Source organism: Brassica napus, chromosome A4 (genome assembly GCF_020379485.1).
Source record: "Brassica napus cultivar Da-Ae chromosome A4, Da-Ae, whole genome shotgun sequence".
Classification (NCBI taxonomy): domain Eukaryota; kingdom Viridiplantae; phylum Streptophyta; class Magnoliopsida; order Brassicales; family Brassicaceae; genus Brassica; species Brassica napus.
The window spans coordinates 9,018,916-9,091,004 of NC_063437.1; the positions used below are offsets into that span (position 1 = coordinate 9,018,916).

General features: G+C 36.4%; 5 protein-coding genes and 1 pseudogene across 5 annotated transcripts; 2 read left to right on the top strand and 4 right to left on the bottom strand.

Annotated features, from left to right (window-relative positions):
• Nucleotides 1-2,140: 2,140 nt before the first annotated feature.
• LOC125607906 (alkane hydroxylase MAH1-like) lies at nucleotides 2,141-5,979 on the top strand. Its single transcript, XM_048777414.1, has one exon. It carries the CDS (start codon nucleotides 4,320-4,322, stop codon nucleotides 5,877-5,879), a length of 1,560 nt encoding a protein of 519 aa, XP_048633371.1. The 5' UTR covers nucleotides 2,141-4,319; the 3' UTR covers nucleotides 5,880-5,979.
• Nucleotides 5,980-6,795: 816 nt separating this feature from the next.
• Nucleotides 6,796-8,082, bottom strand: LOC125607907 (leucine-rich repeat extensin-like protein 3). The gene is made up of 2 exons (XM_048777415.1): nucleotides 7,839-8,082; nucleotides 6,796-7,748 (listed from the first exon to the last, which is right to left on the bottom strand). Exons 1-2 carry the CDS (start codon nucleotides 7,972-7,974, stop codon nucleotides 6,913-6,915), a joined length of 972 nt encoding a protein of 323 aa, XP_048633372.1. The 5' UTR covers nucleotides 7,975-8,082; the 3' UTR covers nucleotides 6,796-6,912.
• A 4,425-nt stretch (nucleotides 8,083-12,507) lies between these two features.
• On the bottom strand, nucleotides 12,508-14,304 carry LOC125608159. Its single transcript, XM_048778117.1, has one exon. It carries the CDS (start codon nucleotides 14,302-14,304, stop codon nucleotides 12,508-12,510), a length of 1,797 nt encoding a protein of 598 aa, XP_048634074.1.
• Nucleotides 14,305-17,517: 3,213 nt separating this feature from the next.
• LOC125608160 lies at nucleotides 17,518-36,769 on the bottom strand (annotated as a pseudogene).
• An 11,708-nt stretch (nucleotides 36,770-48,477) lies between these two features.
• Nucleotides 48,478-50,476, top strand: LOC106445930 (E3 ubiquitin-protein ligase At3g02290-like). The gene is made up of 5 exons (XM_013887582.3): nucleotides 48,478-48,711; nucleotides 48,977-49,211; nucleotides 49,295-49,685; nucleotides 49,958-50,067; nucleotides 50,235-50,476. The coding sequence occupies exons 2-5, from the start codon at nucleotides 49,092-49,094 to the stop codon at nucleotides 50,259-50,261; spliced, it is 648 nt and encodes a 215-aa protein (XP_013743036.2). The 5' UTR covers nucleotides 48,478-48,711; nucleotides 48,977-49,091; the 3' UTR covers nucleotides 50,262-50,476.
• A 16,791-nt stretch (nucleotides 50,477-67,267) lies between these two features.
• Nucleotides 67,268-68,748, bottom strand: LOC106369844 (lipid phosphate phosphatase epsilon 2, chloroplastic-like). The gene is made up of 2 exons (XM_048777417.1): nucleotides 67,737-68,748; nucleotides 67,268-67,661 (listed from the first exon to the last, which is right to left on the bottom strand). Exons 1-2 carry the CDS (start codon nucleotides 67,941-67,943, stop codon nucleotides 67,428-67,430), a joined length of 441 nt encoding a protein of 146 aa, XP_048633374.1. The 5' UTR covers nucleotides 67,944-68,748; the 3' UTR covers nucleotides 67,268-67,427.
• Nucleotides 68,749-72,089: the final 3,341 nt, after the last annotated feature.

Consider the following 72,089-nt stretch of genomic DNA (forward strand, 5'->3'; position numbering starts at 1 on the left):
GTTGAGTATTAGGCGTTCAGCGGATGGGAAGCAGACGGAGGTTTTGGTGAAGTGGTCAGGGTTGCCTGAGTTTGAAAACTCGTGGGAGCCATTGCAGCGCTTGTTGGAGCAGTTTCCACACTGCCAGCTTGAGGACAAGCTGAGTCTTCTACGAGGGGGTATTGATAAGCTGGCGGTACCACTGGCATTTGTGCAGAAGCGTATGAGGTCGAAGAGGGAGGTTAAGCGTGGCTGAGAAGTAAAGAGATGATGAAGCAGAGACTCTCTTGGAGATAGAAGGTCTTGAGAGTATAATGAAGAATAAAGAAACGATGTCGTATTGTCTTTCATTTGGTTATTTATATGGTTGAGGTGTAAACATTCGCATGATCATAATTGATCATTAAAACCTTATCTAAATCCTTATCCTTTCTTCTAATCTCTCCCCCCTTTCTTGTTACGGATAAGCCTTGCTTATCACTCTGTCGAGCAGTGGTCTCATGGGTAGTAGAGAACTGCTCCAGAACACAGTATTTCATCTGATCCCAACTTATAAACGGATTCCGATCACGCTCCTACCTATACCACAGCAACGCGTCCTCATTAAAGCACATCCTCTCTGCCTTCAACTTTCTTTCCTCCGAAAACTCACCCAGCTCGAAATATTTCTCCACTCTTAAGACCCAGCTTTCTGCGTTCTCTCCAGTGAAGATCGGGATCTCCATCTTGGCTTTGCAACGTTGCTCTTGAAACAACGTCACAAACTCCTTTTCCGAGTTTCTTCGCTTTCATTCAAACGTTTCTCCAACCGCTCCATCACGCTCATCCGACTTCGGATCTCCATCACACTCTCCTTGAGATCCTCCATCGAACGTTCGACCACACCGATATTGTTCACCTCTTCTCTCATGTTCTCCAATGCAGCTTCTATCTCCGATTTCTTCCCTGGTGCCATCGATTCCCAGAAAAGAGAAGCTCTGATACCAAGTTGTTATGTGATAAAAGAGAAAACGATGATTGTATTGATATAATGAAAGACTGAATACAAACTAGAGAGTATTTCTCTTAGGGTCTCTCTCTCCCTCTCTAACTTGAGATCAAATCTCTTGATGCTCTCTCAATACAATCCTCTTTCATATATATAAAAGGTTCCTAGTCAGCCAGCATATCACGTGGGCCGTTAAGCAAGATCTCCAGCTCACCATCTTTATTCCTTATTCTCTTATTCTTCATAACCGTACCACTCAAGTGGCCTCCTATGCCACGTCACCTTTCTCAATTGTCCCCTTCTGCTGACTTCTTTTCTTCTTTCTCAGATACTCATAAAGCAAAGGAGGACGTAAGGCCTCATAGCTAACACTCCCTCATCTATCTATTTACAGACGAGTGCAAATCATTTAAGATCGTATCTTGCTTTTCGAACACTCAACATGCGAAACTTTGTTTCACTAACTACTTCAAACTAAACCAAGAATCACGAAGAGGGGTATTATCTAACAACCATTGACGAAACATCTTTTCCTATTGGTTATTTCTACAATGAAGCTCGAGCAGAACATATGGTTATGGTTCACTCTGACTTGCTTAACAAAGACAAATGTCCTAACGGTATCAAAGGCATCACAAACAGGCAGTTTTGTTGGAGTTGGTTCATCATGAGGATTGCTATTTGTTGTTATTGCAGGCTTAACCGTCGAAGGTTTTTGATACACTTTAGTACGTCAATTGGCATAATATCCACAATCAGTCCATAACCAAGCCCATACAAATCCCAAGGGTATAACCCACTCAAAAGCTAGCTTGCAAGTGAGAGGGGGGGGGGGGACCAAAGAGACTTTATATAGACCAAGTTATGTTATCACTTGCTCGATGTGGGACTCATAACATTACCACCTCCTTTAAACAGTGTCATCCCCGACATTGTGATAGGCTCTGCCTCATCACCAACCTGCCGACGTCGCGCGTCACTGTCCGAAAAACGACCGGCTCTGATACCATTTGATACACTTTAGTGCGTCATTTAGCATAATATTCTACAATCAATCCATAACTATGCCCATACAAAAATCCTAAGGGCAGAACCCACTCAAAATGTAGCTTGCAAGTGGGGGGAAGGGGGGGGGGGGGGGGGGGAGGGAATAACGAGACTTTATATAGACCAAGTTATCTTATCACTTGGTCGATGTGGGACTCATAACAGTTTCCATAATTTTTTGATATAAGTGTTTTTACTGACTGTTTGTTTTTCAAATGTTTTTTTGGACCTAAAGGTTGTCTGAATCTGGTACGAAGTTGAATTTTTACAGAAGGGGATGAGGATTTGTCATGTATAACATAGGACTATAGGATTTTTTTTGGTCCGACTCATAGGACTATAGGATACTGTTGAAATTCAACACAGCTCTCGTACCATTTTGAACTTCTGGATTTGGTGGACCTCACTCTCTCACGGTCAGCCTTTGTTTCTTACTCTGTTTTACACTCTCTCTGTTTTTGTACTTGTGTTTTATCATACACAAGCACACACTCTCTCAGTTTTCTCTCACGTTTATTTTGTGTTTGTAGAGATAAGAGAGAACACTTTTAGTTGTCTACATTGTTATCCTTTTATCAATGTTTTTAAACTGATCCGGATAACATTTCAGGTCACCGAGTTATTGGGTCGACTACAAACGAACCACAGTTTAATAAATTAATTAATTTTAATACATAACTATATATTAGTTATTAAAAAATAGGAGAAATCTTACATTTCTGTAAAAATATACAGAAAATATTCAAATTGCCTTTTATCTTATTTTCATCTTACATATAAAATATTATAAATAATAAAAACCATTTAATAATCTTTTTGTAAAAAACTTAGGAATTATAACATATAATAAAACATAGCAAGACTTAAATCTCATAAGCTTTAGATATCTAATGTTAATAATAAAATTAAATTTTAAATCAAAATAAACCAAAAATAAACATTAAGATTGAAATAGATTTTTGATAAAAAAATAAATTAATATCAAATCTCATTAACTAGTTTTAGTTCTTTCTATTATCATTCATTATATCTTTTGAAAAATGAATAAGATCAATGAATTTTATTCACAACAAAATATTTTATATTTATTTAGAAACATGTAAAATAAAATAAAAAGATAGAACCATGTGATTAACGAAAAAAATAAAAACACAGTTTATATGCTAAAAGTTAGAAGTTAGAAGGCTCATACGAATACTATTTACGATGAACAAAATAAGCAAAAAATTAAAAAAGAAAATTTAAAGAGCTATAGAATATATGTGGCAGCAAGGAAAACAATAACTTCACGAGAAAACTAAAATTGTAAGTAAAAACTTACCTTCTTATTTGGAATACAAAACACATTTAATTAACTAATTAAAATCCTGTGAAAAACTAAACAAACTTAATCACTGGTACACCAATGGTTCAATCGGTAGCTGGATTACCGGGTTTAAGAGTTTTAGCGGATTTTATCAGGTTTTTAATTAGCAGATATTTTTTAAAACCTAAATCGGATTATTTAGCGGGTCACCGGGTTTGTCAGTCCGATTCCGGTCCGGGTCGGGCGTAAAAACCCTGGCTTTTATCCAATTTTTATATTAGAATTGGATACTTTTCTTGCAACACTACACACATACAATTTATAATAGAATCCTCTACTTATTACACTTGCACATTGCTTATACAACTTCTAAGACACTAGACTTTTCTTACAAGCAATGCTTATCTTAGACATCAACAACTCTAACAACTCTCTATCTTAACAACTTAACTCTGTTAGCTTTTAACCAAACTAACTAGTTACTCTTCTTTTTGTTGTGTAACTTCTAGCTACACAAACCAACCTTGTCCTTGACTTCTTGTGGATCCACGTTGGTTTTGCTTCTTTTTCATCTTCCTCAGTTTCTTGCGCTTCAAGTCTCCTTCTTTTCTTTTGCACCTTTGCTTCTTGTGCTTCTTCTTTGTTTGTTCTTCTTCTCACTGATTCTTCTTTATTTTTCTTTTATAAGATTTAATCAAAGGTTCAATCTCAACAGATACACGATGAAAACGTGCTAATATAGGAGTCCTATAATAGGACTATAGGAGTAATTGAGTATTATCGACTAACTACCTTTCTAACTAACTCATTAATCACTTACTTTAATATCCACAATCTCTTCTAATCGTATATGTGGTGAGTAATCAGCATCGTCATCGACATTGATGCATTGTGCTTTATAGTGTGTGTGTGTATATGAATCAAGTACCATATGCACTAAGAGAAACCATCTAACGTTATTACACTGAGTCAAACTTCAAGTTTTCAATAGCTTCAATAATGGTTTTTGAAGCTTCCATAGCCATCTTTTGTTTTATCCCACTTTGTTTCTTCCTCTTCATGAATCCTCGTGATAACTTGCTTAGAAACTGGCCAGTTCTCGGGATGCTTCCGGGACTGCTCGTTGAGTTCCATCGTATCTATGAGTTTAGCGTGGAGATTCTCAGGAGTTCTAACTTGACGTTTACATTCAAGGGCCCGTGGTATTCTGGAATGGATATGTTGTTCACGGTTGATCAAGCAAATATCCATCATATCGTGAGCTCAAACCTCTCCAACTACACTAAAGGTCCCGACTTCAAAGAAGTATTTGACGTTCTTGGAGACGGGATCCTCACCGCGGACTCGGAACTATGGAAGAATCTGAGGAAAGCTTCTAAAGTCATGTTCAGCCACCAAGGGTTTCGAAGGTTGTTAATGAGTACCACGAGAAGAAAAATCAATGACGGGCTCATTCCTCTTTTTAATCATTCAGCAGAGGAAGGAGCGGTCGTGGACTTGCAGGATGTGTTCGTGAGGTTCACATTCGACACAACCTTAGTGATGGTAACTGGGTCCGCCGACCCTAGATCTCTCTGCGTTGAAATGCCAGAGGCTGATGAGTTCGCTAAAGCTCTTAACGATGTTGGTGAAGGGGTTATGTATAGGCATGTTAAACCGAGGTTCTTGTGGAAGCTGCAAAGATGGGTTGGGTTCGGACAAGAGAAGAAGCTGTCCAAAGCTGACGCCATTTTGACACGAATGTGCGCACGGTTTATATATTCTAAGAGAGAAGAGATAATATCACGAGAGCATGCTCACACTGCCAATGATGAAGCTGCGGATCTTTTGACATCACACATGAAGCTAGATGCAACCAAGTACGACCTCTTGAACCCCAGTGACGGTAAGTTTCTCAGAGACACCATGTTGTCTTTCATTCTAGCGGGGAGGGATGCCACTGCGTCTGCTCTCACTTGGTTCTTTTGGCTTTTGTCGGAAAACCCTGAAGTTGTCACTAAGATTCGCCAAGAGTTAAACACAAACCTTATAAAAATATATGGCCAAGCGAGGCCGTCTAGTGATTATTCCATTGAGTGCTTGAACAAACTGGTGTATTTACGTGGCGCCTTGTATGAATCGATGAGACTTTACCCGCCTGTTCCATTTGAGCGCATGACTCCCGTAAGACCAGATGTGCTTCCAAGTGGGCATAAAGTCGATGCAAGTATGAAGATTTTAATCTTTCTTTATGCGTTAGGGAGGATGGAAGCAGTATGGGGAGAAGACGCATTGGAATTCAAGCCTGGGAGGTGGGTTTCAGAGACGGGAGAGTTTAGAGAAGAGCCTTCGTACAAGTTCTTTGCGTTTTTCGGGGGACCAAGATCTTGCCTGGGTAAGCTTTTAGCAATGACTCTAATGAAGACAGTGGTCGTGGAAATATTACAAAACTATGATTTTCAACTTGTCAAAGGCCAAACGATCGAACCAGCTACTGGTCCCATTCTTCGTATGAAACACGGTCTTCGAGTCAAACTTACTAAAAGATGTTCCTCTTACGAAATAAATGGATACACGTGAAAATATAAACCATATCTTAGTACGACTATTCTAATTTAATGATATTTTGTAAATAATATACATAATATAAATAATATACAAAAAATCATATCAAATATAATGTTTCAATAAAAAAATATTTTTAAAACTTGAAAATAACAAACTGAAATATAATATAAACTTATAATATAATTTAATAGCTCAATTCTAAAATTAATATCAAAAATTATATCAAAATTTTGGTGTACATACGAATTTTGGTTTGGCTGGTTCATTAGATCCCCGGTTTCTGGTTTTTTAACAGTCTGATACGAATTTTTAATCGGTTTAACTTTAGCTGGAGTTTGCTATTAACCCAACCCAGATTGATCTCCGGTTTGCGGTTTAACCCGATCTGACTCCTGGTCTGGATTTAAAAACATTAGTTTAATCCATTATATAATGCAGTCATTAATAAATTTTTTAATTTTTTTATAACAAATAACTAGAAGATATACACAAAACATTGTTTCTTGAACATGTGTGATCTCATAAAGTGATAAAATTAAAATAAACCTATTTAAAAAAAGAATAATTTATAAAAACTACAAAAAATATAATTTTGTCAACCCATTAAAACTATAGAAAGACTTATAGGAGTGTTACAAAAAAAAACTTATAGGTTAACTAATTTTAATACAAATATAATTCAGAAATTATCTAACTATAAAAATACAATAAATAAATTTGAAGTTAATAATTTAGTGTATATAAATAAAATATATGGTCAATCATAAGTTGGATCTACACTATAAGTGGAGCATTTAAGTCTAATCAGAGACTATGATACAGGTGCACATAAACCTTCAGAAATGAGCCATATTATGAGTATTCTGCTAGTGATTTTGCATATATATATGAGGTAGGTTTGTAACATTTTAAAAAGGAAAGGAAAAAATGAAGTAGAAAACACATCTTTATTCTTCACCCTTGTATAAATACATAAATGCCATATACAACACAGTGCATTTCTCAAATAAAAAGCTTGGTTTATATATATGATACTCTTGTCCGCTTAAGTAGGTTGTTTGTTTGCTGAAGAAGATAAAGCAGGAGGAGGGCCAGGGTTGCGTGGTGGTGGAAGGAAAGGGAATGGAGGAAATGGAAATATTGACGGAGGTGGTGGAGGAGGAGGAGGAGGTGGTGGTGGTGGTTGATTTAGACCTGGAAATATCGGTGGCAGCGGAGGAAATGGGTTTGGAGGGAAAAAGGATGGAGGAGAGGGCGGTGGAGCAGCAGGAGGCGGAGGAAATATTGGAGGGAAGAACGATGGAGGAGGAGTGGGAGGAGGCTGAGGAGGACGAGGCTGAAATGGGTTGGGAGGGAAGAAAGATGGAGGAGGAGAAGGCTCATGAGGCTGAGGAAATATTGGAGGGAATATAGACGGAGGAGGAGCAGGAGGCGGCTGAGGAAATAATGGAGGGAAAATTGATGGAGGTGGAGCAGGAGGAGGTTGAAATGGGAGTGGAGGGAATATCGAAGGAGGCGGTGGCTGAAATGGGTTTGGTGGAAAAATCGAAGGTGGGGGCGCAAATGGGTTTGGAGGAAGAAACCATGGAGGTGGGAAAAATAACTTCTTGTCTCCTATATTTTGCTTTTTGTATGTTGATGATTGTTGCTTCTTGTGTTGGAAGTGAACCTGACTTTCTTTTCTAATCTGTTTCAGATTCCGACTAGACTTCCTTTCTGGATGCTTCTTTACAGCCAAGAATATCTGATTCTTCCCGTTTCTTGAACACCTTTTGATTCCAAGACATAAAACATGGGATTCTCTGCGATAACGACCTCTTGTCTTCTGTTTGAAACTAGGTTTCACTTGTCTGAATCTGCATTCAAGATCCCCATAGGAATCTGCACACAGCCATACAGAAGAAGACAAACTTTTCACAACAGAGAAGAGACAAGTTTCTTAATACTAAATACAATATGTGTTGATGATACCTGAGACTGAGAAGAGGTTATTTTTCCTGCAAGGGACAGTGTCTTTGAAGCTTACGGCTGGATTTGCTGCCTTTGAAGTATGGTTATTGAATGTTATGGTTAAGGCAATGGAGATGAGGAAGAGAAGAGAAGACATCCTGGAGCTTGTTTTCTAAAGTTGAAAGAGGTTTTTGTTTGTTATTGATATACAAGAGACATAAACATAAGGTCTTTCAGAAAGCTCTTTTGTTCTTTTCTGTCTCGTGAATCACCTTTTTGTATAATTGAGTTTTCTGTTAAGACATTAAACAAGAAAACAAAATTCTGGCTTTTATCCTTTTGTTTATAATATAATTACTAGATTTTAATAGGTGTTTGAAAGCGCAGACTTATTTTTAGAATAAAATCTTTTTTCTAAGATAAATTTCTATATAAGATCCAAAATCCCAGTTACTCTGTAGCTAGTGAACATAATTAAACCTTTTGGCTGTCTAGATGAACCAACAGTGTTAAGATTTTTCATTGTTTTTTTTTTTGCGTTGTATTGAAAGAGATTGCCATTCGTGAAGCCATAAGAAATGCATGGTTTCATTAGAAACCTCCTTGAAACTTGGAAATAAAGATTTCCAATGTTAAATCTTTTTTTGGTCAAACTACGATTTCATTGCATTAAGGAAAAGTTTAACCTCCACTAGGGAGGGATGAGTTTAGAGATACAAACACCGACTTTGCCACTGAGTCGGCCTCAACGTTACATAAACGAGAAATGTGAAAAAAGGAGCAGGCCTTTAGCCGGCTACCAAAGTAGTAAATATCGGTGAGGATATTGCTAAGTTCCGTCCTCGACCCCTTAGTCTTAGTAGCTTCACCAACGTCTGTGAGTCAGATAACACCAGCAGGGAGTCCACATTGGACATGAATGCTTCCAGAACCGCTTTCCGAATCGCCAGAGCTTCAGCAACAAGAGCTGACTCCACATACCTCCTTGAATCTTTAAAATTCTGGATCTTGCCTTGCTCACTCCCTTTGAATATTCCTGCAAAGCCACAGTTCCGTGTAGATGCATCCCAAACTGCGTCAACATAGCACACTAGCTTCTCATCCTCGAAGGATGGTGGCGCCGGGGGCACTGCCGAGAGGTTTCGTGCCGATGAAGCAACAACATCCTGAGCTGATTGCCATTCCTTTGCATCTTGCACAGCCTGCTTGATCACCTCCTGAGCCATTACCTGCCTATTTTCAAAGACCAGCAAGTTTCTAGCTTTCCAAAGTCGCCATAGGATCCATGGCCATAGTGGGTATATGAGTCCCACAGGTGGCAAGCAAGTTGATTGTGGGCAAATCTTCAAAAGATGGTGGAAAGAAGGTATTAACACCTGAGGTTGCAGTGAGATAGGAGCCAGCGTCCACACCTCCTGGGCGAAAGGGCATAGTAGAAATGTGTGGAGGTCATCTTCTATCCCACCGCATCGTTTACATGGGAAGGCCGGAAGGCCTCGAGTCTCTAGATTGGCACTGACCGGAATGGCTTTCTTAGCAACTCGCCAGAGAAAATCTTTAATCTTTGGGGAAGTCTTGATGGACCATATACTCTTCTGCCATTCCAGTGGTTGATCCTCCCCACCGAGCCTTGTGGTACTTGCAAGATTGTACCCTGTTTTCGTAGTATACTCTCCCGATTTATCAAACAGCCAAATCCTTCTATCTTGATGAGACACAGAGCTAGTGATCAAACTGTTAATATGATCCTCATACTGAGGGAGATGGAGTTGTATGGCTTCTGGATTCCAAGTATTTGTCAGTGGGCAGAGTAGCTCACACACTTTTAGATTAGCCGACGCAGCTGGTGGAGGTCCAAAAGGAATCATCGGGGTAGTCAGCGAGAGCCAAGGGTCACTCCATATCTGGATGGCTTCTCCATTGCCCACTTCCCAGCCGGTTCCTTGCTTCAGAATTTCCATTCCCGCTAATATACTTCTCCAGCCGTGAGAAGCATTTGATGGAGCCACACAATCCCATAATGGAACGTTTTTACAATACTTCCCTAGTAAGACCTGAGCAACGAGAGAAGAGGGGTTCCGTAAGATTCTCCAACCGATCTTGGCCAGCAGCGCGTCGTTGAACGTTTCTAGGTCACGAAAACCGAGCCCTCCCTCGTATTTGGGCAGTGTGAGTGTAGACCAAGCAACCCAACACATCTTCTTCTTCTCCGGGTTTGCATCCCACCAGAACCGGGTTAAGAGTGATTGGATCTGTTTGCAAAGGGAGGAGGGGAGTTTAAAACATGACATAGCGTAGCACGGCATCGCTGCAAGAACCGTCTTGAGAAGGATCTGCTTCCCCGCCCCTGAAAGGAATTTGGTAGACCAGTGCCGTATCCTCTGTCGGATCCTGTCTACAATGGAGGCAAAAATATCTCTTTTCTTTCTCCCAAATAGCTCGGGAAGGCCTAGATACTTCCCTATAGCTCCCTCAGCCTCAATATTCAACTCTGTTTTAACTCTTGTTTTGACCTCTGTCGGAGTCTTGGCTGAGAACGTGATCGAGGACTTCGCGTAATTGATCTGTTGACCTGAGACGTCCTCGTATGCCCGGATGATCTCTTTTAGCGCAGTGACACATTTTGGGCTCGATTGACAGAAGAACATGGTATCGTCGGCGAACAGGAGATGGGTAATCAAAGGACATCCTCGAGCAACTCTAATGCCACGCAGTTTCCCTTGCTGCTGTGCCTTCTCGCATAAACCCGCTAGCAATTCCGTACACAATATAAAGAGGTAAGGAGAGAGTGGGTCTCCTTGACGTAGTCCTCTCGAGGGTACGATCCTTCCCCGCGGTGACCCATTGATGAGGAAAGAATAGGACACGGATTCCACGCATGCCATAATACACGAAATCCATTTCCCGTCAAACCCGAACCTAGCAAGAATAGCCCTCAAAAAGCTCCATTCGATCCTATCATAAGCCTTACTCATGTCCGTCTTGATGGCCATGGAGCAGAACTTCTTGGCGTCTGAGGTGCGGAGAAAATGTAGTGTCTCGTGGGTGATAAGAACATTATTAGTGATCGCTCTACCCGACACGAAGGCAGACTGCGTATTCGAGATGAGGTTTGGCAGTAATGGCTTTAGTCTCCTCGTAAGAATCTTGGCGATAATCTTATAATGGGAGTTGCACAGCGCAATAGGTCTGTAATCAGCCACCTTACGAGGAGCCGAGATCTTGGGAATCATCCTGATGTGCGTTTCGTTTTGTTGTGGGTGTAGGCAATCTGTCTCGAAAAAGAGCCGAATATCTCGGGAAACATCTGCGCCAATGATATGCCAGTAGGCCTGGTAAAACTTAGCGGATAAACCATCTGGTCCCGGTGCCTTGCCCCCGTTGATAGAGAAAGCCGCCTCTCGAATTTCCAGCTCGGACGGTATGGAAGTCAAAAACCTATTCATCTCTGGTGTTATCTTCTTGTCTATCACTTCATCAACAATGGAGAAATTCTGATTGCCATTCGTGGTGAACAAAGTCCTGTAGTAATCCGCTACAACCCCGACAATTTGCTCTTCCTCGTAAACTGCCGTCCCATTAGCATCCTCCAAGACAGTGAAGGAGTTTTGCATTCTTCTTTGTCTTGTCGCAGCGTGAAAAAACCCGGTGTTCCTGTCTCCATTCTTCAACCACTGGATCCTGCTCCGTTGCCTCCAAAAAGCTTCTTCTTCTCTATAAGCATCGCTAAGGGTCTTGTTAATGACCTCAATGCGAGGTAAATCCGGAGCTGCATCCGACAAGAGTTCCTCCAAGGCAGCTTGGGACTCGACTATGATCTGGTTACTCTTGCGGTTTCTCTCTTTCGTCCAGTTGATTATGCCCTTACGGCAAGCATTGAGCTTAGCGATCACAGATCTCAGCGGATCCTGGTTCCACGTTTCATCCACTAATTCTGTGACTTCTGCATTCTCTGTCAGAGCTCTGTTAAATCGGAAAAGACCTTTCTTTCTGGTTCGCGAGTTATTGAAATAAGGGAGCAAAGGCCTATGATCACTTCCTTCAAAACGCAAATAACTGCTTCGCCCCATGGGAAAGGCTTCAGACCAGCTGCAGTTCGCCATCGATCTATCCAAACGTGATCTGATAAAATGACAGTAGCGTGTGCCTCGCCACGAAAGATGATTACCGGAGTGGTTAAGGTCCCAAAGGCCGTTTTGAGAAACAAAGGATCGGAAAGCTGTAAAGGACCCTTCCCATCGCACTGGTCCTCCCACCTTCTCCTCATTGTTTAAAATATCATTGAAGTCGCCCGTTAATAACCATGGTACATCGCTGCCTCTGCCAATCTGAGATACACTATCCCAAAACTCTGTTCTATTACCGACCTCAGGGGCTCCGTAGATAAAAGAGACATAAGAAGAAGTCCCTTTGAATTTAATTTCAGCATCAATAATGTTAGGAGAAGATTTTAGTACATCCAAGGTAACAGTATCTCTCCAAAACAAAGATAATCCACCACTAAGGCCTAACGGTGGCACAGAGAAATAACCAGAAAAGTTCAAAGACTGGAGCTTTTCCTTAATGAAGGTGTCTTGCTGTTTCGTCTCCATGAGGAACAGGATATCTGGACCGAAGGTACGGTTGATATCCTTCAGACGTCGAATTGTCGAGGGGTTCCCCAACCCTTGACAATTCCAGCTACAAATGGCTAAGGAAGCGGAGGAAGAGGGGATTGAAAATCCCCCTCCTTTCTCCTATTTGTCGGTATCTGCACCGTATTGGAACTTCTTGTCTTCATAGTAGTCTTGCTAGGTCCCGCCTGCGCCTTATCCAGACATAGTTTCTTGCGTGGTGGGTTTAAAGAACGAGCCACATTTACTTTTCTCAGGCTAACCCCATGACAAGGGCTACGTGGAATCCTCTTTGGCGCTGGTTGGTTGGTAACTTTTCGTTTTCCTGTTGCTTTTGCTGCGGTCGAACTCGCTGGAGCCTTTCTTTTTCCCCCACCAGGGGAGGCCACTCGAGCTCCAAGCCGTAGAGAAGGGTGGATTCTGTTAGGAGCTAAATCTTCAGGGCTTTCCTCGCTCTGAACAGTAGGTACTCCGCCCGTTAACGCAGGGACATTCTGAGCAATATGGATCATTTCAAATCCAGTAGAAGTTCGGGAGAGGCGGCGGGTTAAGATCTCCTGATCTTCATCCCCTAGAAACTGTATTTCGACATCTTGAAGTCGTACTGAATCATTACTTGAGGTAACACCAAGTCGAGCTAACGCAGGAGGCCTGGGCTCCGAGATACGTTCAAGGGCTGATCGCCTTTCCTTAGAGTTGCCACTGTTTGCGACAGTGTCTTGAGGTTGCTCCACAGGTCGTGGCGGGGTATGGGATGCTTGAGACCCGCTAGGTGCTAATTGGTTGGCAGCGTTCTCCAATCCCGAAAGTCTAGTGCCCAGGTTCCTTCCCAATGATCCAGACACGTCGGTATCTTTACGTCCTGCAGAAGTTATCTCTCGGGGTCTGTAAACATACTCCGAGCGATCTCTAGGCTGGTCTATGTGTTCGTGAGCTCTGCGATCTGAGTATTCACGGGTTCTGCGATCTGAGTGATATCCTCTTGATCCCCCATGGGAGTGAGAGACCCTAGATCGAGCTCTGTCAAGCTCTGTTCTGCGTCCTTCGTAGGCGGAAGGAGCTCTACGATGTTGATCTGAATCGACAGACCTACGAGTGTCCGCGATCCTCAAGTACCCACGCCTCTCATCGTGGCGTCTTTTATCAGCCTCAATCCTCATCAAGGCATTACGTTGGTTGATGCCCATATTCCGAGGTAGCATACGTTGTGCCCCTCTTGCCAATAAAGGGCAATCATCTTTTTCATGGAGTAGAGAATAGCATTGAAAGCAATGCTTCTCCAGCTTCAGATATTCCAGCTCAACTTCGGTAACATCCCCTGAGGGTAGTTCGATATCCAAGGTCATTTCCAGTGGGAGCAGACCATTAGCATCCATCCTGAGCCTAGCTCCCTCGATATCACGCACTGGACAGTTTCCCAAGGCGTCTCCAATTGTATCCACAGTCTTATCGTTCCAGAAATGGAGTGGAATGCCAATTATATTGACCCAAAAGCTTATAGTCGAAGGGAACTGGTCTGAGACCACCGGCTCCCATCTCTGAATGAGGAGCATCCATTTCTTGTAGTGATATGGTCCGTTGCGAAGGACAGTGGCCAGTTCTTCTTCAGTTTCGAACTTGAACTGAAATTTGTCAGCTCCCAGATCTCGACCGTGCACCCTTCCTTCAAGGTGCCAGACTTGGGGTAAGAAGTCCACCACAGCACGTGGTCGTTGGACTTGAGGGTTCGTAACCCTTCCGATAATGGTGAGGCGATTAGCAGCTATAAGACTCTCATTATTGCTCTCCGGTATGCGAACCGGAGGTCTTTTTGGGGGTGGCCTAGGCTCCTCCACCCACTTTTCCTTTTCTTGTCGTGAGTAATGGCGAGACATTAGATCCAGACGATGTAGAACTCGAAACCAAGGTATGAACACCTTAAATACTTAACTGTCGATGGATTGAGAGAGAGAGAAGCGACAATAGCTCGGAAGTAATTCTTCAACCACACCGCAGAGCAGTATTGTCTGTGTAAAGCAGTAATAACACTGGAGAGAGAGATAATAACGGTCTCTACACTATAACACCACCAGCCATAGATACAGAGTCCCAAAGGGAACTGAAGTGTTGCGCAGAGTCTTGCTTGTAGGGGACGCTAGTACTGGCAGGGGCCATCTCCGGTTGTTGTTCCGGTGAGAGAGCGGCGGTGGCGGTCCCTCCGACCCGGGTCGGGGGAAGAACCCGGTGGATAGAAGAACAGAACTTGGGAGGGACCGAAGGGTAAACCCAAAAAGGGTAAGAATTCAAAAAGCTGGAAAGGTGTTTGGTGGTTTTTAGCTAAAAGTAGTTAAAACCAGGTGGTATAAGAAAACTGTGGGAGCGTGGACTGCAGGGTAAGGACCGGTATCGAGTTAAGTGCCTGAGAGAGAATTTTTACGATCGTTTCTTTTTTGGGATATTCTTCTTTTTTGGGATATGCTTTAAATCTAGATGACAATCTCCTGAAGGATAAATGATATGCTCTCCAGTCTCCAATACGATTTCTATTGATCGAAAGATTTCCAATGTTCGAAGGAAGAAGAAGAATATCTCACTTGCATGATACAGAAAGGGAGACAAAATTTGACAGATAGATGAAATCTTTGATGGATCTCTTTCATCATCTCTGGTGGTAGATAAAGCAGCACTCTTCACTGCATATGCAACAGATAAAGTAGCACAATTTTGAGGGTCAATTTAAAAGAGTTTCTATAGTTGAAGTCAGAACTCTGCAAATGAATAGAAAACATGTTTTATATATTGAATTTTCACATTCAAATTACACTCTGGAACACTTACTGCTAGATACACACTTTCTATTGTCACAAAGACTTTTATGACCCTAGACCTTATTCATAGTTTCATTGTCTTTAATGTTTCTAACTAGAGCTGGACCTGCTTAACCGGGCGTGTGTTTTTTTTGTTTACGTAATATAACTAAATATTTTTTACACCATTATATAATCTATAAAATTGATAATAAAATAGTGACAAAAATACATCACATAATACATATATTGCTGTTACATAATTCCACTAATAGTAAAAGTAAAATGATTTATATAACTGTAAATATAAATATCACGCGAATATTTGTTTTTATTTGACCGATATTATTTTTATTTACCTGATATAGAGTTGACTAGTGGTAAAGAAAATGCTAGTAGTCTTTTATTGGTCGGGTTTGATACACGTTAGAAATAATTATTTACAACATTTGGGTTTTCAGTAAAAAAGAGAAACCACTTTTTTATTTTTTAGAAATATACTTTTGTTTCTATAAATAATATAATATTTTTTTTTCACGTATTATGTATTTTTTATGATGACATTACGCACAATAATTAAAATATATATTTTTAGTTTATTTTTAATTTATGTGTGTGTTTTCCGTAAACTAAAATATATATGCGAAAATAATATTTGAGATGTTTTGATAGGTTTTTGGTCATAAATGATAACTATATGTAAATTTCTAACCCGTTATATAAGTAGTCTTAATTTTTAATTTCTCAACCTGATATATAAATATTCGTCATCCATTTTTAAAAACTAAAATATTTATATTATACTTATTAAAATGAGTAATTTGTTAGAATGAGTAATTGCATTTCTTCTATTTATATTATTATCAAATTAATTTTATTTTAACTTATTGACTTAGAACATTGTTATCTTGTCTAAATGTTTTTCTTTACATACAAAACTTGAAGAATATTCTTTTGAAACTTTTTCTATTACAATTTTCTCATAAGAAAAATGTTAGGTGTTTTTAAAATTTTTAATACTAATACTTAAATGTACATGTTATTACCAAATCTAATATTTCAAATCCTTACTAAAGAAAAATAATTTAAGGTAAAATTCAATTGAACATATGTAATATCATACATAATTTAAAAATAATTTTCTAATAGCATTTTAGTTATATATATCTAAAACAATATCGTCAATTAAATAGATTAGTCAAATTGGTTATTTGAAAAATTAAATTAGGTCCAAATTTAGAAATATAAAGTAAAATGGATCTTTTAAATATGTTCTCATTATTAAGTTTTTATTCCCAAATACGGCATATCTTTTAAATTTTTTAAATATTGTTAATTGATTTCATTAATAATAAAATTTTGAAAAATGTAATAAACATTATCTAATAGAGGATAATACCCACAAATTTATGGAAAGAAGTTTTATACTTTACATATTAAGGTTTATAGTATTAATGTGCATTAAGCGTAATATTTATCATGAATTTGTTTTTGAATAGATTTAGAGAAAAAAAATTAATTTAGATTTAAGTTTATTTATTACTTCAGTGGCATTGCTTTGTAAATAAGTTATAATTTTTAAGGGTATTTCTTATTTATACTTCTATTTTAATAAGATAGATATAAGAGTTATTTTCTTCTCGTCACACAAATCTCCTCCTTTTTTATTCTATTTTATGTTTTCATTTACTTTTATCTCATATTGTAAAATGTATTAAATAAAAATAATTATCATAATAAATTATATATAAAATTATTTATCTTTTAAGATTCATTTTCATATATATTTATATATATATATATATATGTGTGTGTATATATATATTAAGTGTTAACAAAACTAAGTGTGGACGTGGACACCAAAGCGTAGATAATAGAGTTAAACTAGTTGTGGATATGGACATCTTAACACAGAGGTCATTGGCTGATACCTTTAAGAACTTGTTCTTTGCCATAGTCTACAGAAAGAGAAACCTACATAACCACGTTTCTACCGTTACTCCCACCGGCACAGCCGACGCCACCACCACGATCGAGCGGTTCCAACTCGCTAAAGGTCTCATCTTTCAAAATGTTGTACACCGATCTGCTGAAGACTTACTCCGTGACCACATCCAATCCAATGCAAATAGCTCTCGTTCTCCGATAAGACAGCCCTGATCGAACTCCAATGGATAAGACAGCTCTGATCGAACTGTCTTATCGGAGATCGAGAGCTAGTTGTATTGGATTGGATGTGTCACGAGGAAAGTCTCCAGCAGATCGGTGTACATTAGATCGAAAGATGAGACCTTTAGCGACTTAAAACCAAAACTCGATCGTGGTGATGGCGTCGGCGGTGTCGGTGACGGTGGGAGTAACAGTAAAAACATAGGTTTCTCCGGGAGGTTTCTCCTTCCCGGAGACTATGGCGAAGAACAAGCTCTTAAAAGTATCAGCCAACAAGCTTTGTGTTAAGATGTCCATGTCCACAACTAATGTATAACTCTACTATCCATGCTTTGGTGTCAACATCCACACTTAATTTTGTTTACACATTAATATGTATATGAAATGGATCTTAAAAGATAGAGAATTTTATATATATTATGGAAATTATTTTTATTTAATATGTTTTAGTTTTTAAGATAAAAGTAAATGAAAACATAAAGTAGAATAAGAAAAATAATAACATAAAATAATAAAAAAATCAACATTCTATTGTCCAAAAACCCAGTCGGCCCCACAAGAAAGTGTCTCACATGTGGAAAGTTTCTATGAATGTAAGGGAAACTCAAAATGTGTCCTACAGAATAATCAACTCTTATATATTATAGCTGGGCCGATAAAAGTTATCTACATACTCTTTGAATAGGGGTCAAGCTAATCATTGTTCGTTACAAGAGATAAACTCGTCGAAAGACGTTTACGAGATTTATTCTCTGCATTGAATAGAAAGCTGTCGAGATGATTGTGAATAATATTTAGCTCTTAGAAGCCTTCTGATTTATATATCGTTGAAATTAACTGTCTTTTCATTTTTCTTTTATGCTTTTCATTTTATCTTTAAGGATTTTTTCGTTTTTCGTCTGACTTACTTTTCTGCGCTAATTTTCTTTTCGTTGTCCACTTCCATTTGTTAAATAGGCCGATCAGAATTTATGAAGGGCTTTGACGAGGGTGTGAAATCTGTCTCCAACAATAAGTTTCCCTCAGTTCATCGAATGAGTATTTTCCGAGATGGTGAATTTTTAAGAGACTATCTCACCATAACTGAGATCGACCAGATTTTAGTGTACCTCACCGCGATGTTTGGAGTATATGAGCTTATGTCAAAGAAATCTAACCACATAAGGTGATTTAAACCGGGCTTTCATTGCGAGCTATTCTAACCACTTAAGGTGAGTTCAACTCGGCGAGGTGCTTTAATCGATTAAGGTGAGTTCGACTCGGCTTTCATTCTTCGTCGAATGCTCAATCTCATTTTATAGACAAGTCATTATGAACGGGCTAACATTGTTAGTATTCCTTAAACGAGGTGTCGTAGACAGACTGCCATGGACATGCTTCTTTTCGGTATGGACTTCTTACTCTGTGGATGGGCTTCGTGGATAGCATGGATGAACGCGCTATTATGTTCTTTATGCACCGCCTTGTACAAGCCGTACAAATGAACCGACATGGATGACCCAACAGTTGACTAGTGATATCACTCAAATCAGCCTAAGGAGTGATTTGTACTCTCTCAAATCAGAGGTCGAGTTGTAGTACTTAGGAATCGAATTCACAGGGAGCTAAGGCACACAAAAGATCTAGTAGTTATGTGGTTAAGCTATGTCGAATGGTTTAAATGTAAATAGCAGCGGTGAGCAAAGTAATTGCTCGGTTGATTGATTGGGGTTTTGAAATATATATGAAAGGCGTTAGACTTATGGTTTCTATTCAGACAATCAAGATTATATAGATATAGAGACTAAGTATATGTTGAATATTAAAGAACTCAAACTTAAAGAATAGTCGATCAACTTCCGTATTTTTAGACTATCTATTGCCGGATCTAAGACCTCAGTTGTTGCTTGTTGGTCTTGAGAAAGTGTCGATCGATGCAACTACTGAGTTGTCGATTGACGTACCTTCCAGGAAGATTTACGTACGGGTTTGACTTGTTCAATAGGCTAAACTAAATCAGATTCTGCTTGTTTCTAACAATCCTAGCACAATGTAAACTAATTCAGACAGAGAACCAAGCTTCCGTTTGCGCCCTAATATCTATAGGCAATGTCCTAGTTAGATATTCTAGAATACATGCATTAAGATTAGTTTAATTGATGGATATCCTATAGCAATTCTATATTTTGAACTAATTCCTCATGAATATCTGAACCCTAAATCTAACAAAGAGAACTACTCAGACATAGCTAAGCAATTCATAAAAAAGAAATAAGAAAACTGCATAAATAGAATAGAATAGAAAAACTTGGAGTTCCAATCACAAATCTCTGAAAGAGTTCTTGGATCTTCTCTCCAAACCTAAGACTCTAAGTATTTTGCTGTATGAAAGTATGAAAATGTAGAAAAGCGTGTGTTGTCTAGAATAATGGCAAAGCACATAAATATTAGGATAAACTCGTCAGGGATAATCTGGTAATTCTTGTGGGACTTAAGCTTAAAGTCGGCTGGAACCAAATCTGGCCTTTGCACCAACACAGAGTGTGTGTTGATCGATTATCGTCTTCAATCATCAACCGCTGGGCTGTTCGATGGTCAGCTACGGGTCTTTATCATTTTATCTCCAAAATGCACTAAAATCACCATTTTTCTCCAAATCACTCCAAAACCTGAAAACATACTAAAAAGACTCTAAAACAACTATAATATATTTAAAAACACTTATATATCATGGCTAAAAATGGGTAAAATTCATGGTATATCAACTAGCCGTAATGCACAAGTCATAGCAGACATACTGTCATGGACGCAGAGCCGGTCCTAAGATTAACGTATTCACTTAAGGCCGCAATCGAAAAGAGAAAAAGTGGCTGGTTTTATATATTTTTCAGAAAAATTAACTGTTTTTAAAGGCTATATTTTCCAGTGAAATTGGTGGCCGCAAGCGGTTGCTTGCTTTGCTTTGCCTTAAGGCCGTCTCTGCATGGACGAGCCATTATATAAAAACCCGTCAAGATTGGACATGTATGACACGTTTGTAATAACTCTTTGTACTGAGCCAGATATTGAGACGAGACCAGAATGACGAAGAAACCGGAGTGATGACGCGATCAGCGTGTTGGAGATGTAGGTGTGATGACACAATCATTTATTTACTTTTAATTTACCGAATATTAATTTATAAAAGTTAAATTTCTAATACTTAATTAATATATATACGAGAAAATCGACTATTTATTTTATTTTATGAAAAATATAGCCTAAAATTAAATAAATTTTAAAAAGAAAATATGTTTTAAATTAATAACTCTATAAATTAATAAATTTTCATAAACACAACATTATTAATCTATAGAGTTTTTACGATAGTAAGAGATTGTTATATAAACCGACAGTCATCATTAGTATTTTTTCTTTCTTAAAAAGTATCTTTTATATATTATCTTTGGACTGGTAAAAGACTGACATAGGGATGTAACGAATTGTAATTCGTTACAAGACGATAAAGTCATTGAAGGACATTTGTGAGAAGTATTTTCAGATTTGAATAGAAAGCTGTTGCGATTATTATGAATAATCTTATAGCCTTCAGGAGCCTCTTTATTTATACGAGAACCACCAATCTCTTAGCCTCATTTAACATCTTCAACATGTTAAGGTTACATTGATCCGTGAGAGCTTTTTGGTAAGTCTCAGTCACATATCAGACAAAACCTGCTCAAAGAGATGTGTTGGATTTTGGTGAGACATCATTAATATCAACATGCTCCAGAAAGTCTGAACCAAACATTGATTTCCGAAATGAGGAAGCAATCTAGAGAAGCCAAGTTTGTTTCTTTACATGTCTCATTGCAGAATCTGTGAGAATTTTCTAGATTGCCGCTCTTACATTCCCTATCCTGCAAGGAAAAAAAAGAAGCCAAACTCATTGGTTCTCTCTAAACAGAAAAAGGAAGATGTAACAGTTCCATAGAATCTAACTTGTCTTTCTTTCAACTCATGGGGAGTAAAATCTAACTTGTCTTTTTTTCAACTCATGGGGAGTAGGTGACCACGGTTTGCTTTGTTGATCTTTTGTAACCATCAGTAGAAAAGGTTTACAACACGTTTCATAGGCTACTAAGATAACAACGTTAGTATTTTTTCCATGCCTTTACTTTAGTTACCTATAGTCAACACATGCTTCAGTGATATACCTTTCTGCTAGCTGCATTCCCAGGAGCGAGCCTCATGCTTTGTACCTACCTATATAACAGCGCCATGATCCATCCATAGCCTACTCTGAACATGACTTAACAATTAAATAAAACCTTGCTGAACTCGAAAAAAAAAAAATTTGAGATCATATATTTTTTTATGATATACAAAGCGAGTAAGCTATCACATGTTCGACAGATCAACAGCACATGGAGTAGCTTTACTAATTAGAGCTAAGTTCCTAAATCTCACGCAACTTGCAAATAAGACAGAAATATAAAAATTATAGGTATGAATAAACACGGAGCGTTTCGTACTTTCATGGGAATAATTTGAATACAGAAATATCAAAATCTGGAAAACAAACTTACATTCATGTCAACATGAGCTCCCACGGTTGGCTTTATGTGGGAACCGAAATTCGCACTGTCGATTTCCGTTTAAATAAGGAAACTAGGAAAACCCTAATTTCCCAGAGGTCCCGGATCTCTGCGAGAGCCAACGACAAGTGACCAAATATATGTGGAAATCGTGAAAAGATAACAAACGAGTTTAGAGAAAACAGTAGATCTTATTTCGAATCTGCGTAAGAGCGTTGCAATCATTACAAGAGATCATAAAAGCTTTGGCCGCAAAGGCTATCAGCGAGTTACCTAGTTCTAGCAGCCTAAAAGCTCAAACCTAGTTGAGTCGCAGCTCGATAACAAAAGACGAAAAAGATATATAAAAGGTTTTTGATTGATTTCGGACTGAACCTTGTTAAAGGCTGCCTACGTACCCCTTTCGAGGATCAAGCCGAACGTAGTTCAATTGATAGAGCTGGACAAGAGATCGAACTGCCTGGACGAGTTCGTCTAGTAATTGAGTGCCAGTCGTAGAAACCGAACTTGTCGAGAATAAAGCCTAAAGTTTCTAAGTGCAGAGAATTCTGAGTCTAAAAAGCTCTCCCCCTTGCTCCTCGCCTAGGACTCCTTATATACTAGCTCCAAGGTCGGTTTACGCTTTTACTCTTCTGCCCTTAAGCCGTCATAGCATAAAAATGGAGATATTCCATTTTTCCCGATCTTCACAATTATCTTCAAAACTTCCGTATTTATCCGCGGAAACTTGACATTTATCCTTCCTTGTGGACCAAGCGTAAACCAGGCTGTGGTTTACGGGCTTTTGATTAGGAAAATCGTAGGATGGGCCTCGAGTCGTGTTTTAGGTCCCTTTGGGCCGTCTTCCGACTCGACACGTTTACTACGAGTTTTCCGCGGTTTCTAATCCGCGAAGTTTGATCGATGAATTAGAATGGCGGGAAACATGGACTGAGCTTGCTACGGTCTTCGGGAGATAGCATTCGAAGGTTTTGACGAGCGACCGAGCTTTGGCTCGAGCTCGGTCGCTACGTAGCGACCGAGCTTTGGCTCGAGCTCGGTCGCTACGTAGCGACCGAGCGGGACGATCGCTCGGTCGCTACGTAGCGACCGAGCGGGACGATCGCTCGGTCGCTACGTAGCGACTGAGCTTTGGCTGGAGCTCGGTCGCTACGTAGCGACCGAGCGGGACGATCGCTCGGTCGCTACGTAGCGACCGAGCTTTGGCTCGAGCTCGGTCGCTACGTAGCGACCGAGCGGGACGATCGCTCGGTCGCTACGTAGCGACCGAGCTTTGGCTCGAGCTCGGTCGCTACGTAGCGACCGAGCGGGACGATCGCTCGGTCGCTACGTAGCGACCGAGCTTGGCTGAGCTCGGTCGCTACGTAGCGACCGAGCGGGACGATCGCTCGGTCGCTACGTAGCGACCGAGCTTGGCTGAGCTCGGTCGCTACGTAGCGACCGAGCGGGACGATCGCTCGGTCGCTACGTAGCGACCGAGCTTTGGCTCGAGCTCGGTCGCTACGTAGCGACCGAGCGGGACGATCGCTCGGTCGCTACGTAGCGACCGAGCTTGGCTCGAGCTCGGTCGCTACGTAGCGACCGAGCTGTGTGCATGCTTGGTCGCCGCGTATCGATCGAGCTTGGCTTGTCCGCGGTCTGATTTCCATACTCGAGCTTGTCCGCGGCCGATTTGGATACATGTCCGTTGCCTTCGGACAATCGGTATTTAGTGGTTCGATTGAGATTTGGACGATATTTTACTGCAAGGCTGTTCGTAAAGATATCTTTACGAAGATTACTTTTCGTAAAAACGGTTATGCTGATTTTTACGGACTTTCAGACATTGATTCCGTCGTGACCGATTTTGACCCCAACAGTTAGCCCCCCAGCTCGTTAGAATCATGAGCTTCTAGCGTGAGGTTCTAGCGAGTGGCTTGGCAAGTTAGGCAAGTTAGGTGAGTTAGGCGGAATTAATGGTTGAAAAGGTCTGTGGTAAGTGATCTTCTCGCTCTCCTAAAAGTAGAAAACGCGATAAGATTGGGGCTGCGCCTTATGACGGCTGCCTACGTACCCTTGTTGAAGGGATCAAGCCTTTCGTAGTTCATCTTGGAGTTAAGGTTCTTATGACTAGTTTTCCAGTAGGACCTTTATGGTCTAGTTTTTATGTAGCGGTTATAAGGCGTGTTGCTGCCGATGGCATTTTGTATGGGTGTAGAGGGAAGACTACGAGTTGTCGTCTCGTAATCTAACTCTGTGTGAATTGCCATATCCATAATCTGTTTCGAGAGTTTTCCGCAGTGTGTAAACTTGCGGGATTTTCTGAAGACGTTCGAATATTGGCAAAGAGACAAATTTTGGGATCTCGTATCAGGGTGTTTGATACTATGCCTAGAGATGTTAGAGACCAGTGCGCTGGGTTTAGGGCAAGACCTAGGTTTACTCCTGGTTTTAGAGGGTGCGATGACTAATTCGACTTACGTATCCCGTTTCAGTTTCATCCTGATTCCATACCGATTTAAAGTCCGCGATAGGTTCTCGGCTTATACGACTTGTATGGTTGGAATCGAGCATCTCTCCGGAGACCGGAAGTGCTGGACCAAAATTTCGGATTTCTTTTATAGCGCTATTATCCTTGTGTCGGATGTAAGAGAGTCATCTTCTACGAGATGGCTAAGTCTGTTTAGGACGTTAAGAGTTTGTTGTGATCAGCAACAAACTTAATGGTAAAAATTACTATTTTGAGTCTTCGCGAAGAATATGTTTTGAGAAGATGTTAGTGCGTATGACTGTCTGGTCTTCCATGAAGGTGTTTTTATCGAGGAAGGAAATTTCGTCGAAGAACTAATCTTCAGGCGTCCGCGACGTCTCGCGATGCTGAAGATTTGTTATTCTTTCGTATGCCACGTTTCGTGCTTGAAATGTTCGCGGGCTTTGAAGATATTTCGCGATGTTGCGAGGGTTTAGTATTAGCCCTGTGTTTGAGAAACATTCTGGTTTGACTAAGAATGTTCGCAGCCAAAAATTGTTGTTCCTGTTCGGATGCTAATAGTTTTGTTTGCGATCGAGGAATTATGACTGAGGTGTCGTGTAAATTTGTCCATGGGAACAAGTGTTTTCCTTCATGGTGCTTTGTGAAGAGTTGGCCTTCCGAGATGTATTTCGTGCATTTTTTAGGATGTTTCGTATAGCTCTAGAAGCTTTGTTACGAATTTTTCCTTACATGCCGCGTATTGTGGTTAAAACGTTGCGGGCTTAAAGTGAATTGTGGAGCGTATTGAACTTGGTCAATTTTCGAAAAGTTTAGATTTTCCGTTAACCGTTTGGTTGTTAGGACTTAGTTTCGTTATGAAGAATTTATCATATGATTTCCGATTGTGGGCTATACGATAATTTATCATATCATATAACCGATTTTACGAAGGTCGTAAATCAGTGATATGTATACATATGTCAAAGTAGCATTGTTTCTGCGGGTTCTACGAGAAACGTTCCCGCTGTGATTTTGATCTTAGGTGAAGGTTGCTTGGCGTTACCCATGGAGTATTACCGAAGTTTATTTCAATACGATCTAGTCGCGGAACGTTTTTCATAGGTTTTTCGAGAGGATTCTCATGACACATTTGTTTCTTGAAAGAATTGGTCAACCAGAAGTGGATCTAGCTAACCATCGGGAGGAAAGTGCTTCTTTTAATGTGCACGATGCTACATATATTCTCGAGTTTTCTTCGTCGCAAATGTTTTCGATACTTTTCCGTGACTTACTTGGTACAACGGAAACTGAAAGAAATGCTTTGGTGATTGAAGATTTCTCGCCGCTAAGTTTAAAACGAAACTGGCTTTCTGAAGCCGGAAAAGGCTTCAATACTTTGGCTAATCGTCGAGTTTCAGTTTGATATTGGTACAAGTTTTCTGTACGCATGATTGCGACAAGAAATGATGTATAGTTTTTGAGATTATGTTCATGATCGTCTGGATATGTTGCTAGCGTTTAGACGAATATTAAGATTGTCGTTTGCCTATTCTTGACGATTTGCAGAAGTTTTTTGAAGTTTGGGAGTATACGAGTATAGTATACGTACCTACTCCCCTTTTTTTTTTTTACGAAAGAAAAACGGTTGAACCGATACTTTGAAGGGTTGTGTACGTTTCCTCTCCTGATGTTTGGAATGATCGATAATTCGGGACGATTTATAGACGACGCTTGGACTGTGATTTGGTTGTTTCCACGTTGACGACTTGGGATATGTCGGTTCCGAGAAAATTGCCAGAAACGAATCGGTTTTAAGACGACGTTCATGTCTCTAACTTTTTCTCTCTTTAGGAAGCGAGCTTGATATGCGTGGCGATCATTTCTCGACTTTCGGAGAGTTTAGATCGGTTTGCAAGATTTGAATGAACAATTATGGGACAATATATCGAGACAGGAAAAATCGCTTAAAACTTAGTTCGCTAGACTATCCGCCTAGGTTTTACGTTCCCTAAAGTTCTATGGCAGCCTCAAAGTAATTTCCTACGAAAATTCCAAGTCTGAAAAAATTTCAAGTCGGAAATACCTTAGTTCTCTCGAAGATGCAGTTTTGTCCCTTCTCAGTTTTGCGTGCTCATTTCCGTTTCCTATTCTCGTGTATGTTCGCCATTTCCGATATTGGTGTTTACTCTTTGAAACTTGACATTTATCTTCCGAACTTGACTGTTATCTTCTCCTTAGATAAGACGTCGATTTTTGTAAAAAGGTCCAACGTAATCGTATAGTTAAGGCGGCTAAGGTGTTAAGTTAACAATTGCCGTTTTATACGATTAATCTGAATCCATGCGAGAAAATAGGTCTTTGCGGTTTTTTTTTTTTATATCGTAAAGTCTCAATGGTAACTTCAATCGAGGCGAAACAAGAGACGTTTCGATCGAGATTCGAAAGTGAACGCAAAGATGGAGGTAGGGTGAGCAGAAACAAGCCAAGGAGTTAAGGATGAGGTTTACTTGTTTTTGTCGTAAAATCTCAACGGAAACTCCGATTGAGACGAAACCAAAAGCGTTTCGATGAGAATTCAAAGGAGAACGCAAAGGAGGACCCCTTTGAGGCCTGACAGGTTGCTATAGCGAGTGAGGATGTCATCTCGGTCGCTATAGCGAGTGGAAGGGAGCCGAGACGAGTCCCACTTGTTTTCGTCGTAAAATCTCAACGGAAACTCCGATTGAAACGAAACGAAAAGCATTTTGAAGAGGATTCAAAGGAGAACGCAAAGGAAGAACCCTTTGAGGACTTACAGGTCGCTACGTAGCGACTGACAGTCTGACAGGTCGCTACGTAGCGAATGGAAGCAAGCCAAGAAGCGTCCTACTTGTTTTCGTCGTAAAATCTCAACGGAAACTCCGATTGAGACGAAACGAAAAGCGTTTCGACGAGGATTCAAAAGACAACCCAAAGGAGGACCTTTCTGAGGCCTTACAGGTCGCTACGTAGCGACTGACAGTCTGACAGGTCGCTACGTAGCGAGTGGAAGCAAGCCGAGACGAGTCCCACTTGTTTTCGTCGTAAAATCTCAACGGAAACTCCGATTGAGACGAAACGAAAAGCGTTTCGACGAGGATTCAAAAGAGAACCCAAAGAAGGACCTTTCTGAGGCCTTACAGGTCGCTACGTAGCGACTGACAGTCTGACAGGTCGCTACGTAGCGAGTGGAAGCAAGCCGAGAAGAGTCCCACTTGTTTTCGTCGTAAAATCTCAACGGAAACTCCGATTGAGACGAAACGAAAAGCGTTTCGACGAGGATTCAAAAGAGAAACCAAAGGAGGACCTTTCTGAGGCCTTACAGGTCGCTACGTAGCGACTGACAGTCTGACAGGTCGCTACGTAGCGAGTGGAAGCAAGCCGAGACGAGTCCCACTTGTTTTCGTCGTAAAATCTCAACGGAAACTCCGATTGAGACGAAACGAAAAGCGTTTCGACGAGGATTCAAAAGAGAACCCAAAGAAGGACCTTTCTGAGGCCTTACAGGTCGCTACGTAGCGACTGACAGTCTGACAGGTCGCTACGTAGCGAGTGGAAGCAAGCCGAGAAGATTCCCACTTGTGTTCGTCGTAAAATCTCAACGGAAACTCCGATTGAGACGAAACGAAAAGCGTTTCGACGAGGATTCAAAAGAGAACCCAAAGGAGGACCTTTCTGAGGCCTTACAGGTCGCTATGTAGCGAGTGGAGAGTTGGCTTGAGCTCGGTCACTACGTAGCGACCGAGCAGTGTGTGTGCTCGGTCGCTACGTAGCGACCGAGCAGCGTGTGCGTGCTCGGTCGCTACGTAGCGACCGAGCAGTGTGCGTGCTCGGTCGCTACGTAGCGACCGAGCAGTGTGCGTGCTCGGTCGCTACGTAGCGACCGAGCAGCGTGTTCGTGCTCGGTCGCTACGTAGCGACCGAGCAGCGTGTGTGCTCGGTCGCTACGTAGCGACCGAGCAGCGTGCATGCTCGGTCGCTACGTAGCGACCGAGCCGTGTGAGTGCTCGGTCGCTACGTAGCGACCGAGCAGCGTGTGTGCTCGGTCGCTACGTAGCGACCGAGCAGCGTATGTGCTTGGTCGCTACGTAGCGACCGAGCAGCGTGTGTGCTCGGTCGCTACGTAGCGACCGAGCAGCGTGTGCGTGCTCGGTCGCTACGTAGCGACCGAGCAGTGTGCGTGCTCGGTCGCTACGTAGCGACCGAGCTGTGTAATCGTTTTGTTGTGTTTCCTTTTTCCGCGATTAACGTAGGGGTTTTTCAGCGGTTTTTTTGGGAGAACAAGTTTTATCCTTCCGAAATGTTTTCGGAAAACGTGTTTTGGTAAAACCCTTATGCATCGAGATTTGTTTACGGGGTTTTGATAAGATTTATCGTTTCCCTTCTTGTTTACAGGGAGGAATCGCGAGCTTGTTTTAGTGCTCTTCCTGTGGCGGAAGGTCGCGACTAAGTTTTCGATTTTGTTGAAAACTACGGCGTTTGCGTAAGCGTTGGCCATAGGAGCAGTCAGTGCTGCGAGTTTGTCTTTCATATATCCAAACATCGTTTCGATCAAGCGTTTTGTGGCCATGAGTAAGAGTAATCCGTAACCCCCCCTCCTTCTAGCGCCAAACTGTGGGAACCGAAATTCGCACTGTCGATTTCCGTTTAAATAAGGAAACTAGGAAAACCCTAATTTCCCAGAGGTCCCGGATCTCTGCGAGAGCCAACGACAAGTGACCGAATATATGCGGAAATCATGAAAAGATAACAAACGAGTTTAGAGAAAACAGTAGATCTTATTTCGAGTCCGCGTAAGAGCGTTGCGATCATTACAAGAGATCATAAAAGCTTTGGCCGCAAAGGCTATCAGCGAGTTACCTAGTTCTAGCAGCCTAAAAGCTCAAACCTAGTTGAGTCGCAGCTCGATAACAAAAGACGAAAAAGATATAAAAGGTTTTTGATTGATTTCGGACTGAACCTTGTTAAAGGCTGCCTACGTACCCCTTTCGAGGATCAAGCCGAACGTAGTTCAATTGATAGAGCTGGACAAGAGATCGAACTGCCTGGGCGAGTTCGTCTAGTAATTGAGTGCCAGTCATAGAAACCGAACTTGTCGAGAATAAGCCTAAAGTTTCTAAGTGCAGAGAATTCCGAATCTAAAAAGCTCTCCCCCTTGCTCCTCGCCTAGGACTCCTTATATACTAGCTCCAAGGTCGGTTTACGCTTTTACTCTTCTGCCCTTAAGCCGTCATAGCATAAAAATGGAGATATTCCATTTTTCCCGATCTTCACAATTATCTTCAAAACTTCCGTATTTATCCGCGGAAACTTGACATTTATCCTTCCTTGTGGACCAAGCGTAAACCAGGCTGTGGTTTACGGGCTTTTGATTAGGAAAATCGTAGGATGGGCCTCGAGTCGTGTTTTAGGTCCCTTTGGGCCGTCTTCCGACTCGACACGTTTACTACGAGTTTTCCGCGGTTTCTAATCCGCGAAGTTTGATCGATGAATTAGAATGGCGGGAAACATGGACTGAGCTTGCTACGGTCTTCGGGAGATAGCATTCGAAGGTTTTGACGAGCGACCGAGCTTTGGCTCGAGCTCGGTCGCTACGTAGCGACCGAGCTTTGGCTCGAGCTCGGTCGCTACGTAGCGACCGAGCGGGACGATCGCTCGGTCGCTACGTAGCGACCGAGCTTGGCTGAGCTCGGTCGCTACGTAGCGACCGAGCGGGACGATCGCTCGGTCGCTACGTAGCGACCGAGCTTTGGCTCGAGCTCGGTCGCTACGTAGCGACCGAGCGGGACGATCGCTCGGTCGCTACGTAGCGACCGAGCTTTGGCTGGAGCTCGGTCGCTACGTAGCGACCGAGCGGGACGATCGCTCGGTCGCTACGTAGCGACCGAGCTTTGGCTCGAGCTCGGTCGCTACGTAGCGACCGAGCGGGACGATCGCTCGGTCGCTACGTAGCGACCGAGCTTTGGCTCGAGCTCGGTCGCTACGTAGCGACCGAGCGGGACGATCGCTCGGTCGCTACGTAGCGACCGAGCGGGACGATCGCTCGGTCGCTACGTAGCGACCGAGCTTGGCTGAGCTCGGTCGCTACGTAGCGACCGAGCGGGACGATCGCTCGGTCGCTACATAGCGACCGAGCTTTGGCTCGAGCTCGGTCGCTACGTAGCGACCGAGCGGGACGATCGCTCGGTCGCTACGTAGCGACCGAGCGAGACGGATGCTCGGTCGCTACGTAGCGACCGAGCTTGGCTCGAGCTCGGTCGCTACGTAGCGACCGAGCTGTGTGCATGCTTGGTCGTTGCGTATCGATCGAGCTTGGCTTGTCCGCGGTCTGATTTCCATACTCGAGCTTGTCCGCGGCCGATTTGGATACATGTCCGTTGCCTTCGGACAATCGGTATTTAGTGGTTCGATTGAGATTTGGACGATATTTTACTGCAAGGCTGTTCGTAAAGATATCTTTACGAAGATTACTTTTCGTAAAAACGGTTATGTTGATTTTTACGGACTTTCAGACATTGATTCCGTCGTGACCGATTTTGACCCCAACACTTTACCTCCGCCGCCAGATCGATTGGTTTCCTCTCCAGGTCTGTCTGATATTCTGTTTCCTTTTTGACGTTGAATCGAAGAACTGATGTCAGAGAACAGAGGCTCTGGTTCCCCGAATCGCAGCCGGAAACTGTTTGTAGATCGATAACCGGTGTTTCCCCCAGCGAAGGAGGAGGAGGAGGAGTCAGAAAATTTGTCTGCGCGTTGTGGCCCTTGAGACGAATCGCAGCTCGATACTAAGCAATGGCACCTTCATCCGCCGTAGCGAAAGTCCATAACCGAATCCGAGTGTGGGCCGAAGAATCCCTTATCTCCGCCGCGAAGGACCTTCGCACCCCCATCATCTATGCCTCTGTACTTTATGGGATTCGATGACACCGACACGTCAACCTTTCTCTCACCGTCACCTTTCTCCGCCTTACATCTAGCTTTCCTCGCCGCCTTGAAGGAGGAAGAGGAGGGTTTGGTTTCACCGAATCTTATCTCCTCCACGTAAAGTTTCACTCGCGGAGTCGGACAAACCTGGTCGCCGTCTGCGTAGCTAGATGAGTTCAGTGGCAAAAGGGTAGGGAAAGCTATTCGGACCAAAATTTCCACGGTCCATAACGACTAAAGCCCACAATCTCTCTGAATAAATGATACGTAGCGTTAAATAAATGATACGTAGCGTGGAATGAATCTAAGTATATAAAGAAGGAGAGGATGAGGGAGATGGAACAGAACCATTAAGAACATATTGATTGATCAAAACGAAAGTAAATTGCTCGATCAATTATTGGTTTCTTTGCTCTTCGATCTGTTTCTCTCTGAGAAGACGAAGCGAAAGCGGCGAGGAGAATCATATCCCTCGACTTTGGCTCCTGCGAGCTGAGTCCAAACCGGACCGAAAATAGAACAGAGGAAGCCCAAAAAAAGCCCACCTTATTACATGGTCGACTCTGGATGGATCAGCACGAGAAGCCCGTCTGACGTGGATGATTAACTGGTTATGATTGGGCGAATATTTTTGATGACGTGGCGTTCTCTGGACACAGGATATGTCCCTTTTAGTAGTGTGATAAAAGGGACACAAAATTTCCACGGTCCATAACGACTAAAGCCCACAATCTCTCTGAATAAATGATACGTAGCGTTAAATAAATGATACGTAGCGTGGAATGAATCTAAGTATATAAAGAAGGAGAGGATGAGGGAGATGGAACAGAACCATTAAGAACATATTGATTGATCAAAACGAAAGTAAATTGCTCGATCAATTATTGGTTTCTTTGCTCTTCGATCTGTTTCTCTCTGAGAAGACGAAGCGAAAGCGGCGAGGAGAATCATATCCCTCGACTTTGGCTCCTGCGAGCTGAGTCCAAACCGGACCGAAAATAGAACAGAGGAAGCCCAAAAAAAGCCCACCTTATTACATGGTCGACTCTGGACGGATCAGCACGAGAAGCCCGTCTGACGTGGATGATTAACTGGTTATGATTGGGCGAATATTTTTGATGACGTGGCGTTCTCTGGACACAGGATATGTCCCTTTTAGTAGTGTGATAAAAGGGACACAAAATTTCCACGGTCCATAACGACTAAAGCCCACAATCTCTCTGAATAAATGATACGCAGCGTTAAATAAATGATACGTAGCGTGGAATGAATCTAAGTATATAAAGAAGGAGAGGATGAGGGAGATGGAACAGAACCATTAAGAACATATTGATTGATCAAAACGAAAGTAAATTGCTCGATCAATTATTGGTTTCTTTGCTCTTCGATCTGTTTCTCTCTGAGAAGACGAAGCGAAAGCGGCGAGGAGAATCATATCCCTCGACTTTGGCTCCTGCGAGCTGAGTCCAAACCGGACCGAAAATAGAACAGAGGAAGCCCAAAAAAGCCCACCTTATTACATGGTCGACTCTGGACGGATCAGCACGAGAAGCCCGTCTGACGTGGATGATTAACTGGTTATGATTGGGCGAATATTTTTGATGACGTGGCGTTCTCTGGACACAGGATATGTCCTTTTTAGTAGTGTGATAAAAGGGACACAAAATTTCCACGGTCCATAACGACTAAAGCCCACAATCTCTCTGAATAAATGATACGTAGCGTTAAATAAATGATACGTAGCGTGGAATGAATCTAAGTATATAAAGAAGGAGAGGATGAGGGAGATGGAACAGAACCATTAAGAACATATTGATTGATCAAAACGAAAGTAAATTGCTCGATCAATTATTGGTTTCTTTGCTCTTCGATCTGTTTCTCTCTGAGAAGACGAAGCGAAAGCGGCAAGGAGAATCATATCCCTCGACTTTGGCTCCTGCGAGCTGAGTCCAAACCGGACCGAAAATAGAACAGAGGAAGCCCAAAAAAAGCCCACCTTATTACATGGTTGACTCTGGACGGATCAGCACGAGAAGCCCGTCTGACGTGGATGATTAACTGGTTATGATTGGGCGAATATTTTTGATGACGTGGCGTTCTCTGGACACAGGATATGTCCCTTTTAGTAGTGTGATAAGGTTGAAGTTGGTGAATATCTTTTTTTAGCCATTTTCGGTTATCTTTAGGATTTTCTTTTTTTTGTCTACTTTTTTGGTGCTGATTTCTTTTTCCTTGTTGACTTGCTATTTTTTGTCAATTTATCTTGTCTGGTAAAACCATATTATCAACTTATCTTGTGAGAAAAAAAAGAGAAATCCTTCGATAAATATATTGGTTCTTAAGGAATATTATTTTTGATGGTTTTGTTGAAAAATTATCTAAACAATATATGAAAAATCATTCGAAAATATGTTGATTCTTAAAGAATATTATTTTACAGTTACGGTGAATTTTTTTAATTAAGGCTTTGGGCGGGAAACATTGAAACAATGAGAGGACATAATCATTTACATCCGACGAATCAATTAGATTCATCATAATGATCCATTTGGATGAATTTCATTTTAACCTAAATTTTAAAGTTAATATAGATGAACCTAAATTTTTGAAACTGATATAAATGAACCCTTAAGAAATATTCAACTTCTTTTTCGTTCCAATTTATTTTTCCTTGTCGACTTCCATTTGTTAAATGAACGGATTATAATTTATGAAGGGATGTTACGTGGATACCAAACTCTTCTCCAATGATGATTAAAAAGGTTATTATCAGTTACCAAATCAGCATTGCATTACAAAAGCATTTTACAAAACCCAAGCAGCTTAACATACTGCTGCCACTTTGTTCGTGATGCAGTTACATATAGTTCAATCATAACCTCCCATGATAACTGAGTAATTGTCGGACTTACTAATAAAGCCACTAGGAAAATATTAGTTTAAATATTTCTTACATAATATGAACGTTCGTGATATTTACCCTCCATCTTAACTTTGAAGGGGAGTGTTGAAATAATCTTGTATATTCGATTTGAGACGTTCAAATATATGTTAGACACGATCGACTATAGCTTATCTCCTTTTTTATAGGCTTTGAATCTATTTTAAATCACTTGTATAAATACATGTACTATGCATTTATATGAATAAAACGAGGATGATTCTGCTTTACATTTCGATCTTATTATGTAAGATATTAATTGAAAAGCACATGAAATTCAAACGGTTCATCTATATCAGTTTTAAAATTTTGGTTAAAATGAAATTATCCAGATTGATCATCATGATGAATCTAATTAGTAAGTCTGGATCGAGATGATTTGCGTCCAAAATAACACATGTAAATTTCACGTTTATCCAAAAGAAGCATTCAGATTGCAAATTTTCCGTCAACACCGCAAAATAGTTTTGTTCAGTAAAACTGTAAAATAACACTTTGCCAGTAAAATTGTAAAATATTTTTTTTCTGCAAAATATGTAAAACTACATTTTCCCATACCTTAAAACTGTACAAAACTGTAAAATCACATTTCACCCATACACATAAAAAAACTATTTTCACGTCAAAACAGTAAATAACTGCAAAATCCCCTTTTCCGCCAATACAACAATTCACATTTTCTCACCAAAATCGCAAAATCAAAATTTTCTACCAAAGCCGCAAATCACAAATGTCCCAACAATACAATATTTTGTCAAAATCGCAAAACCAAAATTTTCACCAAATCCTTACATTTCATTTCCATGAATTCTGAAAATATTATTTTCTTGCCAAAACCATAAAATATTATTTTGTGGCCAAAACTGCAAATCACATTTTAAGAAGAAAACCATAAAATCACATTTTCTCGCGAAACCCCAAAAATAGCATTTTCCCAAATGATTTTGTTAAATCAAAATTTCCATCAAAATCATAAAATTGCATTTTCTACCAAATAGTTGCAAAATTAAACTTTTCTGAAAATGTAAATCTCATTTTTATACCATAATTGTAAAGATAATATTTTGGAAAAAGAGGAAATAATATGTTAGGTCAATAATAAAATTTTATATAGTTAATATTAAGATTTAAAATATGACTAGATCAAAATAAAGTTATTTTAATTATTTCCTTATGAGACTCATTTAAAGTGTTAATGAAAATGTATAACAAGTAAGTAGATAAAATTTTTTTTGTTATATGTAAAGAAGAGAAGAAAGAGGAAGTGATGTTCTTAATTATAATAAATAATGAGTTTTTTTTTGTATAGAGATAAAATAGAAGATTTTCGCTTGGATATTATATCAAACTTGGAGAATAAGTAAAGCTCGTTATTCAAGTAAATCTAGAAAATTTTATACTGGACATAATATAATATTCATAGCACTTTTCCTTGACGACTATTATACCAAACTACTTATTGAAAAGCCTTAGATCCTACGTAGTCAAAAACCTTATAAGGAAACCCCAACGAGAAAAATCATGGCTAAAAGAATAAGAGTCGGTGAAAAATTATTTCCCCTCTTGTGTACATAAGTCAAAATCTTAGATGAGAAACATTTGGTTTGAGACTCAAAACCAAAGATGGAAGAACTATTTATTACTTATTGGCTTGATGGGATTAATGTTGCTGCAAAATATTCACACTTTTCACAATGAATATGCAAAAATTATCAAAGACTTAAAGACTTGAATTCACCAAGATATAAATACGCATAGTGGGTTATCAATAATGATGGGTGTGTCTATATATGCAAAATATTCAGTTTGGACTATTATATTACTTGTATTGTCATAGAATTAATCTTAACACATTTAAATGTTAAACCTATTTTCAATAATCTCAGTGCTGGACTATCATGCTGGTTAAATGTTTAAAATCTCAGAAGTACTGATACTGAATTTTAAAAAGAAACAGTCTAATATAATGCTTTACAATATATAATTCTAATTCATAAAATACAATATGAGATGATTGTCAAAATAAATGATGGGTTTGTCTATATATGTACTTCCCATGTATGATATGTATGATGTTTTGCATTACACATATGTTTCAGGTAATACACTCTGATTGTGTTGTTATGATGAAAATAGGTACAAAGATAAAAATCTATGAGAAATGGTGTGTGTATGATCAGGAAGACAGCTGTGTGTGTTAGAAATAGTCAAATTATTGTCTGGTAATCATATTAAAGATGTGCTGGGAATTCAAAATGAAGGTGGAATGGGAACGTATCTAGGAATCCCGGAAGACATAAGTGGATCTAAGTGCAAACTGTTTGCGTTTCTAAAGGATAAGTTGATGCATAGAGTGAATGCATGGACAGGCAGATGGTTCTCAAAAGGAGGAAAGGAAGTGTTGATTAAATCCATTCTGCTAGCTCTTCCGACATATGTAATGTCTACTTTCCTGCTCACTTTGGAGATATGTGAAAACCTTGCAAGTGCCATTGCTAAATTCTGGTGGAGTTCAAATCCACCAAAAAGAGGACTACAATCTGGCGAAATGGGAGAAAGTCTGTTTACCAGGGGAAGAGGGTGGGATTGGTTTTCGCATGATTCATGAGTTCAATTTGGCTTTATTGGCAAAACAACTATGGAGACTAGTTCAATTCCCAGACTCTTTGGTCGCTCGGGTTTTAAGGGGAAGATACTACAGGATGAGTTCGCCACTTAGAGTAATCTCTGCTAGTAGCCCATCGTACGTGTGGTCTAGTATTAGTGCTGCGCGAAAGCTGCTTCTGAAGGGAATCAGACAGAAGATACATTCAGGCTATGATGTAAAGGTGTGGGAGGATCCATGGATTCCAACGACCCCTGCGAGACCAGCTCTCCCTTTGGCGCCGGTAATGCATCCTAATATGCGAGTTAGTGATTTCATTGACCCGGAAACGAAAGAGTGGGATGTTGGACTTTTGGAGATGTATGTCAACCCGGAGGATATACCGCTGATAAGGAGTTTGGCCACAAGTTCGACACATCGTCAGGATACATTCTGTTGGAATTATACAAGGAATGGCCAATATACGGTTAAATCTGGATATTGGGTCGCCCAGAATGAGCTAAAGATAGAGGGGGAGAAGGAAGCCTTAGAACCGAGTATCACAGAGCTTCAAGCCTTTGCTTGGAAGGTAAAAGCACCTACGAAGATATGTCATCTTATATGGCAGCTGCTATCTGGCCATGTGGTAGTAACGAGGAATCTAACGAGACGCAATATGAGATGTGACAACTACTACCCACGATGTGGAGAGCTAGAAGAATCTGTAACCCATGCTATTTTTGAGTGTCCACCGGCTCTACAGGTCTGGACCTTAGCATCCACTCCGTCAAGTCCTGGCCTATTTCCTGTATCAAGCATTTACGCAAATATGGATTACCTATTCTGGAGATAAAACAACATTATCGAGCCGGAACAGGGCAAGGATCCTTATCCTTGGATAATTTGGTACATTTGGAAGGCTAGGAATGACAAACTTTTCAGGGGAATAGATAGAGATCCTTTGGAGACAGTCCGACATGCAGAGAGTGAATGTCAGGCATGGTTTAATGCGAATGAAGTGGTACAACCTATGGTACAAGAAGTCATTTCAGCGGAGACCCAAGTCATAAGCTTGGGTAACATTTGCTTGCTAGATGGATCTTGGACAGCCTCCGCTCAGTATACTGGATGTGGATGGGCCTGGTTGGACAGTGGAGGAAACATTCAACTGTTGGGGACAAGAAATCTCAATCGACGAGAATATGCTTCAACACTCAACGTGCCAGAACTTTGGGACAGACTGCAAGGAGCTGATAGCAATGATAAAAGATCCTCATGCATGGCCCAGCTTTGCGACAGAATTGGAAAGGATAGAGACGCTGCGGATTTGCTTTCCGGATTTCAACATCATTCATGTTCCACGAGCGCGCAATCAGTTTTCAGATTTTTTAGCTAAGACTGCTAGATCCTTCCATAGGAAGTTACATTTTGTTGGTTGTTCTATTCCGGTCTGGTTACCCAGACCACCTCAAGCTTGAGTAATAGGATAGCTATTTGACGTCAAAAAAAAAAAAATCATATTGGACCAATTGATATAAGTATGACATTCATGATTTACTGATTATTTATAAAGAATTATTTATTTATAAAATATTTTGATACAGCGAGTCTTTTTCGGCCAAAATGTGAATTTCATATATATGATTAAGACTTTGTAAAGAATTATAAAAGTTAGTGATTTTTTTTTAAAGGAGGAGCATACAATTCCATTAAGGAAATGGTTGGACTTTGTTTCTCGTAACGCAACCAAAATTGCATGTGCAACCTACATTATAAAAAAATGTTTGAGAATTACTCCTTTAAATCATACATTTACTTTCTGAGGCATACTCACATTTAGGGGTGTCAAAATGGGTCAAATGGGTCAACCCAACCCATAACCCAAATGGGTTTATTGTTAATGAGTCATGAGTCAACCCAACCCATTTAATAAATAGGTTGGATTGACCCATGATCCATTTAATTAAATAGATTAGATGGGTTAATGGTTGACTCATCAACCCAACATCTTTATAATTAATTATTTTTAAATTAAGACTAAGTTGATCGAAATGAGAAAACGTTTTTTTGTGGGAAAATGGTTTTTGCAGTTTTTGGCGGAAAACGCATTTTTGCGGGAAAATGAGTTTTTGCAGTTTTGGCCGGAAAACACGTTTTGTGGTTTTAGCAGAAAATGTGTTTTTGCGGTTTTGGAGGGAAAACACGTTTTTGGGTTTTGGCGGGAAAACGCGTTTTTTGCAGGAAACGCATTTTTGCGGGAACACACGTTTTTGCGGGAACACACGTTTTTGCGGGAAAACGCGTTTTTGCGGGAAAACGCATTTTTGCGGGAAATGCGTTTTTGCGGGAAACGCGTTTTTGCGGGAAAACCCGTTTTTGCGGGAAAAACCGTTTTTGCGGGAGAAAACGCGTTTTTGCGGGAGAAAACGCGTTTTTGCGGGAAAATGCGTGTTTTGCGGTTTTGGCGGGAAACGTGGTTTTGTGGTTTTGGCGGGAAAACGCGGTTTTGCAGTTTTGGCGGGAAAACGCGTTTTTGCGGGGCAACTGGTTTTTCAGTTTTGGCGGGAAATTGCGTTTGTGGTTTTGGCAGGAAAATATGTTTTTGCGGGAAATATGGTTTTGCGGAAAAACGAGTTTTTGCGATTTTGGCGAAAAAACGTGTTTTTGCGGTTTTGGCGAAAAAACGTATTTTCGCGGTTTTAGAGGAAAAACTTATTTTTGCGGTTTGGCGGGAAACGTATTTTACCACCGAATAAATGATTGAACTTTTGAGAAACTCATGATTTTCCAATTCTGTCAAACCTTAGAATTGGGTGGTTTATCCATAGTTGACCCAACCTAATAAACCCATTAACTTGTTAACCCATTAACTTGTTAACCTATTAACCCATTAACCTATTAACCCATTAACCTATTGGATCAAAAATAAACAGTTCATTTGGGTTAATGAGTCAACTTGGGTTGGGTCAACCCATGGATCATGACCTATTTTGACACCCCTACCCACATTGATGAGTATGGTGTCACGTGCCCCCATATGATTATATGCAATATGTATTTCATGTGGTTACAAGTTGGACAAACAACTTAGTAGGTTTTATTGTTCCCCGTCTCTCTGGTGAGGGGTTCGATGCCAATCTATACTATTAAAAGGGAAGGAGTCCTAAAAATCTATTTAAACAAGGTTGTTTGACCATTTCATTAGATTTAACTATTTATTTGGTCTTACCTTATATATCTCTAACTATATAAATACTTTACATAATTTAAATGAATCTCATTTATTATTCTCCCATAATCTATTATATAATTACTCTAACAATAAATCACCATGAATATATGACATATTTTTCAAACATGTTTACACATGATGTGATTATTACCACATATAGTTTCATTAATAGTATATATTTTTTAATGGTTTAGTTATGTTTAATAGGTATATAATTTATATTTTAAAAATTTAAGTACTTATTTGGTCCTTAGTTTGATTTCTATTTTTCGGTTCCAAAGATATAAGATATGCTCGCTTATTTATGAAATTTAGCTTAATTTTGAGTTTTTTCCAGTTTGGTATAGTTCAGTGCACCCGTGTAAATGTACCTAAACCTATACATTATCTTATATAAAAATTATATAAGAAAAATTTATTTAATTTCAAAAATAAATCAACGCTTTCTAAGTGCGGATCAAAATCTTGTTAAGCTTTTTTGTGGGTCCTATAGTTAAAAAAAACATCTCTTTAATTACATTTTCATATAACCTGTTATTGTTTGTGACTGTTTTTAGTGGAATAAAAATAACACACTGCGGAAGAAAAAATGTGTTACCATTCAGCTAAATGTTCAACTGAAAAGAAAGTAACAAAGTGTAATTTGACATACAGTAATATAGACATTTTTTAATTATTGAAATGTATAAAAAACACATATACATTCATTAATATCTTATTTATATAATATACATAAACTAAAGTTTAATTGTGTATTATTTGATAATAAGATATTTTTGCTAAAAATACTTATTTATCAAATAAATTATAATTTTCTTGAACTATAATAAATATTATATTAAATTTTGTTTTCTCAGTTTATGTCAACAGAAATATGAGATATTGAACGAGGACACACACATATATAATTTACAAGGATATATATATATATATATATATATAATATTTATTATAAATAATATATATGCTTAGATTGTATAGCTGATTTCCTTTTCAAAATTTCAAAATATATTTATTATATATATTCCGTAATGTTTATTATAAATGTTACCATTCAAACATTTGCTCAATACTGGTAACTCTATATGTTACCATTCACATATTGTTTTGAGCTTTTGTTTTAACCAAACTTTATTTGTTTTCCAATATGTGTTTCTTTCGTATAAACTGTATTTAAACTATAGTGCAATATCTAATCCACTCGTCCCACATTGCTCAATCCACTCTTACCATTCGAAGCATTAGTATGTTTTGAATCTATAAACATTGTTTCTTTTTTCTTTTTTGTACATTTTCTTAGGCTGTCCATGATTTGAAGGATACTTGAATATGCCAAATGAGACATTGCTCTCAGTCATAACCTTAGAATCAAGGGCGTATATAGATTATTATTTAATTGTAGTTTTTTCTAGCTTAAATTAATTGGACTTAAAAGGAAATTTCAAATTTTGATATCTAGTCACAAAAAATGAGATAACTATAGATGGTTCATGTGAAATTAATTCTTTGAAAATTGTTCGAATCAAAATAATATGAATATCTTCTTTTATTTGCAAAAGTTGCACCGTTGGTGAATATAGTGTATGTGTTTATCTTTTGAGAAGATGAGTATTCTTTTGATGAGGTCTTGAGATGCTCATGTAGTAGTGATATGGTGCAGAAGAAAATAGAAAAAAACATATCATTTACCATAACAAACTATGAAGTTAAGAAATTTATTTTTAGTTATTACCTTTAATCAGAAGAAAGATTTAATAATTAATAGCAAAAAATGAAAAAGAAGATAGATTAAACTAGTGTATAACATAGGTTATGAAAGTCTTTAAACATAAAAATAGGCATAAATTTGTTGGACTCCAAATAAGGCAGTGTTATTAATAAAATGGAAAATGACAGAAGATATTAGGTTTTCTAAAAAAGGTACATATTAGGCATTCAATAAAAACTTTATTTAGTTTTTTTTTTTAGAATTCCTTATTTAAGTTCTCGGGTTAAGTGGTTTGGTGCACCTAAGCGTACATTCGTCTTTGCTCTTGTGACACCAGAGGGGAATCCCAGAATTAGTGACACAACAAGAACAACTGCGATTTTTGTCTTGAGGGTTGCAATTCATTTGCTTGCAAGTTTTTTTAGCTGCATTTCCCGCGTTAAGACCTTGGCCATGAACAACTACATAAACAAAAAGTAACAACAATATCATTGGGCAGAAAGAATAATTATCAAAGATATTATGATGTGATTGCAATGCTGGTAAAGATAGATGATGAACAAATGGAAACAAATATAAACACATACATTCATGAAGAGGAAATAAAGCAATCATGATGATGCAAAAAATAGCAAGTTGTGATGACGACATATTGTTCTTTGTGATATTCTTATGATACAAGCACGTTACTTATTGTTTCTTTTGAATTTTATGTTTACTAGTTTGATGGTTGAAATTTCTATTCAAGGTGGAGATTAATTTATAGATAGAAGTGTAAGTTTTTCATGCAGATCCATAATAATTGGTTTAGATTTGTTTGACTTTTTCTAAATATTGTGTGGTAATTATTTTGGTGATTTAACTCTTTTCTTTGTTAAGTTGTTAATAACAATTAGGCTTCGGCATTTCGGATATCGGTTTGGTTTTCTTCGGGTTTCAGATAGTTTGGGTAGGGGGCTAGAGGATCCTTGTAATACTTGACCTATTTTCGGTTCGGGTTTGGTTCAGATAGTTTTGGGGTTTGTTCGGTTTGGATAATAAAACTAGGAACCAGAAAAATACCCAGAAAAATAGGTTTTCATTTGGTTTTGGTTAGGTTATTTCGGGTAGTTCGGGTAAGTCTGGTAAAATATAGGGTGTTTTGGATAAAATATTGAATAATTATGATGATTCGGGTAAAAATCTTGGATATTTTAAATTACTTTGGATATTTTGGATAAAAATATCCGAATACTTTCAGATAGTTCGGATACTTTTATAAGAATTTAGTTTTCTTCAAATATTTTTGGATACTTTTAATAGATTTCAAATTACCAAAATATATAGATTTAATTATGTTATATGTATATATATATATAAATTAATATTTTAATATATTCTGGCAACCGTTCGTTTCTCGGTTCGGTTATTTCTAATAGAAATATAGGACCATTTGGATATTTGAGGGTTTCGGTCCGATTCCGATTTCAGGTATTTTAGTTCGGTTCTTCGGTTCCGGTTTTTTTTTTGCCCAGGCCTATGTGTATGTATATGCTGGTGTAATAATTTTGTTAGTGTTTGTATGTACATGCAATGGGAGCAAGTGAGTGGAAGGTAATGGTTTGTGTGTGTATGTGCAAGCGCTCGTGTGTGACCGTTTGGTCCATCTTCATTTAAAATTAATGAAATAACATAGCATAAAAATAACAAAATAATATAACATAACAACACATGTGGGTCGATGTAATTAATTTAGAGAATAAAATGTGTGTCTAATTTTTACTTAGAATGATTATAGTGATGTCATCTAACTAAACCTAACTAAAAACAGGAGTGTAATACAATGACAACTCAGCTTGGTAAAAATCTAATTAATACAAAATAAAATGTTACCTCTTTTTAAATAATTCTCAAATAATATATAAGAGATTAATTCAGTTTAGGTTGGCCAAAACATTATCCGACATTATGGGCTGGCTTGTTGACATATATGCATCTTTTTCTATTTGCTTGGATTTTTTTTTTTTTTGCATTGTCATTGTTAGTGCAAGTCTTCTCTACAAGTTTATCTTGAAGAACCACGATTAAACATGATCAATTTTGAGAGTTTGGACATGTGAGTTATTTTTAATGGCTTGCAATATTCTTAGTCTATCACCGTAGCATTATAATCCTCTTATAACTTTGGATCGTAGGGTTTAAACAAGTACATAAACCAACTATTTCAAGATTTGATATGTAGTCACAGTTGATTAAGAGGCATATAAAAATGGTCAATCTCTCTTTATTACATTTTTTACACAATCTATAGTAACATCTTAGGTTACCTAACTTTATTTAGTCATGTTTTCCGAAGACGGATCTGATGGTAAAGATGAGACACTTCCATCTTTTCAATCAGTTGTGGAAGATGAAAATGAAGATAAAGATGAAAGTGATGAAGAATTATGTTTGGTTATAGTATTTAACTTATGGAATTTTAATTTTCTGTTTTACTTTGAATTTTATTTTGGTGGTTACTTTTGCTTATTTTGGATTGATTTTGATTTGATATTTATTTTTCGAGCTTCTCTTTCGTAGTTAGGGTAACATGTTTGGTACAATGTTGAAGTAGATATCTAAATTTGATATTTGGTAACAAATAGGGGTTTCTGTTAATGTTTAAAAAAATATAACTAAGTTGTCAGTGGTGCAAATGAGATTATACTGTTTAAGTAGTCTATACATTATTGGAATTACGGTTGTCCAGTTCAAATAAAGCAAATATAGATACTTATAATGTCTTCCAATTAATATTGTTGAAGTAGTTGGATAGGAGTGTCTTTTTATCTTTTGTTTATTTTTCTTAAAGCTTTATATATAATAATATATGTGATATGTTTTGCAAAGTTTAGATTACATATCTTGTTTATCTACTACAATAAAGTCTAAATGAATTTCATTGAAATATTCTAGATAGATACACCAAAAATGATAGACAATATTTGAAATCCAAACTTTAACCACATATCAACATGAATAATAAGTTACCAGCCCACAAGGCTCCAAAAAAAACTAATCCACAATAGACTGGAGTATTTAGACACAAACAAACCTATTTGAATAGGAAGGAATCGAAACTTTATTTTTTTTTTGCTTCATCAGCTATGGTAACTCGAGTACTAAAAGTAATCATGTCAGATTTGGGTAACTGGATCGAGTTGTGTAAGAGAATCTCATATCTAACACTCCATTTTTTACTCCAAAGTGTAGTAATTTCAAAAATAATGTGAAAAGTGGAATAATGAACAAACAATAAAATAATTACTAAATTTATGGAGTAAATCCATGTTTACTCTATTATAGAGTGAAAAATAAAGTAGTGTTTAAGTATTTCTTACTCTAAACTTTATTTTGAATAAATTATGAGTTGTGTTGGAGATATAAATCAGAATATTTGGGTTTAAATTAGAATAACCTTAAGTATTTAATCAAAATGGTTTGTGTAACTTTAAATAAAAGTAAAAAGCAGAAGGATGTTTGGACTTTATTCTATTATACACCAAATGGCCAAAAATTAATCTTTCAAAACCTATTTTATTCTACAAGGACCAATAACTACAAAATTACTATAGTACCCTAAATGAAAAAACAATATAAGCCTTTTGATTATATTTTCTCTGTTTAAATCAGAACCGTTGGATCATAAAAAGAAGGGACTATGATGTTTACGAAAATGCCATTAATGAAATATCAACCATAACCGTCGGATCATCTTATTTACGATTTAATCTTGGCCACACGATTTCATCCATCTCTCCTTCTCTCTCTTCTCTCTTAATCTCAACCGCATGATCATTTTTTCCTTCTTCAGTTACAGCCAAATGATCTTGCTTATCTCATTCTTTCATTCGACTAGGTACAATTAGTTATCTCGTACAAATAAACATATTAAGAAATTGTATAATTGGTAAAACTGATATATAAATGTTATAATTCAGGTACAATATGCGTCTACAATATTGACATGACTAGTAAATAATGGTTTACATATGATATAAACAAGCATATTAGCCATATTATTATGAATCAAACATATTTTTACAAAGCTATGATGTGAAAATATTGGTACAACCCCTAAAACTAGACATATAAAAAATTGATATACTTTTTTTTATTATATATTAGATGAGCACTACTCGTATAGCTAGTACAACTTTGACATTTCATAAATTGATAAAACTAATTTAGTATTACATATGTGAAAAATAATCAAATATCTCAATTCCTATGTACTCATAAAGTTTCTCTTAATTTATTTGAAGTTTTGGAAAAAAAAAACTGAAAATGGTTACACAACTCCATAAGTTTATATGATATAACTTATACTTTTAATGTTTGTTAACTTGTTTGTCAACATAATTTTTGGAAAACATACATGAAATGTATCTTTATGAAATTTATGATTTCATTGTAATCGGGCAAAGTCTTGTAAACATAAATAAGTGGTACCATGAAGGTAACTGTATTTATTATGTAGTACAACTAATATTTTTTTATTTCACTACAAAGTACAACTATGCACACACTGGTACAACGCAAAAACTAGTACAACTATGTACAACCGGTACAACTAGAAAACTGGTACAACTACTTGTTATTTTATTTAGTATGGTTTAAAATGTGCATCACTGTTTTAAATGTGTATCATATTTTAAGTCAAGTAGTGGTACCAATCATATATATCATAATCACTTGTCATTATTTGGTTATGCAAATATTTTTGTAAATTAAAACTGTTATGATATACTGAGTGGACCTTGTTAATTTGAAAAACATAAGAATACAAAGTTATTTGAAATCCTTTATGAAAATATAGAAAACATTGATATGACATCTTTTTATATAAAAAAATGCAAGTTGCATCATATATTTTCTGTATATGTGGTTACACTTGGTCTATCTCTTATCTTACTTTTATGTCCATGTGAAAAAAATAAACTTTTGGGACAGAAGCCTACCACTCAATGCTAATACACACTACTCTTAAGTATTGCTACAATTAAGGGGGTGTTAGTGGGAGTAAGATTTATATAGAGTTTGTTGATTTTAAAAGTTAAGAGATTTGTTAAATTTGAAAAGAGTTGTAGAGAGTTTTGTATTTTGTGAAATTCTATGAAAATACATTGATATAATGATTCTAAGAATCTAGGGTATATAAGTAGTATTCTCAAAATCTTGTGTTATGAATTAAATGGTAAAGAATACAACTTTCAATAACACCAACTTTAATAAATTTAAAGAATCATTAAAATCTAGACTTTTTGAATAACAAAAGATTGTATACAGAATTACTAAATCATAAAACCAATAACACTAGATTTTAATGAGAATGTGAGAATGTGTAAACCAATAACACTAGATTCTATAAATTCTAACAATCATCATAAATCTAACTCCCACTAACATCCCCTAAACTACAAATACTACTACTATAGTTAAACCAGTTGGACTATTATTGTTGTAGTTCAAACACCAAACATGTATCCTTTTCAACTCATTATGGCTTTTATATTATATTTTGGAGTATACTCTTCTAATCCTCTTCTAGTGCAACATTTTCCGGTTTGGCAGTTGACTTCTTTGGTTTCGAGAGCAAAAAAAAACTGACAATGAATTTTTATCGTAAATAGTAAAACATATAAATATCCAAATAAATATTATATAAAATAAAATTTTGACATATTTTGAAAAATCTGTAGAATAGAAGATTAAACCAACTTTTTCATTGGTTACATCATAACATTATTCACACACTGAAAATAAAAACCTAATATAACCATATTAATGGTAAATTTGTATTAGTTATACATGTTCTAGTTGTTCTAATTATACTAGTTATATTTGTTGTAGTTGTAATAGTTATACATGTTCTAATTGTACTAGTTATACTAGTTTTAGTTGTACTAGTAATACTTTTCGTTCTTCATTGTCGAAAATTTTGTATATTGAAGATGAGTTTCGGTTTTATATGAGAGTATTGAGAATGATAAGGAATTGATCGATTTGCGATAATGAAATTTCGAAAGGGTTGAAGAATTTTTTCGATTTTGATTTGGATAATGAGATTGAGAAATTTTGATAAAAATTAAAAATATAAAATTTGGGTTCTTAAGGTTTTGAATCAGGATTGATTATGGAATAGGTGAATGTGTGACACGAAATTGGAATTGGGGATGAGATTGAAGATGGTTATGCTTGATTAGTGATGAGAGGGAGATGAGAAACAGAGATCGTAGTTGGTTATGGAAATGGAAGAAAATGTTGATGAGAAGGGAATTGAGGATCTAGGGTTATTAGAACAAGGATCGGATTCTCATGTAGAGTCGGGTTAATTGTAAGTGAGTGGATAAATAATGATATTGCTTTTTAGGTTTCTTAGTCTTTTCCCCATAATTTCGATTTAGTTTTAATTTATTTAAAAATAAAAATATAAGGGGTGTTTTCCAGAATTCTTTTTGTGGCCATGTGGTCTCTACACCAGCATTTGACTCGAATCCAAGATTGTTTCCGTAGCTAACTGGGCTAACTGGGGTCGGATTCGGGTAGTTATAAAAAACTGTGTTGAATTTGGTAATACAAAAATTATGGGGTTAATTTAGAGAGTAAATATTTTATTTATAACTATTTAGGTAAGAATAAAATAAAGGTGAAAGTATAGGGATGGTTTCCGAAACCAATTAGTTATCCTGGTTTTAGTTTCAACCAAAAACCTATGGATCAAAAGGTAGAAGAAGACAAAACATACGAAGAGAGAATCGTTCCAGGAAAGAAAGCATTTTGCACTTTTCCGACCAAACTTAGAGAACCTTGCAATCGATTAATTAGTCAACAGATTCTCATTGAATTTTTCTCCGTGCTTCTGGATTTTCTCAAGCCTCTTATCTCAAAAGGTGCTCTTCGATTCCTCTGTTTTTTCATTGTTTTCTTTAACAAAAAATGTTTTTGATGATCAAGAGGATCGGTTCCAAAAAAAACCCTTTTGTTCTTAAGCTAAATGATCAGCTCATAATCCCATATCGGATTGATTCTGATGATCGAATATAAAAATAATGAATCTTTACCCTCAAACCACGGCAGAGTCTCATTTTTAAAAAAAAATAAATTGTTATAACTGTTCCAATTGATTCATTTAAAAAAAATCTGTTTCTCTTACAGGACAAGAGAGAGGGAGAGGTTCTGTTTTTTTTTTTTTTTTGCGGGAGGCAGAGAGACATCTTCTGTGGAATTAGCTTCTCTCTCATTATAAATTTGCTTCTGTTTGCTTGGAAACATGGGAGCTCTCTGTTGCTGCTTTCAAGTTGATCTCTTTGAGAGCTATGCGAATCCAAACACTTCAATGTCTAGGAACTGTCCCTGCCTTAACTGCTTCCTCCAGAGTTTCATGGGTTTGGTATGTTCTTCTTCTCCTTATATTGTATTACTTGTAATTCAAATGAAAGTTTACTTATTGCTGTATGCACCTGTTTTTTGCAGTATGCATCGATATTTAACAGAGGTGGAATGCATCCAATACCTTCAACTGTGGAGGCTGCCACAGTGATGAGTTCCACAACTTCATTTGATGACTCATCTCTCTCTGATGTCTATCACTCTCCTCCGAGGCCGTTGCCTTACGATGCTGATCCTAGGTACTTCCGTTTTGCTAAGGGATCAAGCCATTCGGGGGAAGAAGCAGAACCGTTAAGAGGTGATACTGAAATGAGCTCTGAAGTTTCTGGAGGTGGAGCCAAACGGAACAAGTCTGGTTACGAAGATGGTTCGAAAGAAGCGTATTCAAAAGGTTCACCCACCGATGAAAAGTCGAAGTTACAGCTTTCTTACGCAGATTCGGATGATGAGGATATCTGCCCAACCTGCCTTGATGGTACATTAGTAGTTTCTTTGAATTCACTTTATATGTTTCTCTTGATACTTTATTACCTCATGAGGAAGAGTATAAAGAGATGCATTCTTAGGATAGCTTTTTGTCAAATAATGAGGTCGAAACTGTGTCGATACTCTCTAGAGGCCACATAAGAACGTATTGCAACCTTTAGTTGATTCTTGTGATTTCATGTAACTTATCTTGAAGCAGAGGTTGCTAGTACTTTGAGGTAATATTTGGTTATCACTAATCTTCCATTTCGTGATGTGCAGATTACACGCCAGAGAATCCAAAGATTATCACCAAATGCTCTCACCATTTTCACCTTAGCTGTATTTATGAATGGATGGAGAGAAGTGAAACCTGCCCCGTCTGTGGAAAGGTATCTTGTTGCTTTCTAAAATGTTTCAAAACTTAAGGTTTGGTGGAATGTGCCATCAGTCTCCTTCATAGATATTAAATTAGATCAAATCGTGTAGAATTTAACAGCAGTCATATAGAATTAATCATCCTTTCTTACCTACCCAATTTGCAATCTAATTATTGCAGGTGATGGCATTTGATGAAACTGGCTAAGAGAATAAAAAGAGGCAGTGAGTCTTTGCATGATAAAATAATACAGAGAGAAATCACTTGTACATATAAATCTTCTGTGAAATTGTGTATATCCAGATGCGTTTTACAGTTAATATGAGATGTTGATTGCTCTTGATTTTTATAGAATCATTATCTATATACATTTTATCTTCAATAAGATTATTGGAATGGAAAAAAGGTTGAATCGTTGACTATTTTGTAACTTTTGAACTTCTTATTTTATAGCCAGAAGAAGAAGAATGTTCTTTGAGATTAATTTCTCTGAATCACTAGACAAACCAACGAGTAAAAAAATCTGTATTTGATTATTTACATCAAGTTGAAAAGTGAGAAGTCAAAAGCTCAGGTACAGAACAGATATAATCTCCATGGACATAAAACTTCTGCCACTCCTAAGCTCCAATGTTTTGTGTGTTTTACTCTGGTATGTCTCAAGCGGTTGTGTACCACTTAGTTTCACCTTCCCCTTGATCTGAGTAAACAATGCACAGTAGAGACACACGACTTTAGAGACTAAAGGGACCATGCATTGAAAATAAAGTTCTGGTTAAAGTCTTGTGTCTCTACTTTGCATGATCTTACAGTAGCAATAAATCTGCAGCCCATTAACTTGCAGTTTAATGTTGAACTCCCGTGATATGCCGCGAATACTTATCGATCTTTTCTTTTATATTCACAACCCAGAAAGATCAGCAAGTATAATTTAACATATAAGGATACTTAAAGCTAACTCATCACCAGCACTACTAAATCAAAAACTCAGCAAAACGTTTTATATAGTGCGCAAAAGCAAAAACTGTGTATATGCAATGCATGTCCTCGATGTACTTTGGAGCCACAAACATTTTAAAGAAAATCTTAATAAATTTTTTTACAATTTGGGGACCATGCAATTGCAACCTAGGTATATTAGCCATTAAGAAATTGGAGGGCAAGGCTTTTCCCAGAACCGACTATTCTAGTAACCCATACACAACTCTTCAACAAGGTTTTGTTGTTTATCCAGCGCTTGTTTCCCTATGATGTATACTGTAGAAGTCTATGAATATCCATAGTGTTGCCTCTGCTCTTATCAACCAAATATTTGGATACAGAAGAAACCTCTTTTGTTTTTTATAAGTACGTGAATTTCATTTAATAATGAGAGAGTTGCTTAATATAAACTAGATTTTATATTTTTCATTTTATGAATGTATACTTTTGATTTATTATAAATATTTTAAGTATATAATTTTAATTTTAGTGTTATATATTGTGAATATAAATCTATTATATTAGTAAATTGTATACATGGTAGCATCCATCATATTATTTTAGTAAATTTTATTGATATAAAATATTTTTTGGATGTTATGATATTAAGTTTTCTTTATTTTTGTTATTAAATTAAGACTTTAAAATATTAGATTACTTTAATTTTTATAGCATAGTTTGTTTTTTCCTGTTACATTTCAAGAAGTTATTCTTTATTATCTATGATTATACCTTTTGAAAAATTTAAAACATTATCATTTTAAGTTTGTATACTTATTTTTAAAATTTTATATTTTGTCAAAAGTGTTTGGAAAATTACACAACTATATTTGAAGAGGGAGATTATACGATTTTCAAAATTGCTTTGTTACTAAATTAATACATTATTTTATATAAATAATTTTAATTTCGGTTAGATTTTTATATATCTCTCAGAATATTTTTATAATTAATATAAATATTAAATTTATAATTAAAATTTGATTTGTCATTAATATTTTGAATGAATTATTAAAATTTCATAGTTGTCTAATAACATATTTTTAAATAATATATGAACTAAAGGTTAGTTATAAACTATTATATTTTGTATATTATTTTTTTTAAACAATATACTGTTGAGAGTTTCAAAATAAAAAAATAAAATAACATGTAGTTATAGATATAAAAGTTTAACCTATGTTAATCAATTTATGTTTATAAATTTATTTTTCTAAAAAATATAATATAGTTTACGAATTTTAACACATTTTAATGATGAGTGATAATTTATTTAAATGAAACTATTTTAAAAATAAAATAGATAAATTTAAAAATAAAATAGATAAATTTAAAAATAAAATAGATAAATTTACTCATATTTAATTCATATAATACTTCTATTTTAATATAATACATAATATAAATAAAAAAAATATAAAATAGTATTGAATTTTATATTCTTGTTTTATAATAAAGTTTTAATTAACATTGAATTATAAAGTTATATTAGTATTTACGAAATTAATTAAGTGTTATTTTATAAAAATATTTAGAAAGTTGGTAGGATTTTGTTAGATTCTTTCTCAACATAATTTGTTATACTTAAAAATAAATTTATATTTATATTTGCTTTATTATTAATGTAAATAATGAAATATGTCATATTAAGTAGTTTTTTAGATGGTCCTTGTATGACTTGTTAATAGTAGATAAAAATTGGACTCTGTTTTAATAGATTAGATGTTTAAACATGATAACTAGATTTTGACCAACGCTTAGAAAGCACATATTTTTTTTCACTTATTGATCCATAATTAATTTAAAACTACTACTATTTTTTTAGTCTTAACAATTGAGTTATTATGTTTTTATCATTTTTTCAATGTTTGCTTTTTCGAAATAGATTTAATGAAATGTATTAATATTCAATATTGAAGAACAATATATTCTCATTATTGAAATGTAGTAACAATATGGGTTATCGATTTTAAATCAAAAATGAGTTTCTCTTTTCATATATCTTTATCATATTTTTAACTATCACACTACACTATTTTATCCCTATTCGATTTAGATGCTAATACTATTTTTGACCCGTTCTTTCAAAGTGAAGAGATATTTTTGTTGGCCAGTTTGATAAAATTTGCATGAGTTTATAAATTTTTATTATAAAACAAAGAACTTAAATGTTGTTCATTTATAATGTTTGAGTTTCATGCATTGTTTTTATATCCGACCCAGACCTATGGTCAAACTAGTAGATCCAACGCTCTGTATATAATCTGATTCATATTAAATGATTTTTTTTTTTAATTAAGAATCCGATATAACTAGGTAAGAACCTAAAACCCCACTATTAACAAGTTGGAAATAGTCTTTACAAAAAATGATTTGAATCTAGCAAAATTTAAAAGAAACAAACACTGACCTCAAATAAATGAATCAGATTTCTTAGAAAATGATATATCATGTGGTCCAGTTTGATACGTTCTCAATGGGCTGTAGTCATATTGTTGTAGTATTGTTATATTATACTTTTGAGTAATCTAATCTATTAAATTAGAGTCCTATTTGAAAATGACTTATTCTTGGGTTCACTTTCTAGGGTGAACCTTTAGGTTCACCAACCAATAGGATTGTGTTATTTTATATTCGAAATTTTTTAAAAAAGAAAACAAAATATTTTCTCAAGCTATAAGTTATATTATTTTTTAAAAATAAAAAGGTAAAAGTAAATAAATTAAAAAAAGTAGTAACTAAAAAATATAATTTTACCGTCTTCAGCAAAATACTAAACCCTAAATCCTAATCCCTAATCCCTAAACTCTAAATCCTAAACCCTTGGGTAAAGCTTAAACCCTTGGATAAATCCTAAACTTCAAATCAAAAACACTAAACACTCAAGGGTTTAGGATTTAGGGTTTTGGGTTTTAAGATTTAGTGTTTTTGATTTAGAGTATGAATTATCCAAGGGTTTAGAGTTTGTCCAAGGGTTTATAGGGTTTATGATTTAGGGTTTAGGGATTAGGATTTAGGGTTTAGTATTTTGCTGACGACGATAAAATTTTTTTTTTTAATTCGTTTTTCTCTAACTACTATTTTTTTCTAATTTTTTAACTTTTTTTATTTTAAAAACATAATATATCTTAACAATATTTTGTTTCCTAATCTAAAAGATATCAAATTTGAAATAATGAAATCCTATTGGTTGGTGAACCTAGAGGTTCACCCTAGGGGGTGAACCCAAAAATAACTCTTTGAAAATTACCTTGGCATGTTTTTTTGGCACCTATTGAACAAAGTTGTGACTAAATATATAGATGCATTTATTTTTATAACTTCATTAATATCATCTACTCAATTAAATCTATAATAGTTATACAACAACATATAAACTTTTAATAAAGCTGCATATCAATTCATATTTCTTGGTTTCTACATCGTACTAAAATAATGTTCCATACCATCTAAAACGATTATAAGCTAACATGTATAACATCTACGGTAGATCATCCTTGACATACACAGAGAATCATCTTACTCATGCTATTGACTTCTCTCCGGCCTACCTTATCATCTTGGATTAACAGACCATTGAATAAGCATAGTTCATAGTTCACCTTTCATGAATTAGCTATCACATTTAATCATCTCAATATTGTGATCTTAGGTTTCCAGCTAGATCACAACCAGCTTATTCCTCTCACACTGAATTATCTCATGTCCATAATTTATCTTAAATATTTTCATTATTCCGTGTATCAACGTCTTCATTATTCAGAGGAGATGAAGAAGATGATCTCATTTAACTAAGCATAAAACACGTGATAATGTTGGTTAATTATATTTCACAAAAGATTTAATCATAAAACGAAATCAAACAATATCTCCATCATCTCTAATATCTACTCTATTAAACTATATCAAATCAACAACTTGCTAAATCCTAGAACCAAAAATTAAATACTAAATCAAATAAGAAACAAAAACGAAATCAAACTTTCTGAATCCTAACTAAAGAATATTCTCAATATACTCAGAACCATAAAAGAATAAAAAAATTCAAACCCATTACTTTTCTTATAAAATATTGCATTAACTAATTTCATAATTAGTAGCCATATTATTATTATAAATTAATTTTAGCTATAAAATGATAAATAAAAATTTTATGCTAAATTTTTATTTAATATTGCTCTAATATTTTGAATAAAACTTTACTATTGTAATCTATAATATTTTCATAATCGAGACTCTATATTATCTTAAATAAACATTCATTTTGTCGAAATGTTTTTGATCAAAAATAAAAAATTCAAAAATAAATTATTCCAAACTCGAAATATATTAGAAGATAATATTTCTGTTTAGAATTACCGGTAAAAAAAATCTTACATTTTTTTTTAAATTAATTAAACATAAGAATGTATTTAATTATAAAATCCAGAAATAAACTAAAATGCTAGATGCTTAAGTAAATTAATTAAACATAATCAATAAAGGTATTGTATGCAACCTGTAGAAATTGAAAAAAAAAACACATTTTATACTACATGCTCTGTTTGATTATTTCATATTATAAATTTATTATATCGAACTCGGAAAATATATTAATATGTAATAACAATTAACAACAAAGTAATGTCTAACAATTAATAATGTCTAATAATAAACATAAATAGTAAGATTATAGAGTTATATGATATATAACACTAAAATATAAATTATATATTTAAAAATTTGCAGTAATATTAAAATTATATATTTATAAAATAAAAGCTTATCCGCATGAAAGTACAGGTCCAGTTCTAGTTATGTTTTAAAGAATAAACACATGTGGCTAAAACTGTTTTCCTACTGATTTGTTTATGATAAAAAATATCGTTTGTGTATAATGATTGGTCAAAAAGACTATAGTTCTTAATGAATGTTATGTGTATAATAAAGTATGACCATTAAAAGTTTGATATATTGGCTATATTTAAAACTAAATTTCATTTGAGTATAACAGAATGCTTTTTATAAAATGATTCTAATGGGATTTTAAATTTTGGTATTTAATTAATGAATAATCTTGATTGTTATAATTCAAATCCATGATTTGTTTGAGTTGTATTTGTACTTAGGTCCAAAACCAAAGATTAAAATGCCATTAATGAGAATTTAAAACTCCTTTGGAAAAGTATGAGTATTTTTAAGTAAAATTGTGCATTTTATTAAAAGTAAAAAAAAAAAAGATTTTATGACTTCGCTAGTCGAACCACCTAAATTCTAAGTCCTCTAAGCTAACAATAGTTCTCTAGGTATAAAATCTCGGATCCCCGCGCTCTTTGCTCCAGCTCTCCTTATATAGGTGTCTAAGGTCGGTGGCTTCTTTCCTTTTTTGCCTCTGGGCCCAAGTTTATCCCTTCACGGAAATATCCCATTTTTTCCGTTCTTCGTAATTATCTTCGGAAACTTGACATTAATCCCTTTCTGCAAATAAAAAGGTAGACCATCATAGGATCATTGGGCTTGATCTTGTCCAAAACCACAAGTGGGCTTTTAGCCGCGTTTTAGACTTCTGCGGGCCGTTTTTTCGTCTTTAAACGTTTTTGTGATCTTTTTTGAGAAACCACCTTTGATACAGCGTCAGTTTTATAAAAGAGTTTAAATGAATTGTATAGTCGAGACAACTGGTGTTCTAAAAAAAAGTCGCCGTTTCATGCGATAGATTCAAACTTTTACGCAAAAACTAGTCTTCGTGGTTTTTATCGTAAGTTTTCAAGTATAACTCCAATCCGGGACTAAACAAGGGACAGTGTAGCCATGGTTCGGAGGATAGAGCTACGAGGACAGAACGAGAATGCATGGTACTGATGTTTCGGATTTGACCGGGACGAACCGCGCTCGCCATAAGGCGAGTAGCGAGCGGGTCGGATATGGCGAGCGGATGGCGAGCGGGCCGGGACGGACCGTGCTCGCTGAGCTGGTTGGACTGGATCGAACCTCAGCTTCCTTCGGGTGATGACGGATGGTAGGGACGTTGGTAAGCCCTTCTTCTCGTTTTGTCGGTTTCTTTTCCAGAGGTTGTTTTAAAGAAGTTAGATCTTCGTAGATTTCCACTCTCTCGAAATAGTTCCGGAAAAGTTTTACATGAGTAGCAATCTTAGCCGTTGATTTCGAGATTACCATTTTGACCCTAACATTCTTCGTCACTCTCCTGTTAGAAGTTTTGTACACATCCAACTTCGTAACTCGTAAATATTGTCATCAGCAGAAATTTTTCACGTTTTAGGATTCTTGTTTTTTTGTTTGTGTGTTTTATTCTCAAGAGAAATGACATATATATATATATATATATATATATATATATAAAATTTGAGATTAGTGGGTAAACATCTTACGACTGGTTTGCACGAAATGATTTTACAAGTCTTTTACATCTTTATAAAAACTAAGTTACGACGATATTTGTCAAGTAAAGCCCACTACTAACACGATTCCACCTAAAATATCATTTTTCTCGTCCTTAGGTAGTTATTTTACAATCATTTTACAACGAATCTTCTCCTAAGTCGTAAAATATATTATGACGAACTTGTAAATTTACATCGAATTTACGAAGATTTTCTTTGTACGTTAGCTCGTCGTAAAGTTACACGACCATTTTTCGTAATTCATTATGGACATGTTTTCGTGAAGTAATAAATACTCATGAAATTCTTATTAGCCACTTGTCTCCTTTATATTAGTTGATCCAAAACAAGAAATTAAATAGTTTAGAGTTTGTGAATTTTGAGAGTTGACAGATTTTAACTTTTGAAATTAAATAGATTGACTTATGAAATTTAATCATAATTTTTTTACATTGATATAGATTTTCATGAATTTGTATTACCTCTTTTCTATCATTTTTTTGTAAAATAAATATAGAATCTATTTATTTTCTAAATTATATAGAATCTATTTATTTTCTAAATTATATAGCATGATTATTTATATTTTGCTTTCAAATTAAAAAGAAAATAATATTGGTACATACAAAATCGAATAATTTTCTTAAATGGTCATTTTAACAGATTTTGTCACAAAAAAACATTAAAAAATGACCAAAAAAGTTTCATAAAAAAGGTAAAAGACTATTTTACCTGCAAGGAACAAAAGACTTCGGGTTGTTCTATACCAACCGGCCAGGAGAGAGTTTGGTCGGATATGCAGATGCTGAGTACTTATCTGACCCACACAATGCTAGATCTCAGACAGGATATGTGTTTATACATAGTGGGGCTGCAGTATGTTGGCGGTCCACAAAACAATCCTTAGTGGCCACATCCTCTAATCATGCCGAGATCATAGCCATGTATGAAGCAAGCCGAGAGCTTGTCTGGTTGAGGAACATGACCGGCCACGTCCTGAAAGAGAGTGGCCTGGCCGTGGGAAAGGAAAAGAAAGAGCCAACGATCATCTATGAGGACAATGCAGCTTTCATAGCTGAGCTCAAAGATGGATACATCAAGGGAGATAGAACAAAGCACATCTTGCCCAAATTCTTCTTCACCCAAGACCTGCAGAAGGCTAAAGAAGTTCAAGTGGTTCAAGTTCGGTCAAGTGACAATTCAGCCGACCTTTTCACCAAGTCTCTGCCAACCTCAACGTTCAAGAAGCTGGTTCATCATATAGGAATGCGCTAGCTGAAGGATCTTCAGTGATGTAGTCATCAGGGGGAGTTTCATGCGTTGTACTCTTTTTCCTAATCTACGGTTTCCATTTTTCCCACCTTGGGTTTTGGTTTTCCTAGAAAGGTTTTAATGAGGCAACCTCGTGCATGATACAAACCCATATGGTTATGGCATCCAAGGGGGAGTGTTATAAATCATGGAGTGGATTGCCATTAATCAAGACAAGAAGAGAAGGCCCAACAGCCACGACCAGGCCCAGCCGCGGCCGCGTCCAAGGGAGAGAGAGTCGGCCACTCCTTTGGCCGACTTAGAATAATAGATGTTTTCCTTTTCTATGTTTTAGTAGTTTTCTTATTTCCTCTTGGATTAGGTTTTATACTCTTTTCTTTTATTTTTATCTTGTAATCCATATATAAAGGGACCTTATGATTCATTAATAATAAAGATCAAATTCCGCATTCTTTTACAACAAAAAGTTGTTTTTATATAATTTTGAATTATATGTTTTCAAATTCACACATTTTTATAATTTTTATAATTTTTCTATTTAAAAAAAATATTTTTTTTTCAAATTTTCTTTTTGAAAATCGAAAATGTTGTTAGAAACTTTTTTAAAAAAATAAATAAAATTATTAAGTTTTGTAAATGTAATGATTAATACTTATATTAAAATATAATATTTTTAAAAATAATTATATATTCAAAAATGTAAAAGTATATAAATGTAATAAATTCTAGTTTTGAACATATAATTTGTATTTAAGGTGCAATAGATATTTGGTAAGAATAATTATTTTGTTTTCTAGTTTTTTATTACAAGGATTTTGAAAATCACATGGACACATATGATATTTTGAAAGTTGAGTCTTAAAAATGTATATAATTCATCTCTCAATAACACTAGATTTAGTTAGAATTAGAAAATTAATCATAACTAAATTTTTTGAATAATAAAAGATTTGAATGAATTTTGAAAATTCTTAAACCAAGAACAATGGATTCTAATAAGATTTTTGAAACCCAAAAACTATTAACAATAGATTCTTAAAATTTTCAAACTTTATGAGAATTCACTTGCCAATAATCCCTCTCACTTTGTGTTTTTTTAGAACCTGATTTGGAGTCTCTCCGATAGGGTTCTCTTAACCACTCAAAATTTATCACGCTACTACTATTTATATGGTTCCCTTATTTATCACTCCCAGAAACATAATCCTTTTTCACAGCACAAAACATAAAAGAGAAATAGTTGACGAAATGAAGTCTATAGTCATGCTCCTCCTGCTTCTTGCCGTTTCAACCTCAGGAAACAAGATGTATAGCTGTCAAAATCTCACCGGCGTTCATGAAGGTAAAGGGCTTTGGGATTCTCTTGCAGGGAATAGGAAGTACATAACCTTTATAGCAAAGAATGCTAAGAGCAATTGTGGTCCAAATCCTGGTGCATGTACCGGAATTGTTAATGGTATGAAATTTAGTGATTGTCCAACATACACCAGATGCAAACGCTTCGACTCGACTTAACCTAACTCAAGTTTCCTCTATGGCTCCGAATGGTTATTCTATGCGGAACATAGAAGAGAGAGCATACCCAAAAGTCGACTATCCATATTTACAACTTTATTTTGTTCCGACTCTCTGCGCTCTGTAAGACCTATTCGGTATGTACTGTGCATCTATTAGGAAACCATGTATCGTCTTTTTTTTTTTTTTTTTTGATCAACACCATGTATCGTCTTATGTGTCGCTTAAAGGGATGTTTATTTATAGAAATAAATGTTTCTTTTGTTCTATCTTTCTAAGCTTGTATGCCCCCTGCAGTTAATTCCAAGCCTTTTTGTGAATGAAACACTGAATGCTCCTCACAAGTCACAAATGTATTAGTTTTGGTAAATATCGTGTCTTAGAGTAGCACCACATATTCTTAGTTTATCGCTTAAAAAATAGTTTATCGCTTAAACTAGTGCTGAGTGTGGCTTTGGGGATGAAACTCAACGTAGAAACTAAAAAAAAAAAAACTATGTATCTATAAAGTCAACAGCCTCGAAATGGAATGAACAAGGATATCGAAGTGGCAAATACGAAGAAAAATCAAGCAGCGATCGGCCTAGTCAAGATTAATCTAGTTTGTAAATAATTGAGTTTATGTAGGTTTAATCAGAAGATAATACTTCGGTTGAACGATTGACATATAGTTTATTGAGTTAACTTAAAAATTCTGATCGGTTTAGTATACCAACAAAATGAAATTAGATAGAGTTATTATAGTTTATACATAAAATTTTGTACATATTTGAATTTTTTTGAATATGTTAAATATAAATATAAAATATCAATATTATTTTGACATAATTTTATAAAACTCAATTGTTCCAAAGATAATCAAATTAAAATTTGGTTGATTAAAAACACTTTTAAACGATTACTTAACGGTTTTAGTCTTTAATTTTTTTTATGAAGCAAGAATCCATATAAAAATCTAAATCAATATTTAAATAAATCATTATTAAAAGTTTAACTATTTTCGGCCTATAGTCACATAAAACTAATAGGCTTTTTCATTACTTTACATGTGACATAAAGATATAAGAGCAAGATATCTTTTTACACTTCCAAAAGGTCAAAAGCAGGAGAAAGACTTAGAGCTTTGTGTGGTCAAAGATATATAGAACAGCTATCAGATAAAATAAAACAAGTGGGTGAAAAGCACTGAGTGATTTTTTTATTAATTCAATGGATCGTTGTGAGTGTATACGTCTAATAGACAAATCTATACTCTCTAGTCTCGTCAGATCTTTTTAAAGATGATAGAGAAAATTATACTTATCTTAATCATATTCAGTTTTGCCTTCATGTCCCACTATCCATTCACGAGTAGCTAGCTTTCAAAGACGAAAGAAAACACGAACAAGTTGGACGTAAAACGACAAGGTGCTAAATTATTAACATGGAAGATATTTCATCAAAACTTGAATAGTCAGTCAATGGGTGGCCCTTGGACTCACTCACCACACCGTGTATATCCTAATTTTTGGTATATAATGATGAAAATTTTGCAGTTTCAAAAAAAAAAGATGAAAATTTTGATCAAAAGACAGATGAATGTAATAAGTTTATTAGAATTTATTTGGTTATTTACTTTTAAAAATGTGATATCCTAGTTTTTGGTATATGGTGTACAAATATTTCTTTACATCAAATATCCATTCTTTAATACTGTTTATTTCCCGAGAATATGTTATCTACATTGGTATAAACACCGAATCGGAATAATATTCGGATTGGAAGGCTTAGCCGGTAATTCCCATGCTAGCAATGTTGGCGAACATTAAAAAATATCATGATTAACTGATTCATCAAGTTTTCCACATTCAAGACAGTTATCAAATCGCATATTGTGAGGCGTCAGATTTTTTGTTACATCTACATGTCATGTTACCAGCTTCCCTATAAAATGATGCATCTTATGAGGAGCTTTAATTTTCCAAGAAAAAAATTTGGAGATTGGTAATACTGGGATCAGAGTTTACCACCTTAGTTTTGTGCTTTAAAACATTTCGGACGAGCCAATATTGAGACTTAACAATATACTGAGCACTCTTCGTTAAGTTTCGATGCAGGCATGATCGAACCAGAAGCTAACTTGGAACAAGAAAGACTTAGTGAGTGGATGCAACTCTTATGATGCAGACCTGTGGATGTCGGTGGATGTTACACCTGTGGATAAACCTGAATGCATGCAACAATCAAGTAAAGACCAAAAAAGCTTCAGAATAAGTCAAGGTCGCGGAAGGCCAAGGGGAAGTCCAAGTTTTAGTCAAAAATATTAATTCAGTCAAGTCTTTGTTTGCAATTTTCTATGTCTTGTTTTTAGCTAAGTTTTTTTTGGTTTCTACAACTTTTAAGACTATAAAAAGGTCTAAGTAGCCATGAACTTAATCATTCACCATTTTTGTTAAAAACTCTATGAAGATTGTGAATTCTTTGTTGAACATCGATTGCTAGAAATTTGTTCTCTGAAAGCAAACTCGTCCTTGATTTTACTTGTGAGTTTATTCTCGCGATCAAGGACACATCTACGTAAGTACCTGATCATTCCACAGATCTTACATTGAAGTTCATCATCCATCTTCGACCTATATCCACAAATCCATATCATCATCAAAATCTATCCAATCCGATCCCTTTTACAAATTTATCCAACCGAAAACAGAGTAGCCTTTCCTAGGGTTTCATCAAGTGGTATCAGAGCAATACTCTGAAGATCGATTTGTGTTTGGGGTTTTTATTTCTCAAATATCTTTCAATTTTAATTTATATTTTCTGGTTTATTTCAGATTCTATGTTCTTTTGGGTTTTGATTTTCTCTATTGTATGGGTTTAATTTCGAAATTCTATGTTGATGGGTTCAAAATCACGTCCATATGTTATACCTAGAGTTTTTTTTATGGAGGAAATTGTCCTGAAACATATCTATCTTAGACTGCAAACATGGAGACATGTATCTGGAACAATTGCATGCCTTAAATAAAAGGTTATCTCTGGCTACTAGTAGACTATGCGGTAAGGCTAGAAGATGGTGGGACAGAAAAGAGGAAAGACGTTGGTTGCGAAAAAAACAGCAATCACAACCTGGGAGGAGCTTCAGAACATCATGGATAAGAGGTATATACCAAAAGACTTCCCTGAAGCTGTCAAGGAACAATATGGCAGGAGACCAAACCGTGAGAAAGTACACCATCAGCATCACAACAAGAGTCTCACTTGCCCGCAGCTATACCAGAAGAAGACTGGTTTGTAAAGTTAGAAAAAAAAACTGAATCATGCCATCATGGTTAAGAAGAAAATCAAAGACATGAGAGCAAGACGTTCCTTTACTGATTTGGATTCAGTTAGCACAAAAACATAGAATTCCATGGAAGAGAAGACAGATCCAACATCACCATCAAACCAGAAATTTCATAAAAAGGAATCTTTAAAGGGTTCTGAGCCATTGGTGGAATAGCAACCAGAGAAGATCGTCCATACTGATCCTATTGTGGGAGTGCTATCAAAGATAATTATGAAATCTGATCCTGCGAAGGAGGCACAACCAGAAGCGATTGAGAAAACATGCCTTAAAAAGAGTAAAGAAGCTGCAAAGGAAGATCTGTTTTAGAACCTCACCAAAATCGATTATGTTGATACACTGTCCAAGAGGTATTCTCATTATCCACAACCTGATCCATTCATCCTTTTGTAACATCCCGAATTGTGATATATGGAAATGCTTAAGAGAATTGATTTGGCTACTTATGTCACCTAAGTTCACTTACTTTTTCTGTCACACATCCATTTAGAACTACAGAGTTAAGTGTGCTTGAGCTGGCGTAGAGAAAGAATGGGTGACCTATCGGGAAGTGATTCGCGATAGCATGTGAGTGAGGCCAAAGCACGGAAAAAGGTCATGTGGTGATTGCATTGTTAGTAAACAAGACTTTCGTGCCTTTGGAAAACTAACCCACCGACTATTGGAACGGGATGGGCCAACGGGCCGAGACAGCAGGCATGGGTGGCCCAATAGCCGTGGGCGGTCGGGATGTTCTAAGTATATCAGAGCTGGTTTGCCATCTCAGTTCTGATCCGAGAGGCGTCTTGAGACTTGTCATGGGGCGCATTGAGGACGTTGCGTTCTTTGAGAGAGGTTGAATTGTAACATCCCGAGTTGTGGTATATGGAAAGCCTCAAGAGAATTGATCTGGCTACCTATGTCACCAAAGTTGACTTACCTTTTCCGTCACACATCCGTTAAGAACTCCAGAGCAGAGTTAAGCGTGCTTGAGCTGGAGTAGTGAAAGGATGGGTGATTTATCAGGAAGTGATTCGCGATAGCGTGCGAGTAAGGCCAAAGCACGGGAAAATGTCACGTTGTGATTGCAGGGTTAGTAAACAAGACTGTCGTGCCTTTGGAAAATTAACGCACCGACCGTTAGAACGGGATGGGGCCCACAGGCCAAGAGAAAGGGCATGGGTGGCCTATTATCCGTGGGCAGTCGGGGTGTTATACCTTTGTTCTGAGATGCTAAAGGAAGTAGAATATTTGAAAGGAGGCTTTGTGCATCTATGGGCGAATCTAAAATAGAAGTATCACTGCTGGAAGGAGAAATGTTATGTGAACTTAAAATCAGTGTGAATGATCCAATCAAAGAGTGGATGGTTTGGAGTTCTGTTCAAAAATCAAAAGTTCAATCAAACAGAACAGAAGGTCTGTATTTTGTATTTGGAGATTCAGCTTTCTTGGATCCAACAGCCAAAGCTAAGGCTCCCTTGTTTAAAGAATTGAAGCCATATATCGGAAGACAATTCCAGTATAAGTTTCAGAAGTTTGGTTGCAACAAAAACGACCAGGATGAGCTGCAGTATTTTGAGGTATGGTCATTTCATCCCAGAGAGTACGTGTTGGAAATGGAGCTCAAAGAAACCAGCATGTGATTGACAGAGTAATAGATGGGCATGGAGTGACCAAGCTAAAATTCCTCACAAAACTACAAGGGCTACAAAGGTGGTAATTTGAATTTGATCTCTATTAAACCCACATTTCGTTTTGATCCATGAGATTTGGATTTGAGGACAAATCCTTTGAAAGGAGGAGGGGATGATGGAAGCATGATCAAACCAGAAGCTAACTTGGAAGAGGAAGAACTTAGTGAGTGGATGCAACTCTTTGGATGCAGAACCGGTGGATGCATCTCGGTGGATGCCGCACTTATGGATAAACCTGAATGAATGCAACAATAGAGTAAAGACCAAGAAATCCTCAGAATAAGTCAAGGTCGTGGGAAGCCAAAGGGCAGTCCAAGTTTCAGTCAAAACATTAATTCCATCAAAACAATAGTTCAGTCAAGTCTTTGCTTGCAATTTTCTATGTTTTGTTTTTAGCTAAGTCTTTTTGGTTTCTACAACTTGTAAGACTATATAAAGGCCTAAGTAGCCATGAATAAAATTATTCACCTTTTTTTGTTAAAAACTTTCTGCAGACTATTAATCCTTCGTTCATCATTGAACATCGATTCCTAGGAGTTCATTCTCTGCAAGCAAACTTGTCCTTGATCGTACTTGTGAGTTCATTCTCATGATCAAGGACACATCTACGCAAGTTTCTGATCATTCCGCAGATCTTACACTAAAGTTCATCATCCATCTTCCTCTTCTATCCACAAATCCATATCATCATCAAAATCTATCCAATCTGACCCCTTTTCCAAATTGATCCAACCAAAAGCAGAGTGGCCTTTCCTAGGGTTTCATCAAGAATAATAGAAATCCCTCCCGGGAATCGGCACTCGAAGGTTGGCGATGGATAGGCTTTTGATCGAGAAATCGATCAAAGGAGGGTGGAATGGTTGATGGATCGAATGGTCTTCAGTCAGGATCTATGAACTGATTAACACTTCTGTAGATGTGCCATTGATCAAGAGAATGAACTATGTTTTCGATCAAGGATGAGTCTACTTGCAGAGAATGAACTTCCAGCAGTCGATGTTTAAAAAGAAAGAAGGATTCAACAAATTTAAAAGTAGATTTTATTAAAAAGGTTGAATGAATAAAACATTACAATACTTGGTTTTATATAATAGGCTGTGGATAGAAATAAATATACTAGTCAAACCTATAAACTATAAAGCTCTTAAAACCATGAAGACTTGACTAGGAAAATATTGACTTGACCAATGACCAAGACTTTTGACTAAATTTTGGAAATTGTGTTCGTAAAATTCCTTCACTGGTCATGTCCTTCTGCATTGTCGACGGTTTCTGAATTGCCGTCAAATTGATATATTATTCGACCATGGCTTGTATTTTCAAGTTGGCCCTTTCTTCTTTGAACTGAAGCATGATCATAAGCACATTTTAAGTAAAAATTCAAGCGCATGTCATTTAATAACAGGTCCATAAGCCAAACCCTCAGTTGATTTGTTTTTTTTGTTGAATAGGGTTGTATCAAATTCTAATAATAAATATCTCGATAAGTGGTTTGGCTAATAGCTAAGCTACAGATAAGAGGTATGTCCTCTAGAACAACAAAATTCTCAAGCATGTCCACATCCCATTCCTTTGGGTCTTCTCTAGTAAAATCATTGATCGTTAATCTCTGATGGACTACCAGGACATTAGGACGGGTAGGCATCATAGGCAACGACGAAGCCACGTTACAAGGTGTGGTAGCATGTGCATCAACATATTTATTGGTATAAAAAATTTACAGGTGAAAGTACTAAAATTTTCAATGGCTCAAATGGTAAAAATCAGTTAGTGCCCCCATAATATTCTAAGTTCGAGCCTCCTTCATGCATATTTATTTTTATCACTAATAATACACCCAGTAAATAATTCTTCTGGATTCGTCCCTGCTCGCAGGTATAGTCGGGATCTAAGAGCAAGTCCATTAGTTAGAGACCCTTATGGACTCTAATAAATAAATTAATAATTAATTTTGTGAATTGAAAAGTTTAGAACTTTTGTTAGTCTAATTAATTTTCTCATCATCCAATGGGAGAACCTCATTGAGGTTCTTAAATTTTTTTTTTTTTTTTTTTGAGCTCAAGTTCATGCAGCAGAAAACACAAAGAACTTGAATGAAACTGATTTCAAGAACCTTTACAAGAAGAACGCAAGTGGTAATGTTGATTGCTAGACAGCTCAAACAGTATGAGTGAAATGGGAAACAAATGAATAGTTTTATAACCCTGGAATTATTATATTTTCTTTGTCATCTGTCGTCATCTTTGAACCAGTTAAGTAGCACATAAACTGCAAAACCTAGAGCAGATGCAGCAGCAGCAGCCGTAAAGACAGCTACTTGTACTGAGAATGATGAGGCAAAAGCTTCGAGAACAAGTGAGTTCCACGTTATGTACAATAAGGTGGAATAAACAGAACCCACGATCGCACCCACCACCACTTGATTGGTCGTGTGAACCTTCTGGGAGACCCTTAACCATGTCTGCATGCATATTATCACCAGTAAGTGAGTGAATTCGTTTATATGCTTCTGCTACAACTTTTCATGAAAACTTACAAAGTAAGAAGCCAAAGCAAGGATGAGGCCGATAAGGAAAAGAGAGAGTTCGTTGGTTCCAAGCCACTCCATAACTGGGGAAATAATAGTAAAATGTATCTTTGAGAGATGACTAAATGATGCAAGTAGAGAAACAGAGATGGGAAAGGATGAGCAATTTGACTGTACCATCATGTCGTAGAAGCATAACCGATCCAAACAGAGCATCTACCACCCATTTGCTCTGTGTATGCTGTTATCAAATTGCAAGAATTTTTTTTTGAATTTCATTAGGAAATAGATAGCATTAAATCAAACAGATTGTGTGCATCAGAGAATTCGCTACTGTTTTAATCATAGACCAAGTTTTAATCATAGACCAAGTTTGATATGAATCATAGACCAAGTGTAACCACAGCATTAAATCAAACAGATTGTGTGCATCAAACTAATTTTATATGTATCAATTGAAATTTATAATTTTACACGTTGGTGCACCCAGTCATTATCACTTCTGGATTCGCTACTGTTTAGAACCCTATAGGAACCCATTGATGGAGTTGGTCTAAGGATCTTTCCACGCTCTAACCTTATAGCATGCATGATTCTTATGTCTAATCTCTAAGGATAGTAATTGTTTTACAGTAGAAAGACTCGTCCACACATATGAAGAATTATCCATAGTACTTATTCCTAAAGGTGAACTAAAGAATATGTGTAGAAACTTATAACAACCCCTGATTTGACTACTTATATAGTTAAAATTGGGTTATTTTTTAATGTTAAAAAGAAAATTCCATGACTACACGTACTTGAGTTGTAGTAACTAAAGTATGAGTGCCCTAACGGTGAAGCAATTATTCTAGAATTCAAAGGTTATTGGCTGTAGGTGCTCTCCAAAGTCACAATTATACCTACAACCCTAAATCTACACTAATTTTTTATTTGTATTTTTTTTTTAAAGCTCAGAGCCATTTTAAAAAAAATCCACAACACTTCTTTAAACTTATGTCTTTAAAATTGTTCTGCGGAGACAAATAACTACAGCTCAAATTTAAAATATTTTAAAAACTTAAAAATTAGAGCCAAAAAAAAAAAAAATCACATCAGTATTTCTGCAGCCAAAAAATGAAATCAGTGCCCTTACCAATCATACCTATTGTTACCTATTGTTTTCTGGGTGGTGGACTACTTGTTCGGCCCTAAATGAAGAAATATGTCTTTTTTTTTTGCTCAGTTGTTTTTTCCTGACTAATAATATTTTATTGATTATTGTCTAAAAATATGCAAACTGTTGTAAAAAGCATGGAGTACAATGAATCAGACTCCGTTTTTTAATATTCCTTTTTAGCTAATAAATCAGCATATGTTTTTGTTGAGCGATTCTGATAGGCAACTTTAATTAAGGAGAAACTTTTTTTCCAGGATTGTAGCGTAGAGATGCAATGTTGTAGTCGTGGTGTTGTACAGATTGTTGACGGGAAATCTTTCCACTTCGAAGATGACATTATCACTACAAGAAAACAGCGGTATTCTGACGGACGTTCCGACGGAAAATGAATTCCTCGGAATATACCGAGGAATTCCGAGGCAATTCCGAGGAAACACAAAATTTGGCTTCCTCGGAATTTCCTCGGAATATACCGACGGAATTCCGAGGAAAATTCAGTTCGTCGGAATATTCCGACGGAATACCGAGGAAAATTCAGTTCGTCGGAATATTCCGACGGAATACCGAGGAAAATAGTATTCCTAGGAAAAAACCGATGAATTCCGAGGAAATATTATAGACGTTAGAGAGCCGTTGGGGGGATTTTAAAAATTCCGAGGAAATTCCGAGGGCAGAAAGGTTTTCCTCGGAATTTCCTCGGAATAGATCTTGTCGATTTAGGGATTTGATTATACATTCCTTTTCCTCGGAATTTCCTCGGAATTTTCCGAGGAAATTCCGACGACGATAGAGTTTTCCTCGGAATTCCCTCGGAAAATTCCGAGGAAATTCCGAGGAACTTGGGGTTTTAAACCGAAAACAACGTTTTACGGATTGAATAACACGTATATAACATTCATTAAGTGTCTTAACCAGATTATGAAGTCAAACTTTGGTGTTTTACCCAATAACAAACACTTTTACGATTGCATGTACGAAAACCATACAACATAAGAGAAACACTTATACACTTTAACAAACGGTAAAGAGAATACTTACAATTATTTTTGAAATTTTGTTATTTCATGGTTTATGATCATCTATACAAAGAATCCTCAATGGTATGCATTATAATTGTATAAGAAATGAAATACGGCGAAAATAATCGATGTTTTGAAACCCCAAACCCTGGTTCCTCGGAATTTCCTCGGTAAATTCCGAGGAAATTCCGAGGAAACCTGGTTCCTCGGAATATTTTCATTTAACCGGGTAAACCAAGCCGCCAAATATTTCGCGAAAATTGAATTAATGATTTCCGAGGAAATTCCGACGGATATAGTAAATATTTCCGAGGAAATTCCGACGGATAATTTCCGTCGGACCCCTCATTTTATTAGGTCGAGCCCGACCTTCTTCCCCATTTCTCTCCGCCGCAATCTCTCTTTCTCCTGCGATTTCGTCGACTCCTCTCTTCTCCCTTGCGATTTGCGGCGCTTTCTCTCTTCTCCCTCGCGATTTCCACCCTAATCCTCATGTATGAACCCTATCCCACTCTTTTAGGTTAGATTTGTATGGTTTTAAGTAGATTTGATGATTTTGGAATGAGATTTATAGATTTTGTTAGGGTGAATGGTAGATTTATAGATTTTGTTAGGGTGAATGGTAGATTTGATTTGTATCACTTGATTTGAATTTTTTTTTTTAGTTTTTATTAATTTTGTGGTTATAAAAATCGAATTTGTAATTATATATATATATTGAAACCGTTTTTTGTATATAAAATCTATTTTTGCATTTTAAATTCATTTATATATTTATTAAACATTTTTAAAATCTATAAAACTTTTTTTAAGATTAAAAATCATATATATAATATTTAAAATCATTTTTTTGTGGTTATAAAACGTTTTATATATTTTATATATAAAATATAAATTTCTATATTTATTAAACATTTTTAATATTATGAAAACTATTTTTGTAATTATTTAACATTTTAATATTTTTAAAACTATTTTTTGTAATTATTAACTGTTTTTGTGATTTATTTAAACTATTTTTTTAATTTTTATACTATTTTATATTTATTAAAACTAATTTTGTATTTATAAAACATTTTTTTATTATAAACACTATTTTATATTTTTTGTATTTATAAAAACTATTTTGTATTATAAAAAGATGATTTCATATTATAAAAATATTTATATTTATTAAAACTAATTTTGTATTTATAAAACATTTTTTTGATTATAAACACTATTTTATTATTTTTTGTATTTATAAAAACTATTTTGTATTTATAAAAAGATGATTTCATATTTATAAAAATATTTATATTTATTATAACTAATTTTGTATTTATAAAACATTTTTTTATTTATAAAAACTATTTTAGTTTTTTTTGTATTTATAAAAACTATTTTGTATTTATAAAAAGATGATTTCATATTTATAAAATATTTATATTTATTATAACTAATTTTGTATTTATAAAACATTTTTTTTATTTATAAAAACTATTTTATTTTTTTTGTATTTTAAATATATTTTCTATTTCAATTTTAATTTTATATTTTCGAATTTCAATTTAAAAAAATAAATTTATATTTTTTTTTTTATTTTGGAAATATTCCGAGGAAGTGTATCCCTCGGGATATTCCGACAACATCTTCCTCGGAATATTCCGAGGAAATTCCGACGAACTTGTGGTCCTCGGAATTTCCTCGGAAATTCGTTTCCTCGGAATTCCGTCGGAAATTTCCGAGGAATTTCCGAGGAAAAATGAAATTCCGAGGAGTTATTTCCGAGGACTTTTTTCGTCGGTATGTCGTCGGAATAGCGTTATTCCGACGACATACCGACGATATTTTCCCTCAGTATGTCGCTGTTTTCTTGTAGTGTATGGTAACCCCAGTCCATAGACCAAGATGCTTGAATAGCCCATAGTACTGATGTTAATTCTGATTCCTTGCTTGTAAATCATCCCTTCAATTTTCCCATTTCACACTCCCATACAGTTCCGTGATGTCTCTTATAATCCATCCCATACTCGAGGTTGCATTACCACTATGGTGCGATGTGATGTATCATTGTTCAATGGTCAGTTGGACATGAAAGACATGTGTCTTGCAGATGGCATTAAAATTATAAGGATTTTTGATAAGATAACTTTATCCGATTTGTACTCTCTCAACTAAGAAGCGAGTTATAGCACTTAGGGA

Coding starts and splice junctions, on each gene's coding strand:
- LOC125607906 (XM_048777414.1), top strand. CDS start 4,320: ATGGTTTTTGAAGCTTCCATAGCCATCTTTTGTTTTATCCCACTTTGT.
- LOC125607907 (XM_048777415.1), bottom strand. CDS start 7,974: ATGTCTTCTCTTCTCTTCCTCATCTCCATTGCCTTAACCATAACATTC. Junction 7,749..7,838: donor TAACCTCTTCTCAGTCTCAG/GTATCATCAACA, acceptor GGCTGTGTGCAG/ATTCCTATGGGGATCTTGAA.
- LOC125608159 (XM_048778117.1), bottom strand. CDS start 14,304: ATGTCTCGCCATTACTCACGACAAGAAAAGGAAAAGTGGGTGGAGGAG.
- LOC106445930 (XM_013887582.3), top strand. CDS start 49,092: ATGGGAGCTCTCTGTTGCTGCTTTCAAGTTGATCTCTTTGAGAGCTAT. Junction 49,212..49,294: donor TCCAGAGTTTCATGGGTTTG/GTATGTTCTTCT, acceptor TGTTTTTTGCAG/TATGCATCGATATTTAACAG. Junction 49,686..49,957: donor CTGCCCAACCTGCCTTGATG/GTACATTAGTAG, acceptor CGTGATGTGCAG/ATTACACGCCAGAGAATCCA.
- LOC106369844 (XM_048777417.1), bottom strand. CDS start 67,943: ATGCTCTGTTTGGATCGGTTATGCTTCTACGACATGATGGTACAGTCA. Junction 67,662..67,736: donor TTGCTTTGGCTTCTTACTTT/GTAAGTTTTCAT, acceptor ATATGCATGCAG/ACATGGTTAAGGGTCTCCCA.